The sequence below is a fragment of the Haliaeetus leucocephalus genome, unplaced genomic scaffold (genome assembly GCF_000737465.1).
Source record: "Haliaeetus leucocephalus isolate CR32 unplaced genomic scaffold, Haliaeetus_leucocephalus-4.0 Scaffold83, whole genome shotgun sequence".
NCBI classification, from domain to species: domain Eukaryota; kingdom Metazoa; phylum Chordata; class Aves; order Accipitriformes; family Accipitridae; genus Haliaeetus; species Haliaeetus leucocephalus.
This window is the reverse complement of record NW_010972519.1, coordinates 736,844-808,932: the sequence shown is the minus strand read 5'-3', so window position 1 is coordinate 808,932 and position 72,089 is coordinate 736,844.

Below are 72,089 nucleotides of genomic sequence, written 5' to 3'. Positions count from 1 at the left end.
TTTTTTTTTTTAAAGTAAGAAGGAAATTTTGTTAGAACTGAGTTACTCTTTCGTAGAGTTGCAGCTACAAAAAAAAACCCCTTATTTTTAAAACACAAAACTGAAACACAAAACACAAAGCTGAAGAAGTTTTGAGGAAATATGTAGTAGATCATGACAAAAATAACACATGCCACTGCAATGGTTTATATTACATTGACTACATAAAAACCTTCTAAATAAGACATTCAGAGTCTATTATGCCTTATTGTTTAATGCCTGCTTGAAAAAATATTATCACCTATTGTTTGGGTCCACTGAAGGCTTTTGCAAATTCAGCTGTATTACACTAACTTTTACCTACTCTTCCTCTTCCATAACATTCTTGTGAAGAGGAGGAAGAAAGCTCTTCTGACTTTATTTATATTTTCCAAGCTTTCCACTTAGAGAGGACAAATATTTGAATCCTGTCAGTACAGCAAATATTCTCTTTGCTATTTGTGGATGTACTGCCACCTACTAGTATAGCGGGTGTTTTGTGAGAGGAAGAAAGAGAAGGACAATAGAATTCATACAGTTACTTCGCTAAGTTGAAAACCATTCATAAGAGGATTCATTCATTCTGAAGGGGAACTTAAGACTAAAGAGAATATTGTAAATATAATCTATGTATACACTTTCAAATCAAGAAAAAAGGGCATTCAGAATCTAGACTAATGATGGCTATAGGGAACAGGTCAAGGATGTAGCTTGATAGCTTGAATCATGTTCTGTCTCCAACAAAAAGCAGATACACAAGAAAGACTACAAAGCACAGGGCACATGTAGATGAAACACTCCCTGAATACTCTCCCAGCTTTGAGTCTTTTAAAAGATCGTAACTTCTGTTTTCTTCTATGTTCCGTTTTTTAACTACAGACATAACCCCAAGATCTCGCTCTGATTTCTAAGGATCATCTGAGAACAAGTAATTTTATATATAAAGCTAGGATTATGTTTTCTTCATACGTTGCTTTACACCTGTATTGAATTTCATCTACCGTTTTAACCTAGTCACAGTCTCATAAGGCCCTTGGGCAATTCTTTCCAGTAAGCTTTCTTTTCTGCTGCCTTGTATGCTTTGGTATAATTAGCAAAATTAATTGTAACGTTGTTCAGCACCTTTTCTGGGTCATCTAGATGCATGCTCAATAGCACAGTTCCCTGCAGAACCTCACTGGTAACTTCTCTACCATAAGAAACAGTGATTTGCTCCTAATCTGTTTCCTATCTTTTGGCATTTCATATAAAGGGAAAAATATTCCTTGTAATTTCACAGTTCCTTAATTTCCTTTTTTTTTTTTTTGGTGATGGACCTTGTGAACTGCCTTTTGGAAATCCAAGTGGTATGTTCCAAGTGAAGTCTACCAACTGGAGCTCCCTGTCCATGTGGCTGTTGATGTGAAAGTTTGTGAGGCAGACCTTTTGTAAATTATTTGTGTTTTAAGCAAAAGCCAAGTTCATAACACCCAAGTGAACTATGGGTCTCCTAATTCTATTTATCATGACATTTCTTTTTGTTTTTGCCTGGTATAGACATCACATTTATCATCCTGTAGTTCCCATGATCTCCTCTGGAACCCATTAAAGGCCCTTAAAAACTCTTAAAAGGCTGCCATCACATTTACCACCTTTCAGGCCGCTGGTAGTTTTAGACAAGAGCCTACATACTGCAGCTTACAATTCTGCTATTTTATCCCTAACTTCCATTAGCACTTTTAGGTCACTGTCTGGTCCTGGTTCCTTGTCACTGCTAACTTTGACAATTTGTTCCACAACCTCTTCTTACAGACATTTCAATTCCAGACAACAGCCCCTGATGCATCCCTGACTAAGACAGGTTTGGCTCTGAGCTCTCTGCTGTCTTCCACACTGAAGATGAATGCATTTCACAGCTTCCTTATGCCTTTAAATGATAGTTTCCTAGGGATCTATGTAAATTGGAGAAGCTCCCACTGAAATCAGTGAAACCTTATATAAAGCTGTACACCTACACACCAAGACCCAGTTTGGCCTCCAGAACTGTGAGGTTTGCTGCTCACAAGATATATAGGATTGCTGTACTGCATGAGAGCTTGTGTTCATGTAGACCACACTGTGCCTCCCACAGCATCGATGCCATTTGCTTCAGGTGTAAATAGGACCTAAACTGAAGAATAGCTGCATGTGGAGCAGAGGGGCATGGAAAGGGAGAGGAGACAAAGAGGCATAATCACCAACATTGTGTAAATGCAGGTATTTTTAGCTGCTATACAGACATCCAAACCCCTTTTGAAACTTTCTGAGTTCTTGACCTCCCTGACTTGCAGTGCCAATGAATTCCACAGATAACTTCTTGAATGAAAATATGACTGATGGCCAGAAGCATTACTAAGCAGAATATTCCCATCTGCTCTAGTTCAATAGGAACAATCCTGATGTTTAACCATTAACAACATCTCTATTTCTATTATATAGGTATCTGGCAGCAACATTTGTCTGAAGCAAGGCTAAAATACAAAGGACAGGCTTTTGAACATGGCTTCTTAGAATATTTAGCTGGAATCCCTGGGTCCTTATAGCACCTGCAGATCTCAGCAATCCTTTTTACTTCCTTTTTTTTTTTCCTAAATCTAACTTTGCCTTCCCACAAGTGATACATTTCATCCTAGTTTTATTCATCCCGCTTTTTTACAATCCATTAGTTTGCTTTCAGTCTATTATCAACTGACTTTCTATACCCCTTAGTGTACGAGTCAGTGCAGAGGAAATTTTACCAAAATTTCTAAAAAAATGGACAGGTATGAGCTCTGAAGGAATGAACATGGTCTCTAAGGGAAAGGGCCATTTGAGGAATACTTTTGTAAAGACCAGAATTTGACCAAGCTGATAGTATAATATAGGTACAGCTGCTATCTCGTGATTTTTAATACAGAAATGAGCATATGAATTAATTTACTTGATCCTACTGGTTCAATCTGAGGATACCTGCAATAATTTACATAATTCCTATAGCCTCTCTTTCTGTAGGCAATTTAGGACAATGTGTAATGCTTTTAATCAGTCTTTTATTAGTATCCTAAAAATGAAATCTTCCAAAAACAGGTTGTGAAGCAATATAAACTCATGTACAATTAGCTCAGTTTAAAAATGTTTTCTCCTAATGGGATTATGTTCTGTAAATGATCTTGTTGCTATGGCAACTACCACAAAAACCGCACCATGTTTTCAGTTCAATAGCAACTCTTGCACCTGTGTACCAGCCTTTCTTTCTGTGGTTTATGTTTTCACTTTTCAGATATTAGTGTGGAAGCAAAAGCAAAAACTGTGACCTAGAAAAGTTCAGGCATTGTTTCAGCTATGCTTGCAGGTAGTATTGTTAACAGTACTTCTCCCATATATTTTCCTGGAATTAAGTTCAAATAATCTTTATTCATCAAGCTGAAAAAAACCTGCTGGTGGGGGGAGTATGAGCATGTATCTGCAGGGAAAGTAGAAAGGCACACTGCTTAATTTTCATGGCATCCTAGCAAAATAAATTGTACAATAATAAAAAATAATCTTACTGTTTCAAAAAAGGCAGCAGAAGGCTGTGACCAGTATCACCATTAGCCATCAATGAACAACTCAGTGTGTCCACATACCTATCTTTAAAAACAATCACATGAAAAGCCTCTCTCAAGCTTCTCCTTTCCACTCAAGCCAAGGTGGCATCAAAGAGCATGGTACCATTTCCTTATCCTGTATCCTCTTGAGACTTGGTGCTGGAAACACAAGGGAATGAGGAATTATTTTTAATAGTATCCAAAGTATGATGAGGTAAAATAGCTCCTTTTTACTTGTAAATGGGTTGCTGAGTTGCATTTGGAGTCAGATACACTGACTTAAGTGATAGAAGTGAATGTCAAGCTCAAGAAGGAAATGGGGGCGAGCAGAAAACAGAAGTTACATGGTAAAAGTGGAATTTACTACTAGAGAAGAAACACCCAGAAACATGTAAGTCCATTTCCCCACCTAACCTTTTCATTATACCCTCACTGAAAAGTAAAAAACAACAAACAACTTCCATTCCCTCCTGAAGGAAGAAAGAATGCTGCATTTATAATTTGGAGGGGCAGTCAGACACAACAGTGATGGATGCTGAGTTGGAACATAGATAAGATTGGGTTCTGTTCCTCCAGCACCCACTATCATTTATGCCTTATCAAAAGCTTATCATTCACATACTGTCTCAACAGGAAAATTACGTCCTTTGTTTTTGCAGAAAAGTAGATGTAAATCAACATGCTATTTGCAAACTAAAGACACTAAACAAGGTGTACAACAATTTCTTCAAAAGGCATCCTATGCAAAACAAGGACAAAAAGAGTGCCTGATGAAGTCTGAAGATGAAGGCTTTGCTGAGCAAAGAAGAATGACTAACCTATTCAGAGGAGAATACGGAAAAAGTCATTACCACATGTTCCCCAGTGGAATACTGCATGATCCACTGTATGAAAGAGAACTGATGCATTCAGTCCAGTTAAAAGAGACTTTTTATCAATGGGTGCTGAGAACCTGAAAGTAAAAGCCTCTTACCAATGTGATCTCTCAGCAATAGTCACACCAGAACAGAATTTCTTCATACTCCTTTCTTCATACACAACACAGAAGCACCAGGAACTTTGGGAGGAGCCCTTTCAGACAAGCAGTCAGGAAAGCAATGCAAGAAGTCTATCTTTCACTATACCTGTTCCACGCTTCTTTCCCTGAGCTGTATCACATAGACAGGTGGTTTTGTTCTCAGTTTCTTCAATGAATAGATCCAGAGGCTGGAAGGGCTCGCTATAAAATAAATCTTTTGGAATATGGGTTATCAGGGATGCCCAAACTGCACAACAAACACTTTGGTATCAGTATTTCTTGGAACAGGCTGTTATTATTTCAGTGTTACTACCTTCCTACTGTTTTTTAGTCAGTGTTTAGAAAAGATGAAAGATCTTCAGTTTATGGCAATGGATTTTGATTGAACAATGATGTTCAGTTCTCAGCTCTACCTCAGACTTCCTCTGTCATTTGGAGGACTTCACCCATCTGTGTCGCTGTGTCCTCTCCTGCCTGCACTACAAGCTTTTTTGGATACCTGTGTTTTTATTTTGCATGGCATAACAAAATCCTAGGGGGACTTCCACATACTCCTGATTAAAAAAAAATTAACCGATGTGTTTGGATTTTTAGGAAGTGTTCCCAGTCTCACAAGGATAATTTGTTCTTCTGTATGAAGAGATACAAACACCAGCAATCCTTCCTTTTCTTTTATATCATTCAGATCCCGCCACTCTGCTGCACAAAGTATATTCCCTTTGTCATGAACATAAACAAACATTTATTACCACTTTTCCTCAAGCAGCAAGCCACAGGGCCAAAGCCCCTCAACCTGAGTACAGAGAATTAAGCCCTACCACCAAAAAAGAACAGGGATAAAAAGTAGAGAATAACCACTTTTTGGTTCACTTCTGTTCTTGTAAAGCTGATGCAAAAGGTGCACCTGGAATATTACCTACTTTTTCTCACTATATGTGAGGAGTAAAACAAAGAATGATCCTAAACTAAAATCTCAGACTTGAATAGCCTGAGCTCTCCATAGTTTTTCATCTGCTGACTGAGTACCAGTGTTCAATTGTTAAAAAAATGTATAATTATTATGAAATGACAGGTATAATGTATGAAAGCAGCCACCCTCTTTGGCATACTAGTCAGATGCAGGCAAAATTATCAAATGACACTATACAGGGCTGAACAGTTTTTCCTCATAAAACATGAATCCTATTGATTATCCTGTACTTCTGTACACTAATATAGAATAATTGCATGAGACAGCAAGGTATTCAAGCACACAATCCACTGATATATGAGCAATGGTTGTTATCTCTATGGTGACATTCATTAAGATGGACAGAAAGTGATTTGTTGCCAGGGATTATTGCTCAGTCATTCCCAAGGTTCTTAGACAATGGCAAATGGGGGACATTTTCTGACTGTCAACTTTTGCCCAAGAAATGAAAGAGAAAAAAAGACAAAGAGCAGCTCAGGACAAAGTGAAATGCTACATGCTGGGGTCATTAAGTCTTCATTTTGTGCATTAAACATTAACGAACAAACTAGAATGTAAACAGTGATGAACAGAAGAAAAATCGCTTTGTTTTAACAAATTTTATTTAATTCTCAGATGGGACATTTTGTTTCCGAAATATTTAATTTAGAAGTTCTTGAAAGTCCCTTAAGTTATCAAATACCAAATGCTAATTAGATCATAAGACTTAACTAGCTGGACTGAAATGCCAAAAAAATAAAGGTTATTTAATCATCAAAGCAATAACATTTCCACTCTGAAGAGAGCTCTTGTATACTTCACTCAAGCTAAATCAAACTGTAGTGACTCTTGAATACAAAACACTGCAGGATCAATATTCACAGTCATGCAAGTATCAGAAAACCTGGGCTTTAGTGTAAGCATTTCCCAGGACATATGAGAAAACCCTCAGTTCATTGCTCCGTCCTGACCTACTCCCAATTTTCATATGTCTTAAAGAACGTAAGTTGGACTTCACATCTCTCCATGGAAGAGATAGTTGCCCGGTATCCCATGGCCAGCACTGCCACCACTAGCTCCCAGCAACCTGTCTGCAGCCCGTGTGTGACCGGGAGCTGAAGACAGTCCCCTGCTCACACAGAAAGGCTGTCCTTGGAAATAAATTACTTATGGCACAATGCAATTGAATCTTTTTCTGAGGTTAATCCATAATGACACAAATGGCTGTTTTCGCTTGTGAACTCACTGCAAGTGCTGATTTTCCTGGGAGAGGTAAGAGAATCCTGCTGCCTCACCAGTGCGAGTGGTTGGAAGGAAGATTGGGAATGACCCTGAAAACTGAAAGCCTAGGCAGAACGGCCCTCAGGGATGAAAACTCAGGGACATATCTGGAGGCAGAATTGGGTTCATAATATTTATAAATTCTTTTGGAAGTGAAGACTCATTCCATAATAGAAAATTAATTCTGACAACTTGTAAAACACGTTGGCTATATTAAGAGCAGTCTGAGAAAACTCCCGGGTAGGTGTCTATAAGCCAGTAGCATCTATCTAGACACTAATAACTTGAAATGAGCACAGAAAGTAACAATATCATTTGGGGGCTGCAGGAAACTAGAGAAGATACTGTAGAAGAGTGAGATATAGGCTTTCAGGAGAAAAGTTCAGTATTAACCTTACTAGTTCTGCACTGACCCATTTTTTACAAGCCCTTCATCCAGTTTGCTCTAAATTCAAAGTATTTGGTCTTTATTTTTAAATGAAGTTCTTTCAGAGAAAAGGCACTTTCATTTCCCCATCATGTGAACAAAACTAGTAAGATGTGCCAAGAAGACAGGGTGGACCTATGAGAAACATTTCTTTTACAGGAACTACATCATGTGGAATCTGATCAGAAAACTAAGATCCTGATGTCATGTGTGTGGGATAATTAGAACAATAGACACATAGTGAACAAGAGACACAATGGGGCTGTTCAATCTGGGCCAGAGACACCTGCAAGCAGCAGGCCCCAAGGACGCAGCGAAGGCTAACTGTTGCTACAAAGTTTGATGAAATATGCACAAGAAGCTGAACAAGATGAGCCTACATGACTTAAAGCAGGACACCAGGCAAGACAAAGACAGGAGGAACCATTCGCGTGATCAGAAGGCTTTATCCAATCGAACTATTGCCTTAGGCGTGTGAACAGCATATGCTAACCAATCAGTAGATGGCTTGCGCATGGCTATGGTATATAACCAAGTGTTACGCAGCAATTAAACGGAGAAATCACTTGATCCACAGTATCTGTGTCGGTCCGTATCTCCCCAGGGCGAGTCCCTGGCGATGTGTTGTTTCTCCTAGGTTGTCGCAACGGGAAGGTGCGACAATGTGGACTGTTGTAATTGACCCCAACTGTACGGTCTCTTAATCTCATAAAAGCAAGCAGAAAATGAGCATAATGTTTCCTCATGTATTTTCATTTCAGAAGCACTGGAATGTAAGAGAAGCGTTGTCTAGGGACAGACCTACACATTGTCACTTTTCCTATGCTATGACCTTCCTTTCTTACATCAGGACCAACTCGAAACTTCTCTTTCAAGATGAAGTGGCCATGACCTTAATTAAAATAAAAGGAAAACATCATTCATGAAAACCTGAAATTTTAAAAATTAAAAAAAATGTTCTCATAGTGCCTCAGAAAAATCCTAAAATCTTATGCAGTTTGTCATGAAAACCAGAGGCAAATGTAGGCACATGCCTAAGCTCTGCTTTTTCAGTGTCCAACTGGAAGTCTGAACTTCAGAATCCACCATCAAAACCAAACACCAGGCTGTTGACAATTCTGTGATTGCTCTCTGTCAGTCTCTCTTGACAGAGCTCCTTTGACTGACAGAAAATATTGAATATTTATACGCAGTGGAACAGATTATTCCACAGTCCAGCGCTGGTAGCTCTGGCCTGGAATGTAGGAAAGTGTTTCTAATCTCCTGTCCCAATGACAGTGTAGCTCCTTACACAAAGTAGAAAAGCAGCCTATTCTGTATATGCCTATGACCTCTCTTTTCTTTCCCATCTACCCCCTTCAGTCACAACTTTCCCATCTCCTTACTTTGATCTGAAAGAAACTCCTTACAAGCAACTGTAAGGACATTCCTATATGAAAAAAAAAACCCAAACCAAAAACCAATTTAATGATCTGGCTTTCCACTGGGAACCCATGTTGTCAGAAAAATCTTTACCATCTGTAAAAATGGTCCCCTGACACCTGGTTACAATCCTCCAGGGAGAGAATCATCAGTATGAGCAAAATCTCAGCTCTGTCCAGCCCTGACTTCTGAGAAACGTAGAATCTGGATCTTCACAAGTGATGCATAGTAAGCAGAGACAAACAATTGACAAGCACATGTTCTCCCCCCCCCCCCCAAAAAAAAAGTTTATTTGTCTTTCTGCATCCCTCAATCCTAAGAGTGGTACCTGTGTGTGCTACACACTGCCACTCCACCACCTCTGCAATGTGTCACGGAGGACTTGAATCATCTCTGATAGACGTCGGCACGCATCCCGCTGAGTGTCTGGCAAAACGATCTGCTCATGATTGATGCCGAATGCTTAGAAATCATTTGGCTCCAACAAACTGTTCTTAACAGTTTGTTTGATGCATTTGATAGGAACTGGGAGGGGAAAATAATAATTTAATAATACAACATGTCAGAGCTAACTTTTTTCGTTAGGAAAATTGTGCTTTTATCATATACATCACTGGATTAAAATAAACAACTAATGCTCAGGTCTACAGCGATGTTTCAGTAAGAGATGAAGTGGTTACAGTCGTATGGAGAGGCATAGCAGGAGACAGCACAAAGGGTTGCTTCCTTTTGCTGCCTTAGACTGTTAAGAGTGCCCCATCCTTCTTATCACGTAGGTGCAGTGACAAGCAGGACAGTACCTCATGCAAGACAGCTGCTCTCAATACTGGCTCAAGTCCCACCAGGGCAGTGAAGAAAGCCATTTGCCCTGTGGTAACTTCCCCACAGCTAAAACACCGCAGGAGCCGTGAGCCCCTGCTTGGGTAGAGGTGTTTTACATGACTGATAGAGATACAACGGTCAGTGCCAGGCTCCCGTACAGCAGAGTGTTTCCTCACTTGCTCTGACCTTCTCCATGAAGGAAAGATGCCACCCTGCCCGCCTTGGCATCTTGCTTGGCATACAAAGGAGTGAGGAGCTGGTGGAGGAGGTCACAGCCCACCACCTGAAGCAGCCCACCACCCTCACAGCTGCTCTCACCTCTATTACTCCCCACCACCACCTGAATGCTGATGGCAACACCAGCTTTGGGAGGTTTTTTGCTATGCAAGCCCAGTCAGTGAGGTGTATTGTCTATTTGCTTACATTCATCCTGCACAAAGAAAATACACAGTATAATGCTACTTTCATAACACATGTGCCATCATACATACTGGCATGAACTAAATGTAATAAAATACAGAGTTCACCTGCTTTCTACCCCCTGCCCATCCAATGCCTCTCCACGAAAGGTGCCAAAAAAAAACCAACCCCAAAACAAAACATTCCCATTTTCCCATAGCATAGGCTTTTCTATGTATAAAAACCATACACTGCTCTGAGTTAAAGATAATAAGTAGTATATCTTGTGTGTTGGGGTTTTTTTAAATCTCCAAAACTACAATTTTCCAGGAGTTATACTACATAGCGAAGGATGAAGACCTCAGATCTGAAGAGATAATTGCTTCAGTCCTCTCCTGACAGTTGCTACTGGATTGTACTGAAGAAGCAGCAACTCTTCTGACATGTAGGAAAATACTGGATTGCTGTTCTCTCAACACTTTCTACCAGGACTGTAACTAATAAAACCATTCTGTTCAGCATCCAGAGAGGGTGGGGATCCCTGAAGTTTTCCAAGGCAGAAGATTATGCAGATCTGTTATGTGGATGCATGAATATGTCATGGTTCAGAAAACCCATAACTATGTGTTTTCTCTTCCTTACCAAAATCTATATAGGTATCTACTTATCTTTGTTGATAAAGAAATTAAAAAATGGTGACATTTGTGATTAAAAAAATGTGGCACTTTACTACTGTTTTAGGGAAACAAAATGCATTCTCTATAATAGCAAGGTACTAAAGCATTTTTGCTGCAAGTCTGGGAGGTCCATTGTGACTCACTCACATTTGTCCTCTTTTTAAAAACTGTGATATATTCCTTCCCATTAGCCTCTCTGTCCATCTAGCAAAAGCAAACCAAAAACCAAACAAGATCTGAAACAGAAGGGATCATTTTTGTAGGCCTCACTGACAGAAAGGTCTGAAATATTAACCACATTATTAGCATTTTTAGAAGTTAAAAAAACCCACAAAACCTAACAAGAACAACATTGCAGAGGTGTACACGTGGCATTAAAGTATTTTTGCCATTTAAAAGTCATGAGGAGTTCTGAGCTGATGGGACATCCACATTTGGTGACACCCATTCGGCCCTGGCAGCCCAAATTCCACTAAAATGTAAAATATGACTTGACAGACTTATGAAGTCTCTCCAGCTGAACACCTCTGTCATTTTGTCTTGGGGAGGTGAAGGAACCAAAACCCAAATACTCAAGAACTCCTTCACAGTCACCACTCCACCTTCCCAATGAACAATAACAGATGTTAAACTGCCATTAAATAATGAGAACCAAGAAGCCCTGGCCAAAGCACAATTTCTCAGAGAAATTGTATTGTTAAGATGCTGCTTCTCCTTAAGTTGACACAACAAAGTCAGCTTTACGCATGCTGCAACATCATTGAACCCACCATGGGCTATAGAAACCACTCAATAGGCTGGGCAAATACATAAATGGTTATGTCTGTAACCTGCTCTGCACTGCTGCAGCTACACTGCCATCATGTTTAAAGCTAGCTGAACCAAGAATCACAGTACCATCTTCACCTGCAGCTTATATGGACTCTCCACCTTAAAATTAATCTCAAGGTCTCCGTTTTACCATCTTTTCGTATCTGCTTCAGCATTTAATCTTTCCAAACTCCTTACTCCTGTTTTGAGGGGACTTTTTGTTCAGAGGGATTTTTGTTTTAATTTTCTTTTTTTTTTTTTTTTGGAAATCCATTATTTCATGCACTTCAAATGAGATTTTTCTTCTCTGGATTGGTGTCGTGGTTTAACCCCAGCCAGCAACTAAGTACCACGCAGCCGCTCCCTCACTCCACCCCCATCCAGTGGGATGGGGGAGAAAATTGGGAAAAAAGAAGTAAAACTCCTGGGTTGAGATAAGAACGGTTTAACAGAACAGAAAAGAAGAAACTAATAATGATAATGATAACACTAATAAAATGACAAGAGTAGTAATAAAAGGATTAGAATGTACAAATGATGCGCAGTGCAATTGCTCACCACCCGCCGACCAACACCCAGCCAGTCCCCGAGCTGCGCCTCCCTGCCCCCACTTCCCAGTTCCTAAACTAGATGGGACGTCCCATGGTATGGAATACACCGTTGGCCAGTTTGGGTCAGGTGCCCTGGTTGTGTCCTGTGCCAACTTCTTGTGCCCTGGCTGGGCATAAGAAGCTGAAAAATCCTTGACTATAGTCTAAACACTACTGAGCAACAACTGAAAACATCAGTGTTATCAACATTCTTCACATACTGAACTCAAAACATAGCACTGTACCAGCTACTAGGAAGACAGTTAAGTCTATCCCAGCTGAAACCAGGACAACTGGTAACTGTAGTGTAAGCAACACCCAAGAAAAGAAAGGTCTTCAGTTCAAGGTCCCCAGGCTGAGAGTGCCTTGGCTCCACCAGCCAAAGAAAGCTTCTTTTGTAGATGAAGCATTTAATGGACCATTACCTGAAATAATTAAGCAGCAACAGCAATACCACCTCATCTCCCCCCAGAACCAGTTTTAAAGTTATAAGCTAGTATCTTCAAGAACTGTAAGCTGTATAACTTCGCTGACAATTTATACAGCAAAGGAAATAATACATTACAGGCAATTGTGAATTCTAACTCTATAATTGCACTTAGGAGGCCTCAGTGATATCATATGAAAATGAATCTCAAGTAGCTATTATTTAAAGCATCTTTTATTTTCTAAATGCCACTGAAGCAGGGCTTTTCATAATAGCAATAGTTCCAGGGTAAATTTTTCTATGGGGTACGACAGGCTGACCTACATTAAACTCCAGTAAAAACAGGGAAATATGCAGTTGCTTTGAAAGACATCACATTCAGGAACTCAATGGCATGACATAAGATCAGTAAATGCCAAGATACCTGGAGTGTGGCTGTATCCGCTACAATGCCTAGCTCAACTATATGTGTTCAGTCAGTCAGTAAATCTAGAACAGTTTTCCTGGCAAAATTTAAGGAAGTTTCTAAAGGAAACCTTAGCTGTGGGAGACCATATGCTAACCTAGAACAGCTAGTGGTTTTGCAGACATTTTCAAAGTGACCATTTGTAGCTGCAGGTGATGTTTGTCCTTTTGCTTCATCTAAGTGTCTAACTGCCTCTTGCACCTGTGCAGGCTTTTGCTCATGACTAGACAACTGAGTTCTGCACACTCAACAGATGCCACATCTCTTTTTAGCACTTTCACACTGAAATAGCTTTTAATTTACTTTACTGCACCTTTCTTTCTGGACTATCAGAAAAAAAAGAGAAAAAAAAAAAAAAGAAAAGGCACATTCCACTGATAATCACGTTACAATTCATCTCCCATGACCATCTCAAAGTTAGGGAGCTACTTAAAGTTAGTCAGGCAGGGTCCTCCTATTGTCATAAGGAAGAAACAGGTACACTTATAACACCATTCCTTCCTCCTTAAGATAACATAAAACATAACTGGGCTGAAGACAACCTTTCCTATCACAAGTGCTTTGGACTGTATTTTTCGGTCCAGAGAAAACAAGTAAAGCTCAGTCTTTAGTATGCAAGAGGACTAACTTCAAGGTTCTCCTCACTTTGTAGAATAAGTTGTTCTGATTTATCTAGCTGCCGTAAGATCCTGCTGTTGTAATGCAAGTTGCCCTCCAGCTTTTTAATACATCACAGACCACACAGTGCTAAAAGCCAAGAAAAGCACTGCTTCCAACTATTTCCCTACTAAATTATGCATCTATTGTAAATGCCGATAACTTTGGGGGAACTTGCAAAAATATTGTGGGTTTTTCTACGTCATTGAGGCAAGGTTATATCTATCGACTATTATATTAAAAAATTAAAGTTTTCGTGTTCCTGTGTGTCTATCAGACTCAAAACAAATGCTATCTCTTGACTAATGCAGCTTCTGGTACTTAATATATGCAGGCATACTCAGAGAAGCACCTGAAAGAAATCCATTCAGTGGCAATCTCCTTTTTGAGTGTGGAAGAGCCATCCCTCGAGAAAGTACTACTTATTTCACAGGAGATAAAAAATGAGAAGTCCTAATCCCTTCCACTCAAAGGCACATTCATAATACAAGCATCATGCTCATGGCAAACAGCTTCTAACAAGAATAGTTGCAACTTATCCCTAAAGAAGGATGAAATAGGACAAGATACTGAAGAACAACATGGGGCTCAAGAACTGGCACTAGAAGAAAGATTTCAGATGTCCAAACTCTAGAAAGTATTCATAGGCACAGAACCCTTCTGCCCAAATGGATAATTCCCCGAGTATATGGCGTATCTGACCTTTAGGAATCTAGCCTGGCATGACTGATGAGTGTTAGGCTTAGAGGAGAGGTGACAAGAACAGAAGAGACTTGACTTGTAATCTTCATGGCTGGTTTAAGTGCACAGAAAAGGAATGAGATAAACAAGGCTACAGCAATACAAGACTATCAGAAGGCAGGAAGAGGAATATTAAGGGAAATGAAAACTCTATAGGAGTAGAAATTGCCACAAACAATATATTAGAAAATGCAGTTAAAATTGGACAGACCAGATAACTGCCCTCCTAGAAATTAAGAACCTATATTATAGATCCAGCAGCAAATATTTTATACCTCTCTTTGTTTGTGATAGTAGATGGAAAACAGCAAATTTAGGCTTTTTTTAGTTAATGAGGAAAAAGTTATTTGGGTTGTATAGTCTGACTGGAAAGACAGAAGAGACTTTGAAACCAATTCTAAGGGTAAAAACAATGAAAAGATGTGCTGTACATGGGTGCAGATTGCATCAAACTATTATTTTTTGCTGATGAACCTGATTTTCTACACAAAGGGAAAAGTATAAGTCTCATGTATTCGGACTTAATTAAAGCATCTTGCAGGGACACATGGGAAATTATTAAACTAGAGAAGAACAGTAGTAGTAAAAATGTTGTAAGGCCTATAAAAGATTGTTTATAGAGAAGACAAGAATACCAGTAAGGAAGGATGAGTCTTTGGCCAACCCTATTTCACATTTTCATTAACAACTTAGCCATAAGAGGTAAGAGCATGCTGATGAAATCCAGTAACAATGTAATTCTGAGAAGCATCTCAAAATGGTAAGGACTCTAGCATTGTCTTGGAAGAGCTGGATGACTGAGAAATAGATGTAAGTATGGTTTGAAAATGAATACTTTTAAGTGCAAAGTCACAGATTTAAGGACTCATATCAATAATTTCAGCTAAGGTTTGGGAGTTCATCCTATGAAGATGAAAAGAAGTAGAAAGAAAGAAACATAGCAGTTTATTTGAGGATGATATAAAAGCCATCAATGTACTTTTGTAGTGAGAAATGCAATCTTGAGATGCCTGACACAAGGCACTTCTTTGGGAGTTAAGGAAATAGTAACAGTTCTGCTGAACATCGTCTGAAATACAGCTCTGGCCAAGCATGTTTAAGAAATCAATTCAAACTGGAATGCGCATGAGGAAGGGTGACTAGGAAGGTCATCATAAGAACGAAAAATTTCTCTTGTGAAAAGAAAGTGAAACATTTTGACTCATTCAGTGCAACATACCTCACACCACGGTGGGGCAAGTACAGGAAAAGGGAAGAGAACAACAATGGAAGTTACATAAAGTTGTCACAAGCACAGATGGGTAGCCCACGTGGCTGGCCCAATTAATACAAACTCTCTTACCAGACAGCACAGGGTCTGTCATATATTTGAATACCTTTGGGTTCCCAGCACAGATTACCAGGGGTTCCTAAGAAAGTAGCAGCCTCTCTGAAAGTGAGAAAGAAGATCATGCTATTGGAGTGACAGACAATTTTTCACTCTCCTACTAGGGTCCACCTAAGTGCAAAACTGCCTCAGCAGCAGTTTCATGATGAGGGTTCCATTTAGAAATCTACTCTCTCTCCCACCATTTCCCTTCTTGTCCTTTGTGTCCAGCTGCTACTTGTAAATTCAGTAAGGAGTTTTAAAAAAGTATCAAGACCAGAAATACATTTTTTTTAATCCTTAAAAAAGATTTAAAAACAAACAGGTAAAGCAAAAAACTTCTGGGTTTCCCTACATCAATAAAGTTTGTTGGACTTTGTCCACAAATAGGTGAATATGCTCAATATATTGTGAGAAGGCATCACGTTGATAGGTTAACCCAAAGAATGGCCTGAGAGGAATCAGCCCCATTATTATACCTCATTCATGTTGTATCTGCTTTACTATTTATAATCTTGCATTTCCTTAAATGACAGCTGTCAAAAAGAAACCAAAACAATCATATGCCTGTTCACAATAGGCAACTAAAAGCAAATACTCTGCTCTGTGTGGGATTACTGCTGGTTAGACTCCACTAGAACATGTCACACAACTGCAAAACCTCATAATTACTAATTAGACAATCAAGAAGATGACTGAGCGTGTCATTCACCAGATTACCAAGAGATAGACACTGAAACAGAAGTAAAACAACACTTATCTCTAGAAACTGTGCACGTAGCCTAACAGCACAAATAAAGGAAAACACAAACCCTCAGGGAGCATCCTAGCACACCCCTAAGGCTCTAGGCTAAACCCCAAAACTGCCGTTCAGGAATGCCAGCGGCAGCAATTGGAGGGACTTTAGCATATTTGGCCCCACTTGATCCTTTGCTGCTGCTGCTTTTGTAGCGCAATGCCATTCAGCGCATTTGGGGGAAAAAATAAAATAAAAGCGGCCCATATTCTAGCAGACTACAGGGAAATTAAGAAACTAATTTTGAATCACCGTGTTTACAAACAGTGGCCCAGTTTACAGAACTCTTCAGGGAGCTGAACTTTTAATGACAGTTTTAAATACAGTGAAATAGGTTTCAGAAGGAAAAGCAATAGTTGTCCAGAGACTGTACGGTGTGGGTGGGAGCAAATGGCAGTCCTATAAAGAATGGAGCAGCTGCTGCCAGTTTGGCATAGTTATGCAGTATTTAGCATACATCACCCCTGAGGATGATTATCTTCCTGTCATGAGCATAAAAGACAGATAACTCATGAGCCAGTTGAATCTCTTTCTCATAAGCGGTAGGGAGGTAATGCACTGATAACTCTTTGGAGGTTAAATATATTTATTCTATGGGAACAAGTTTTATTATTATGATATCTGAAAGGGACAGATATCATCTGAAATCCTGATTTTTCATTTCTTGATCTGTTTGGGTTAAGCAAGCTTTTTATTGTGTCTGCATTATGCTTGCCACAATAGAACAGAAGAGTAATCCAGAAGAGGCAGTGGAAGGAAACATTGGATAAGCATATACATTTCTTTATTAGGCTTTATGGTGCAAGTACATGCACCTGTCTTCTTTAGCTATGTGGATGAAAGCCTGCCGAAAGAGGAGATCAGCAGTACAGAAAATTTTTAAGAGCTCTGTGTTTTGTTCTTGTGGTAAAATAGCAACAAGCAAGAAATTTTGAGGTAGAAGGCATGAAGTGCTACCATCTCTCCAAATCCCTCACATATCCCCCCCCCATTTCATAGCAATGTAGATTTCTGAAAGGGGTGACAGAGACAGTTTACACTGTCATGAGACCCCAACCATCCCCATCTAGGGGAAATAATTAATTCAGGACTTGATAATCCTAAAGACAGTTCCTATATAACATTCATTATGAGATATTTGATTATTTTAGGGAATTCTCAGAAGCCCAGGCCCTAAGTGATTTGTTTTGTGAAATATGAGCAACTCCAAGTCAACCCTTCATTTATTAAGCTAAAGCAACTTCTTTCAATATAGGATAGGCAAGGTGCATCATCAGAGAATTAGCCTGTATCAGGGATGCTGGAGCCTGAGTTTCAGACTCTTCAGCATAATCACGCTGTTAACTTTAAAACAAATTCCAAGAGAAGCACCTATACACAGTAACACCGCAGCTGAGACAGACAGCTACAAGCAGCAGTGGGACACTTTTCTTTTTACAGGTGATTCACTTGAAGTTTGGCTCCTAGTCTGAAGGGACCCATCCTTTTTCCTTTAAGGAAGGCCCAGGGATTTTTACCTCCTAAATTGGGCACCTGAGTTGGATGGTAAAAATTAAAAAGGAATATGTGGAATTTAGCTGTAACCTTCCTGTTCAGAAAGGTATGTGCTTTGTGTCATCATAAGAAGGATCTATCCATTAATTATTCACTGTTCTTTGTTATCATCTCAATCTAAAACTGCATTTTAAAAGAATAAAATAGCAATACACAGGTTTTTTACTCATTGCATCTTACACACTCTTCATAAGCCAGGTTAATTTGACCCTTAATATAAGCAACATGTTGGAAAAAAGAAAAAATAATAATCAGCAACTATTTTTCACAGAAATTGCCTGACAGCTGCTTTTTAGTAGAGGGCAAAGAGAGCATGGAAGGAGAACTTCCCCTTCACTTTCTTCCTTGTGCATTATATACTGCATTATATACTGCAACACACTAAAAACTAAAAAAAGTAAATTGCTTGTCTGTCAAGCTGAAAAAAAAAAACCTGCTTAAAATTCTGATAGAGACTGATTATTCTAACTGCTGAACAGCTTTTTCAACTGCAAGGCTCAGAAAGATTCATCCATACAATGCACTACTTGTATCAATCAAAGAAGTTTTATAATCCACTTTTGAAAGCAATAATTTCCTAAGTTCTGTGAAAAGATCAATCTTTTTCCTCTCAAGAGTTTATAAATTATCCCTATTACAGCATTTTTTTTTAATATTAAAAGACAGTTAATTATATTACTGGGAAAGCAGATCGAATGGTACCATAAAAGGAAAGTAAAACAAGCAGTCTGAGAGATGTTCCGAATACCTCATTGCAGAAGGGGAGTCGGGGAAAAGCATCTTCTCACCAGCTACAGGCAGGTACACTCTGGGAGGATATACTCCAGAAAACCAGGATAACTTGTTATTTAGGACTCAGATAGCCTTCATGAGTAAGTATATCTGCCTCAAGAGCTCACATTTCTATTCACTTTTTGACAATTTGCATTAATAAGCACATAAATAACAACTTTTCAGGAAATTAAACAGAGAGAGAAATCATTTATTTCTTCAGTGCCTTTCTGCCTGAATTGTTCCAACCTTTGCAGCTTCTCTAATAGTTTTTTAAGTAGTCCACTCCAGCTTTTCACTGTTTTGTGATGCTCAGTCTAGTAAAGTTATGGCTGATAATAGACCAGTTCTGTATCTGTGAAATAGGGGTAGTAATCTTTCCTTTTTCTGATTTTAGCCATGGTGGTTGATTGTAAATCACTCAAAGAAAAGGGTGTTTCTCACTATTTACATACATAGTAATTGGGCATTTGTCTCACTTCTCTTAAGGTCTGTGGATTCCTGTCTCTCATTTCACAGAGAGCTCTGACAGCCAAAGCTGTGTGCTTTTTTTTTTCTTTCTTTTTTGAGAATTTGTCAAGGCTCTTAGTGAGATGACATGAATATTTATTTTTCCATAAAGCTGCCAAAATTAGAAAGAGCAAAACCAACCCTTTAACCCCCTCACCAAACTCCACTTTCAAAATCAGTTTAAAAAAAAAAATCTACAGGAATTTACTTTGAATTATTTTAGGCAGTGTTACCTCCTCTTGTCAATCATGGGACCCCACCAGTGTAACATCAGGAGCTGAGTAGGGCTACTTTATAACACTGATCTAGAACAGGCACATGATGCTTGCAAGCCTCATCAAGGCATCAGTCAAAAGAAAAAGAGGGTGGATAAGAGGGATAGGGCAAGAAGCAGCACTGAAAAGGGGAAATGTACAACAGCTTAAAGTTTCCACCTGTCTTGGGTGACAAGAAAATTGTGTAACTTCTAATGCAGCAGAGACATTTAAAGATATCTATCATGTTCTTGGTGCCACTCTTGAGAATCATGAGGGTTTTGCACACAGTTGACAACGTGATGCAGAAAGGCATTTCTGTTCAAGCAGAAGCTTAACTGGTCAGCAATTTCTTATGGGGGGGGAAAAACCAGTTTCTGCAGTATTTTTTCTCCATTTTCTCCAGGAAATATTTTCTTTGGCTGAAATATTTTTATTTTAAGGATCAAATATTCAAATATTAAAGCAAACTGACATAAGCTGTCACAGAGCCTCAGGTCTCTTTCCTTATCTGCAGTCCAGATGCCCTGGTTAGACCACTTTGCTCTAGCCAACATAATGAGATGTTTCACAAAAGGTCTTTAACCGCAAGCGCAGATAAAGGAGATGTAGTCTAGCAATTTTGCTTTGCTGGGAGATGAGAAATGGTGTTCCCAGGAGGCAGGATGGTAACTCGCCACACAAGGTTCAACACTGAATTCATTGTTAAATGTTAACATGTTAAATGAAATATTTCTAAACATTTTGTGCAACATTTATTTTGGTACTGTTTCAGTGTTTTTAAAACTTATTTCACAGGTAAACAAAATGTAAACATGTCATTTCACATGTAAGCAAAAACTAAAAAGAAAAAGTTTCCCATAGAACTGAAATTCTAATAAATACTGACCTTTTCACTTAATAAAATTTCATTCCTCTGACTACTGATGACTCAAACACATACTTTCATGCTGTCTTAAGTCTGAAAGCCATCCTCTTAATTGTATACAAATTGTGTATTAGTCCAGTCTCTGAGATATGAACAGCATTATCAAATCCTATCCTATTTATTTACTTAGAGCAGTATAGTTTTCCCACATTTTACTGTGCTGGCTGAATCAGGGTAACTGACACCACAGAAAATTTTGTACTTGAGCTCTGAATTTTTGCACTTCTGGATAGTTATTTTGCTCTTACTCAAACTATTTTGAACATTCTTGTCACATAAAACTGATCAAGAATTTAGGATAGGCTTTCACGATTCCTAAAGTTTCTTCTGATATTTATTCTGTTACAAAAATCGTAAGTGAACCACTATTTCTGCTTAATCCAATTCCTCCTGTCACCATTGCAAAGGTAGAGGTGGACAAATAAATGGAGCTGTTTGGAAGATATGAAAGATTCTTTCTTACTTTATCTGAAGAAGTTAATTCTAATAAAACGATGCTGATGAATCATAGAAAAATGGGATTATGCCAAGATAGGGTTAACAATACTTATGCCATTCCCCAAAAACATTTTCTAGTATTTTCAGAAAGTTCCAGTGATGAAGATTTCACAAATTCTTAAGCATCAAAGCACCATCCTGCACATATTTACAGAGTGCTCTTGACATTTAGGGTTATTTACCCATCAAATTACATTTCCAGCAAACTACCTGTTTCATTCTTGCTTGTATTATCTGCTGCCACCTTCTGCATTCAGCCCTAGTTGGGATGGCAGAGTTTTGATTCATGATATTATGCACTGGAAAGCATTGTGAGAACGTGAGGACTCGACCATGTTTGGTGGGTGCAGACTAAAGGAGCACACTCAGCAACTGTCAAGCAAACAAAGTTTTTGGCTTTGACTCAGGGTTAAATGCTTGAACTATAGTCTTTCAACTTCCAAAGCTGGTAGCAACAAGAAAGCTTCAGCGATAAGGATATAAAACAGTAGTTAAATGGTGTAGTAGTTCAACTGCAAAAATCCAATAGACTGGTCCCCATCTAATTCTAGACAAACTGATGTTCCTCAGCAGTAACACTCCATATTCTGAAAAGCAAAAGCCAGGGAATTCTCACACTCACACGAGAAATAAAGACTACAGGCTGTCTACACAGGTAATATACTGAATTACTGGTGCAAAACAGCCCCTCACATTAATATAAAATTGTTTTAGATCAGGATAGTTTCTCTGATTTGGAAGTGAATCAAACAAAACTGAATTAAGACAGCTTTTTTTTCAAAATGAGAAAGGCCTTGCATGACTTTAATCTGGTTTAATTGATCTAATTTCCATCAATTAGCCTGGATTAATTTCCCAGAGAAGACAAACTCATAATTCAGATTTCACTGAATCAGCAATTGTACTAGCACAATAAAAGTAGTTGATTTTAAATATATTGACTATGATGGTAATCCCACTAACATTCATTATTATTGCTCACATACCTGAACTTAGGCAGAAGTTTAAGTGCTTACATAAAGAAAAAGCGGGGGGGGGGGGGATTTTGTAAAATGGGTACTGTAAAGGAGCATAAAATTGAATTGCCATCAGACAAATGAAATATCAATATTGCTTTGTAAAGCAAGCGTTTCCTTAGAGTGAGATGGAGCAGGTCCATTAACACATGAATAGGTCTTCATAACATTACACCGCTTAAATGGAAACAGTCACACCAGTAAAACTTACTGTATGCACTCTCCTCTTTTAAAATTGATCCACGTTGCTTCAGTTTGCATTGTCAGTTAGTTCACATGCGGATGTCCCCTTTCATATCCAAGCTGGCTGGGCAGAGTAGTATTTGCTCCAGTTAGAGGCTACTTTCTCCCAGAGAGCATGGGAGTCCCCGACATCTGACATAACTTGGTGTGTGCCTGCTTTAAAGATGCTTAGCCTGCTTCAGGCAATTTCAGCCTGAAGTGGGTTACCCCAAACACTTAAATCACCCAATTTAGTTAGGAGGAATTAGAGAAAGTGGATGATAAAGGGCAAAAAGTGGTGAGACAAGAAAGATGCTGATATTTTTGCTGTGTCCTGTCCTAGCTCTGCTCAGATGAAGGGAGCACAGCTCCCTTCTACCACCAGACTACCTTGAGTTATCACTGACCTGTGTTAGAGAAGCGCAAATTTTGTCAGACCTACCAGTCCATGGCATAATAGCCTTTTCCAGTCCAGGTCATCCTGACTGAATCAAACTACACCAGAAGAACTCAGCAGTAACTGGAGGTTAATCACTAGTGGCTAGAGGGAATAATGTCTTCACATGGCCAGCGACAGCTGAAACAGGATACCAGAATACAGCCTAGCCAAGTAAGGATAAGCTAAAAATGGACATAAAATCACACACAGAGTTGCACGAGTGTCCCTGGTTGATCCAAGAAACATCCACAGAAACTACCTTATTATGAGCAAAGTATGCGGCATAAACCTATTTACAAAGGCACAGTGCAGAACAACATACGCTTTGGTGAACCTAGCCAGACCTCCTTCTTCCAACTACTTCTCTCCTTCTGTCTTTTCCTCTCCCACAATGAGGGCAAGAGCTTCTGCCAGCTATGGCTCTTTACTGTTTCTCTGGTAGCCAAAAACATCTGCCTTTTTGTCCCCACATCATCTCACTTGGCCTGACTCCAAGGCAGATAGCACTACTCCTAGGCAAACACTCTAAAGCCAGAAATACTTTCTTATGGGGTTTTGCTCCTGGTCTTCCTCTCTGATGTGATATTCAACTACACTCTATTTTTACATTTTGCAACCTCATTTCTCTTCTCAGGAGTAGTCATGAGCCTTAATTTGCAGCAAAGGAAGGTGGCTGTAGAATGACAGCGAGAACCAAGCTTTAAAAGCTTCTTCAACAGTTATTAATGCAGTAGTTTTCACCACACGGAGAAACAGCACCGTGTCTTTGGGCAGGGTCCAGCTGTCTAAATGTAGGTATCTAGAAAACCAGTTTGTCAGCATCTTTTTTAGTACTGGGGAAGCCCAAAACTGGACACGGTGCTCCAGATACAGTCTCACAAGCACCAAATAGAGGTGAATGATCACTTCAGCCTGCTGGCTACAGACATGCTGAGCCAGTGTGGTAGGCAGTCAGCCCTCCTCGCTGCCAGGAAGCACTGCTGGCTCACACTGCTTCTGGTCCACCAGGACCTCCAGGTCATTTGCAACAGAGTTGCTCTTCAGCCAGCTGATCGGCCCCTGGCCTGGGCTTCTGCAGGGGGCTATTCCATCCCTGCTGCAGGACTCTGCATTTGCCTTTGTTGAACCCATTTCTGCAGCCTGTCAAGGTCCCTTTGAATGTCAGCGTGGCCCACCGGCACATGAGCAGCTCCCCTGGTTGGATGTGACTTTGTTATGACTCTAACCTGTGTTAAGTACAGACATCTTGGTGTGCTCCCTATTACTGCATGCCCCAAACCAGAACAGTAACTAACTCTAGAAGAAGAAGAGCAGTAGGAAAGGTAGCACTTTAACCAAAAGGAACCACTCTTCTAGCCCACAGTAGCTGATAAGTCCTTTCTGCCAGTACAGAGAATTTGTGTCTTCCATATCAGTCCCCTTTAACCACAGGGCAAATATCAACCAGTGACAAAATGACAAAAAGAGCAAGTTGGAGGTGCTAGTGTCTGTGGAGGGAGGAAAGCCAAACTTCCTGAGAGCTGAGGACAGCAGTTCCAGCATGATTAATACATGCACAGTCTTGAATGTAAGCACTAATGGCATGCAATGAAATTGAGCTGTCTAGGGAAATCAAGCAGGACACACTTTGCACCACCACAACCTTCCTCTAGAGTTTAATTTTCCTATTTACTGCTAACAAAATCCTTTCCCTGGGTCTCAGCACTTTCCCTTGTTTTTTTCACAGTTATTCCTGCAGCTCAGGTGAGACAGACCATTTTGAAATTCATCCCAGGGACCTCATCTGTGCATGTGGGTGTAGCTCTACAGAAACTCCACAGCTACTTCAGCTTTCACAAACAGTACATGACAGAGGATGAATTAGAAGCATCTTTTACTGGATTGGTAAACCATGCAAATCCTGGCTGGATTCTGCCTGGTCTCTGCAGTTCAGCTCTTGGAAAGAAGAGCCACTTCAGAAAAGCATCGTGGTTTATGTAGCATTCCTTTACTACTCAAACTTTAGTATACCAACAAAATTACACTTTTGAACTGTGCTGATTAAAAATTGGTAGCAGTCTGTTACCTTAGTGATTGGTTGTTTGCATGTAGAAGCTTTAAGTTTTTCCACATTTTATGAGGGGAATGCTGTCATTCCAAAGACACAAGGCCCCCTCCCCCAAATAAATGAAAAATTGTATTCTCTCTCTTTTTTTTGGTAATAAGTGGCAAAACCACTAGCAGAACACTCAGTTAAAACCTCTTAAGGTATCACCATTTACACACGGTTCCAAATTATTTCCTCCATGAGCTAGTTTGTGCTTAATAGAATCTGACACTCCTAAATGCTCTGCTGAAACACTATCAAGGTACAGAACTAATAAAGATAATTACCCTTGCAAAGTGGAAAGTACTTCTGAATGGACTCATTGAACTACCGGAGTATATCTGTTGCAGAAGACTTTTTCAAAACACAGATAAAATTGTTACAGAATACAGGCTATTAGAAGAAAATACAATATAATCTCTTGTAATTTACATCTTCCAAATCATAATTTAGTCTAGGAGTTGAAAATGCGCTATTGAGTATCATTCAAATATGTACAAAAGATTAAATATAACAGCCCATGTATCTCTTCAGAGGAAAAGAAGGGGGGGGGGCGGGGGGGGGCGGAGAGCATATCAAGTTGCTTTCTAAACAGCTCCAAAGAAGAGAAAAGTGTGTATCAGTATCTTGCATGTTGTCCTAGCATATCAGAGAAAACTGCCATGGGCTGATTTGCAAGCTATTAATAATGACTTCTATTAGTCACATAATGCAAAGAGATGCCATCACCTGCCCACCAATTCCTCCCAGGGTTGAACCCATTCCCTCCTCCTATCTCCCTGGCAGGTTGTGTTTTTCTTCTAGTAGAAACCACTAAACGTGAGGGATGTCCCCACCCTCCTTGCTTTGTCACTTATTCTCTGCTTGAACTGAAGTTGCTGCATGGAAGCAGCGAGCGCAGCCTGATTTAATATATGTGGTGGTCAAAAGACCTTCAGCTGGCATGAGCTGCCTTAACCTCATTAAGCTAATGGAACTAAAACATTTTTAATGCCAGCTGACAACTGGCCTATCTTCTCTGTAATTATTCAAAGCAGCCAGGTTTGTAAAGAGAGGTAAACTATTCTACCAGACCAGCTGACTGAGGTGGATAAATTAGACCAGTTTTTAAACTTCTTTGGGTTTTCTTCTGACTTTACACTGTTGCCCCTCCTTGCTACTGTGGTGACTACAATTTGGCTCTTTTGTTTGTCCTTGGTGAATTCCAGCCCACCCAGCTGTAAATATAACTTGCACCTCTCAATTAAGGATAGCTTCTAGGTAAACAGACCAGATCATTTTCTGAACCTGAAAGCACATCTGTTTTTTTCAGCTATATCTACTAATCTAAATAAAAAAACTGTTCTTACAAAGGTTGTCTCTCTTCCTTCCTTTAGCAATCGTGACTATTGCACGATCACCAGGAGAGAAGGTTTCTGTTGATGCTCTTATAACGTTAACTAATTTATGTTGCAGGCTACAGATCCAGCTTTGGCAAGGAAAGGAGAAGAATGACCCTGCAATTAACAATCTGGTGTTTCTCTGAAATGAGAGACATTATCAAAGTAAAATTAATCTCTTAAAAAAAACATAGAACACCCCCAAAAAAATTGTTTATATCTAACAGCTTGTGATTTTGAACTGCACTGATCTACATCAACATCAAAATCAGCTAGTCCTCCTGGATGAGATTTAGACCACTTATGCTAAGGTACCTAACTTGCACCTGCACTAAACAGAATCACTTCGTCCAGATCTGCTGGCTGCACTCTTACAAACACAGCCCAGTACCTGTCTGGCCACTGCAAGGGTGCACTGCTGACTCTTGTTCAACTCACCCACCAGATACCCTTTTTTCTTCAAAGCTACTTCCTATGCAGCTGGCTCTTGGCCTCTGCCATGGCATGGGATTATTTTGTCCCAGGTGCAGGATTTTGGATTTTCCTCCCTTTAACTTCCTGGGGTTTCTGCCACCTCATTTCTCCAACCTGTCCAGTTCCCTCTGAATAGCAGCTCTCCCTGCCAAAATATTGACTGCTCCCACCAATTTGGTACTGTCTGCAAACTTGATGAGAGTCCACTCTCCCATCACCCAGGTTATTAATAAAAACACTAAATCATATTGGCCCCAGTACTGATCCTTGAGGGACTCCAGTGGCAACCAGCTGCCAGCTTGGACTTTGTGCTGATAATCACCACACTTTGAGCCTGATAGTCCAGCCAATTTTCCACCCACTTTATTATCTGCTTATCTATTCTATACGTCATGAGTTTGGCTACTTAGAGATTAGCAGACCACATTAAAAGACCTTCTAAAAATCAAGGTATACAGCATCCATGGATCTCATCTTATCTACAAAGCCATTCACCTCATCACAGAAGGCTGTCAGGCAGGTCAGGCGTAATTTGGACTTGTAAATACATTCCAGCCATCCCCAGTCACCTCCTTCCCTTTCATATGGCTGGAAACAGCTTCCCATAAGGGTTTGCTCCATTACAATCCCAGGACTAAGATAAGGCTGACTGGCCTTTAGTTTCCTGCATCATGCCCTTCTTGAAGATGGGTATGATGCCTGCCTTTTTTTTTTTTTTTAACCATCCCCAGTTGCCATCACCTTTCAAAGGTGTTAGAGAACAGCCTCAATATGACATTGGCCAGCTCCCTGAGATGCATCTTACTTGGTCCCATGGACTTGTTTCTGCTTAATTTACCTTCCTGTAATGTGGATGATGTTTCACTCTCAGGCCCTGCTAACAGACCCAGGAAACTTAAAGACCAGAGGGCAGACCTTACCAGTGAAAAAAAATCAAGCCAAGGACTGAGTACCTTGACCTTTTCCCTGCCATTTGTCATTATGTGCCCTGGCCCATTGAGTAGCAAGCTCACACTTTCCTTTAGCCTTTCTTTCGGTGCTGAGGTACTGGAGAATTTCTTGTCACCCTTCACAATCCTTGCTTGTTTCATCTCCAGTGAATCTTACTCCATCAGAGCACGTTGGGTTTTTTTCTTATTTTGAGATTAAAGGATACATGAGTGTGCATGTGTGTTTAAATCATTGTATCAGTTCTGTTAGTTCAAGAAAGGAAGGATTTTCTTTGTTTTGCATACATAGTTGAAGGAAAGCTCTCCCCCCACCACATCCACTCAGATTAGAGCTTCTTGGTTCTTTCCATGGTTCTTCAACTTCCTCTTTGGCCAGCCTAATAGTAAGGTAAAAATGAAAAGGCATAAACTCCCTCAAGAGATGTAAAATGGGTAACTGCCTCCAAACTATATGTATCAGCATTGTGTACAATAGGGAATCAAATAACTACCACTTATTACTTCATTTGAATGGTCTGTTCACTCATCTTAATATTGATTTTTTTCTTTTGCAGTAGGAAAAATGTGATGAAAGAAGACGATAATGCAATCTGCCCCTGCTATACACACTTACACTCCACATTGATGCTTGGAGCCCTGCATTATCCAGAGCAATTAAGTAGAAGTCTGAAACTGTAGTCAGTCTTGCATAAAGAGTTAGAAATGCTGTACTCTCTTTAAAATCAATTTACCACTGTGCTCACCATGGTCTCTGGAGAGAGACATTAGGCCAGACTCAGAAAAGGTTATTGAATCATTGTTTCTCCAACAATGGTTTTCAATTATAAACAAAGCAAGGGCTCCATTCTGCAAATCCTTACTTGTAGCCTGTACACATATGCACTACTACGCACAGAGGGTGAACAGAAAGGATTACCAAATAACATATGAGGTCCTGTTGACTTCACAGGGCTCAGGGCCTTGACTTAACTTTCAGGTTTCCAGGCTATGACCTTCAGCAAGCAGAGCTGTAATGCCCTTTCTTCGCAGAAGGAAAAGAGCTAAAACTGGATCGATGTGATTAAAATAAACCAACAAATGAGTCAAAGTGGATTGTAGTCTTAAGCGTGTTTGGGGAAAAACATTTCACGCTTTACACTGGATTTGCTTAGAAGAATTGCTTAGCTGACTTTTTTGAAAATGAAGAGTAACCATGTAGTTTGTATAGCTGGGCGTAAAAAGGCCTGTTTGACAGCCAAAGCATAGCCTCATATTCATTATTATTGTATCATATTCTTCTAGTGCCTAGGTGTTGACGGCCCTTTATAGAGAAGTGAAAACAATGCTGAGTGACACAGAGGGTATAAATTAAACTCTCCACAGCAATGGATGAGAGCAAGAGAGTGTGCTTTTGGCATCTAAGATAAGAAGGATAACATAAAAAAATCTTTCATAAATGTTGTTATTTGGGCAGGTTTGTGTGTCTCAAAAAGTGGTAATGGGGAATAAGCACTCTTCTCATGTGTTTGCCAGGCGTATAAGAATTAGGCAAGGAACTGTCTGTGGAAAAGGGTTTGGGGGACAAGGGGCGATGCATGACAGATCATACGTAGGAACAGGTAAAAAGCCACCTAGGCGCTTTGATGAAGTAGTCATACATAAGGAGAAAAGTCAAAGCAGAAACTACCAGCAAGGCAGTAGGACTACTGAAGTGTCAGGGCTGGAGAGCAAGGGGAGACACTAAGGGCCAGGTAACAGCAGTAAGGGATCATGGCACAACATGTAAAACCTTCATGACCTTATCTCTACCAGAGTTGATGATATTAGTAAAGGTTTGTTGGGCAAAAATCTTCCTCTTATAGACAAAAAAGGGCTGCACAGCACAGGGACACTGATCCCATGACAGCAGCAGAGGCAACGACCAGGGAGGCAGGTCTGGGGGACTCCTGCAGTCTTTAACCCAAACGATGGGATGTATCAACTAAAAGACGTTAGGTATGCAGCACTATTCCCTTTCTGAGTGCTTGGCAGGTATTGAAAACAAGACCAGGAGGGGAGTGTGACACTGAAGGCAATCAGAGAGAGGTGAAGTTTTGTTACTTCAAAAGGCAGAGGGAACTATAGCACAGATGAAATACTGAGTCCGTCACAAATTCCCCTCAAACAAAAAATTCCACACAAATGGTGTTCTCAATCTCATGTACTGCAAGGGTAGACATGTAAAACAGAGAAAGAGAAAGAACAATGACTAGGGAATAAGGTAGCTCTTCATGGCATTTGACCTAAGCAGGGAAGTGCAAAAAAATATGGGACTTCACGACCCATATGGCCACAAATATGTTATAAGAAGGGGGACAACTTCATTAGAAGAAATCAAATCAAGAGCTTTCCTCAGAGACTGGTTAGATGGGAAAAAAAACCAAACCATAAAACAGTTTAATGAACAAACTCATAGTGAAATAATATTGTTCCATCCCTCCATGGAGCATATTAATGTCAAGCCCATTCCAGATACAACTGGAAGGTTCACTTCAACGTCTCACCAGTCTTGTAGAATAACAGAATCAGTCCAAAAAATTCCCCTGGTAATTCAAAGAAAGGTGAAAAAAACCAAACCAGTTGCAGGGTAGAGAGTCTTGAAACTGTAAGATGTTAAATGAATAGATGCATATTACACACCGTTAGGATTCCACTGATGTTGTCTGTATAGTTTAATTAACAATAACTATCCACCCCCTGTTTTGCTGGTAATGTAATCTCAAAAGCACTACACTAATTCCACTTGCAGATTTTATGGTAACATTTTTAATTAAAATACTCTGAATACACTTAACTACACATTCAATGTGGATTTAATAAGGTGATTATAGGTTCATTAAGTAGCAATTGATTATTAACTCTTTGCTGGCCTACAGATGTGAATATTTGGTAAATAATGGTGTATTCTAGAAAAGACAATCTGCCCCATAAGCTAACTTCTTCGCTGACTCCTTAACACATCAGGCTAAACCATTTTGTACATTCGGTAGTGAACACAGGATCAATTCTGTGGCAAATGCCCATCGTCTTCACTATGAGCAAAACATTTTAGACTATGACAGTTTTGTAGTGAATAATGGCAAGTGGATTTTGTCTTCACTGGGAAAAAGCTCACTATATTAAAATATATTAATAGTAATAACTTTACATTTCCTTCCATTTTATTGATCTTGTGAACATAGCTGGAAGGGCCCTCTCTAACCCTCATGCTTCAAGAAGTGATTCAGGAAGCAAAAGCCTGATGGAAAGCCAATAGGACATATCTAATAGTACATGTCTAATAGTGCCCAGCAGACAGGAGCAGTGCTCTGCTCAGCTCACAGTAGGTTCCACATTTAGTGACAAATGACAGGGTAAACACTTGTTTAAGGTCGGGATGTTACTGTGGTGCACTCAGAAGTGGGACCCATTACCCAAAGTGCATTTCTGCCCATCACCTTCTCATGTTTTCTGTGGTTCAAAAACGAAAAAATGGTTCACTTTCTGCTTGACTCTTAATAATCCTACTCTACTGTCTTTGGACTCCTTTACTATAGCTGTTGAAGAGGGAAGCACCATTTTAAATGTCTGTTTGCAAAATTTTTCATGAAAAGCGTTTGGAGACTTCCAGTTCCATCATTCAGACTCAGCACTTCAGGCAACTTCTTCACTGTTGTGTGAAACTAATGCTTACCAGGCTCCAAGACTGATTCATCTCCGTCACTGATTAAATCAATTTTAACCCAAACTGGCAACATTTTAAGAGCATTCTCCAGATAAAAAAGACGTGCACTGGTAACCTGACTATTTAGCAAGGGTTATCAAACAAGATATTTACATAGCAAACAGCTGGTACTCTTTAGGCATTTCACCTTGCAGATACCATTGTATGCTTAAAAGCAGCTTATTACCAGTGTCCACTGTATTCTGCAGCTATCTAGATAAAACTAATTTTTGCATCTTGCTTCAAGAACTGAGTAACTAAGAAGAAAACAAACAAAAGCCAGTTGCACCGAAAAGAACACGCAGTAACTCCCAAACCCTGCTGTGTATTCCCAAGGCCTGATGTGTTCAGAGAGAGTTGAGGAGCTTGTAGAGTTTCTACCAATTGAAAGCTCTCCTCTAAATTTCCTAAGACCAAACACTATTGATTAATGGTTTAGCCTGTGCAGCACCGATCTATTTCGTCCTGTCTCAAAAAAACAGAAACAAAGGCCTTCTTCTTCACCCAGGTACACGACAGGAGCGTCACAGCTTCATTCTCACAACCTGCTTGTTCTAATCCACAGATCTGAACTCAGGCTGTATATCACATTACTAATGGAATAATCAGGCCCCTCACACCTAATAAAGTATAACTTTATTAACTTAATTCAAGTAATTCCCTGGTGCATGTGCGATTCTTGAGCTCGGTTATAATGACTTTAATGAGGAAAGCAAATCTTTTGCTAGTTAAGTGCCAAACATGCTCTTTCTTTAAAGTTTTTCTTCTACTTTCATTAACAAGCTCCCTTTTCAAAATAGCTGCGTGCACGTAAACGGTGAACTCAGATCAGCATACCCAATTAAACAACCTCATACAATCACAGCATGCCATGGGATCAGCAGTTCAGACATGTATTTTGAGATTACTGGGATAACCCCTAGTTTCTTCCTCTGAAATGGTATAAAAGATCATTTTACATTCCAGATAAGTTAACTCATTGCCAGAATTGTCAATTGACAATTCTTAATTGTCCCAATGATAACAAGCAGGACAGTCATCCTAACGTGCTAAAAGACTGTGCAAAAATATGGCTCATTCTTTGCATTTTACTGACTGGGCTTGATAAACTATAGAACACTTGTTAGTTTATAAACATTAATTAGAGGAAAAGCACTGGTAGTGAACGTGAAACCTGGGATCTCAATCCAGACCTAAATTTCATCGCTAGCTCCAGCTAAAGGTGTGGATCAAACTACAAGTCTATAGTCTCCCGCTTCCAGACTCAGGAGGTTTTCTGCATCCCAATGAAAGCAAATATAAAACCAAGTACACTTTGTTTTCTAAAAGAAAAAAAAAAAAAAAACAAACAAAACAACAAAGAAAATAAATAACAAGCCACCATTTTAAATATATTTCATCCAAATGGATGTCCTGAATTTAAACACGCTTGATAAAAGAAGCCATTAGCACTTTTAGTATCCTTTCTTCTTGGAAAAGAGTCTGTTTTCCAGCTGATCTGACAAACAAAGGAGACTGAAAACAGCCTTACTTTGTTTCTGACTTTATTTCATGCACTGTGGATATACTGTAACACCCCAAAAACCTTCTCTGTGTCACACTTCAATAAAGTTCAGGTTATACTTTACTTCTATTAAAATATTTTTCTGCTCTCAAGATCACATCAGCCAAAGTCATAGACTGGTATTGCCAATATGTCTGCTCTGATATATACAGTAAGTGGAATCGATAAACACTCACCTGTCATCTTTTCACATTTCTGTTAAAGTCAAGACAAAGACACACACTGCTTACTGAGCCTCTCAAGGAAAAAGACTTAGACACATAAAGAAACCTTTCCTTAATTAGCTAGAGTCTTGCTTTAGGCATTAGCTTAACTAAAAATCCTACAGAAAATACTTTTGGGCCTGATATTCTGCAATAGCTCCTCTGAACTCAAGAAGCCACGTCCTCAGCTCATATAGATCACCACTGTTTCACTGACACCAGCTGAGCTTAAACAACATGCAGAAGTTGAGGAGCTACCCCAGGGGGCTACTGTGCTATCAGTTAGGGTGCATAATAGCAATGGAAAATGAGAATGGGAGGGCTTGACTTAACTTTTCTTCATATTTGTCTCAAAGTTTAAAAGGTGTTTGAAAGACATCTTCTAGATTTAGTTAATGAGCAGATTAGACTTCTTTTACCACTTGATGCCTTTGAACAGTATGAAACAGCTTCCCCTTAAAATGAGCATAATAAATAAGCAAAGACAAATCTGCAAAAAACCACAACCTTCCTTCATCAGAGTGAACATTTTTTCCCTTCCACGCAAGGTGTCTTCCCTTCTCTACCATCATCAAGTTTAGAGTCTAGTCTTCCACAATCCTGCCACTGTAAAACTGAGATCTCAGTACCAAAGTGTTTCAGTGGGACAGACAAAATGAGCAACATACATCAGAGAGGGATATTTAAAAGGTATGATGGTGAGTGTTAAAGGCCTCATTGACATTCATTTGGATGAACTGCATAATTTTGTAAATAAGCTCATCGCTCACGAGTAAAGCAAATGTTCCAACTGCATGCCAACATTTACAGGGCACTACTTCAGCCTACAGTAGTACTTCACGTGATAATTAAAGGAATATGTTGTGTCTGCAAAACGCAGCATGCAAAAATGCAGGATTTAATTTAGCTCCCTGGTGCATATGTGCTGTGACATTGTTCTTATTTACATGATTTCCCCCCACCTGAAACTCTTCACTCAGAGTGCATAGTAGGGAAATCATTAAGGAAACAAATTGTGTGAGTGATAGGGTCCCTAACCTGTTTTATTCAGAAGCTGGACATGCCTAGAGCAACTGTTCTGCACTACAAGTTCATAAGCAGTAGGAACAGTTCCAGTGATCATTTCTAATACAAAAGTAATACAAATACTATTTGCATTGTTTTAAAGAAATGGATGAAATGTGAGAGCTTTCCAACAGAAATGGTGAACATCATTGCACAAGGAACTAATGAAACTTTGCCCGAAATACTGCATACTTCCTTGATCACTCATGCTCAGAAAGACGAATCTATTACCAGAACAGGTGCAGTGACAGGCTTCTAGCATGATCAGAGGAATAAGGAACCCTTTTTTTACAAGAGGAAACTAAAAAACTTGGCTAACCTAGCCTAGTCAGAGGAAGGCTAAGGGGGATATGATTGCTGTCTACAAATATGAGTGAAAGAAAGGACAGTAGGGAATGGAAAGAAGTAATCAAAAGAACTACATTGGTACAAGAGCTAACAGATATAAACTTGCCAAAATAGGTTTAGACTGGAGGTTAGAAGAATGTGTCCAACCCCCGGAGTGATGAGATTTTTAAATAGTAATGAAGGTAACATAACTAACCACTTTTTAAAATGGAGTTTGAGGGGTTTCTGTGTAACATTAGACCACGGGGCAGCTTATGAGGCTCTGAAAACCATGACTTAGGCACCTAAATGGCATAGAGGATATGGTTCCAAGCAATATATATATCAAGTCACAGAGGGTATCTGTGGGGTAGCTGAAAAGTCAACTTCTTTTCCCAGCTCACCTTAGAGATCTCTTCCTGTTTTACTCTCAGATTGCTTTATGTTCTTAATTTGCAAGAAATAGGTGAAGTTACATATTAGTGACACACCTATATTTGTTTGCCCTCGAACTGAGAACAACACAAGAACAGGCGAAGATGCAAATGCAAAAGAGAACCAGAAATCGTGGACAAAGAAAGCTTGCTGACATTGCAACATTCAGAATTCAAGAAAGGATCAAGGCCATCAGCCCCTGGAAGGAAATCATACAGCTAACATTCCCATTCAATCAGAAAATAGAAGTGTTGCTAGCTCAATTTGTAAAGTTTGTCTAATAAGAAAAATAACAAGGGCTCACATTCCTGAACAAGGCAAATTGTGGCTAAGGAAATATAGCCTTCTCTGCAGAGGCACGCTGTGGGGAAAAAAACACAAGCCTTGCTCTGAATGCTGCATTCCAGTCATCCTTACAAAGCCTTTACATTTCTCCTGACCTTAAAAGCAACATTTTCTGCAGGTGAGATGAGCAGATGGAGTCAGGCTTTCCATAGAAATGGGTTCTACTAAGGAAACAGTGGGCAGTACGCTACAGGGAAGCCCTCTGCAAGCATGAAGCAACACCTCCCCTCTTGGGACATGGCACTCTAGGACTCTTCTTTAGCAAGGCTTAGTTGGTGCATTGCTCCATAAATACAACAGCCACTTGATTTAAGCTGGAGCTTCTCTTAAGTTATTTGACTCGAGAGTACTTTGCATAAGAATGAGGGCAACACAAGCAGTGTTGATAACAGGGCAGAGGGAAGCCCTGTGCCACACTGTTAATCTGGATGCAGAGCCATTTGCTTTTGGCAAATTTAGAGGAAGACAGATATAGAAAGGTCAAAACAGAGCAGTGGGAGACACTCCTTGATGGCTCTTTCTCTTCCTTTGCAAAAGCCCATCTCATACTCCCAGACACAATTCTGCACATGTTGTCGTGGTACACACATCCCTCTCCCCTTGCACTGCGTATTACCAACTAAGACTAAGGATTCAAGTGAACCTAAAACCTGAAAATTAAGTGCTCCCACTCCTAATAAATATTAGAGCTAAAAAGTAATCTTATGTGCCTCCTAACCTACAGCCTGCTGAGCAGGTGCTGCTGATGTTAAAATGTTTATTAATGTGCTCTGCCAAGATATCCAGGAGGTATCTTCTCTATTCCTGAGGTCACATTCTTTGTGACTGTGCTGCCAGACAGCCAGATTAGCTGAAAGCCTGTAAGTGTCATGTCTGAATTCATAGGCTCAGATATCTTGCAGATGAGGATTTCAAGAGCAGGTGGTCAGCTCATTAAATCCTGATTCACGTCAGCAGGCCTTCTCTTTCCTTGAGATGTTTCTGCCTCTTCCCTCCTCCCCAGCTCTCTGGGTTGGGGATGAGTGCGCCTAGACCTTTGAAAGCATACCAAATGTACTCTTCAATGCTTTTGGTCCAGCCTCTCAGCAACAAAAATTTGCAGCTGTTCCAGAGATGATGAGGTAGGCTTAGGGCAGGGACTGGCCAGATCTGAAACCGTTGTCTTAATTTACAGGACCTTCGTCATCTACATGCAAACCAGGATGACTGCAGGTGGAAAGTGAAAAAGAAAAAGGTAGGGGAGAAGGGGCATGAAAAAACCTAGTATTTTCTCCCTCCTTTTTTCTTTTTTTTTAATGCCCCAAAGTGTTCAGGATTGGCCAAGGTGACTGATAATGACCTATGAATAACACTGTACTGAAATTACTATGATTGGCAATTTTAGATAGCAATTAACAGCAAATTGTCATTATGCAGCCCTCTGTGACAGAATTTTGTGTCAATGGCCAAAACCACAAGATATGTTTCATAAAGCTCCACAGCCATTGGATAAAAGTGGGGTGTTTTTTTCCCCCCAGTGGGGGTGGCTTTTTATTTATGGGGCTGGATTTCCAAATTTTTTTAACATGGTCTGCTTTAAATTCAAGTCTTAAAGTAACACACAACTCTTTTTCTTTTCTAAGTCTGCAAACTCTCCATCTTTCATCTCTTCTTCCATTCCTGAGGGAGACAAAAGTAGCACAGAGCAGGTTTGCTTCCTTCCTGATCACCCAATAAGGTCACATAGCACTTGCCCACAGGTTTATTGTTAACAAGTCTTTGCTCCCTCTGCTGGCTATTCTGTCCCTTTGTAGCGTCAAAATTAAAAGCATCCACGACTTTGATGACAAAGTTTCAAAGAACCTAAACATAGCTAAATAAAAAATCCACACCCATTATCTATACAAACATCAAATAAATCCATTTTGCACTTAACTTAACTGGCAGAATCACTTGTAACTTTATCCTCGTTAATTTTGCTGGATACGCCTTTATGTCTGAAAAGATGCAGTGACAATACTACTTTATATATTTAAAATTTACTCCATTCATTTGCTTTGCTTCTGGTATTTATGCCTGGAAACCAGTCCCATGTGTGTACAGTTGCAACACCTGGGTATGCTTGTTCAGAAGATGCATTGAGCACAGATGGATGTGGCCTGTGGTAAGTGACAAGGACCCACTACAGGGCCCAGCTTCTCTTTCAACTGTTTCACAAAAAAAACCCTGGAGGATTTTTCTCTGCTTATGGCAAGAATTATAGTTGCTCTATGAACTAAAGTTTAAAGTGAGAATTTGGCTGGCTGTAATAAAAAGGATTTGCAGCAAAGACAATACTCTTTCGGCTTTCATGGAGCATAAGGAAAAAGGGCTACTGAATTTAAATTTAAAAGAGAAAAAAGTAATTGCAGTGGCATCTCATGGAAAAAATCGTAACAGCAAAATAGTTCATAAAGGGTCAGCTACAAGACACAGCTGTGTTGATTTTTTTTTTCTTCCAGAACTGGATCAAACTCCTCTTTATTTCATGATGTGTGCTGCTTTTGTTTTTATCCTGGTTTCAGGCAGTTTCACTTGGCATCTCAAATTTCTGAACCCACTGGTTATTTCTCTTATTCATGAAGATAACAGGAACCTGCATCCAGCATCAACATTTCTGGTCTGAAGACAGTGTGACTTTGGAACCTGTTTGCATGTTCCCAAATAAATCCACAGCCCTCCAACCACAGAAGTTGCACCAGGGGAACTGTCAGAAGTCATACAGGTTTCTGGAGGACACCAGTAGGGGGGTTAAGGCAGAAAGAAGAGAAGAGAGGCCACACAGCAAATCATTTCAGTGCTTTCCATAAGCAAATTCATTTGCTTAGGATTCAATACAGCATAGATTAAGACTCGCCAACCTTTTTTTTGGGGGGGGGGGGGGGGAGCAGATGGGGACACACGACCCTTCATCTACCAGGACACAAAGTATTAATAGAGTTCCTCTTGGTCTGACAACCATTTCTAGAAGGAAGTGTCAGCACCAGTCTGACAGCATAGATTTATGGCTCTGAGTCTAGAATAATCATTGTTCAAGCACCACTACTTTTCCTTCCTCCTTTGCTTTTTAGTAAATGGACGGGTTGAAAATACACTTGGCTCTTGTTCACAGACCCGTCGATTGTACTTGTAAGAGGTTCAAGTAGACACAAAAACCAATAAGGCTTTAAATAGATTTAGAAAAACCCAACCATCAACAAAGCACCAAAAAATGTGTGTTCATTTTGAAAAAGCAAAAGAGGCTCTAGCAGGATTTGCTCCCAGCCGCTGACAGGAGTTAAGTTCCTCCTGCCTGCCCATACATCACAGCAGAGTCACAGGCTATTTCAGCAGAAGATGAAAAAACCATCAGTCACATTTCCCAGTCTTCCTACAGACATCTCCCTTCGCAGTGGGGAGCGAAAGTGGATCCCACAGCACGCTGCAGAACTTCTGCTGGAGCCACAGCGTGGGCATGCTTGAGCCCTACACTAGTGCAGGGGAAGAAAGGCAAAGAAAGAAGAAAAATAATTCAGGCTGGTATCTCCTGAACATCTCGTTCATTTGAGTGTGTAGTGGTGTGACACTGCTGACAAATGGTGAGGTCATTCTAATCACAGGCCAGTAAACCTCATGTGCTATGCCACCTTGCAAACTGTTAGCAGCACACACCTAACAGCACAGCTGTATTTCAGGAGCTTTTAAACAAAGGATATATGTATATGTGTAAGTCCTAGAAGGTAAATTCTAATTATGCATATTACAAGACTGGCTGCTCCTGAAAGTTGAACAGGAAATTTTGAAATAAATCCCAGGAAAGGTCAAGTCAATAGCAAAAGATAAATGACGCCGTCACAGGATTGCAATAAATCTATTTCTTTTCAAGTCCACATTTTCTCTCTTATCTTATGCACATAGTAAACAATTTATACACGTCACACATCACTGCTATACAATTTTATCCATGGCACAAGAAAACACAGCAGCATAATGCGACAGACCAAAAACGAGCCTGAAAAATCCCATATGCAACCGAAACAGGATTTTCCCTGTGAAACAGTGGGGAGAACTCAGACGGGCTTGAGAAATGCAGTGACCCAGTTGAGATTTCTCCAGAACCGATGGTCTAACACATCCAATTTCTACAGCGCATGGACTGAAATCTTTACTGACTACATGTCACCAGAGCCCTGCTTTTAAAACAATCTGAAGTTTAGATCATGCTGTGTTTCAGCAAGATCTGTGTTCCCTTCCAACCGTACCGATTCCTGCAGACTCCAGACCAGTGATGTTAACAAATCTTTAAGGTATTCCTCATGCCTGGATGTCATACCATATGAAAAGAAATGCTTTCTAACCCACTTACCATGCATACACGTAATCCCAACAATAACAACTTTTCATCCCCTACACCCTCTTACTTAACATTTCTCATGACAAAAGCCGTTAGTTCAGTCTGTTAATGATGATAAACAATTCTAACTTGTGGCTTTGCCACTGAGCTGTTTCTGAAGTGGGTTTTTTGACACATCAGACACCAGGCACTGCTCTCTAGCATGTGTCTGCACATAAACCCTGAACAATTTCGTTAGCAGATAAGTGTGTGAGGCTGCGGTATGTCAGCAACCATTAACAGATGCACTGGAAGAGTCATACAAGGCCATGAAATGCCCTCTCAGAGCAAGGAATAAGCATGCACAGATAACAGTCTCCTTAGGAACAACAGAGAAAATCCATGTTTTGAAACACATCTCCCTCAAAACAGTAATAAAACGTAAGTTAATAAAACCACAAGCCATGCTCAGAAGTGAATGTGGGGGCTCAGACAGCTATCGCCTCCCAGGGATGTAAATGTATGATTACTTTCATTACTAACACAATTCAAGCACATGTTCAAGAAGTTTTTCTGTATCAGGGTATTATCTATCTAGCCACTTGCCAAGCGTGCCGCAGGGCTGTTCCCTGAAAGCATCCACATCCATATTTTCACTGCAGGTTTTAACCGAGCCAAGCCTATGGGGTCAACAGGTATAAACTGACACAATGCCAACATTTTTTTGGTGAAATCATACTGATTCAGAGCAGCTGGAGCTGTGGTCCCTTGACTTTAATTGGAGCTTATATTCACTCTTTGGGTGTTTTGGTCATGTCTTTGGCTGAATATGGGCCACACTGACTTGTGTAGCCCAGTGGAGGTAATGTTACTACTGCAATACTAGCTTTTGCATCCCTTGACTAGTTTTGGTGTTAAAAGTGCAACTAGCTTGCTGCATTTCTGACTTAAAAGGATACGTTAATGGGTTAAAAATCAACACATCCTAAACTGACCATGCACAAAATCCACCAAAATTAATTAAAATGCTAAAACTGATGTATTTTTAAAAACATCTTTTAAATAATTAAACAGAAGTCCTCCTGGTTTCCAGCAATCACGTATGCCCCCCTCCTTTACCCCAAAGACATCTCTTTGCAATGAAATACCTGAGGTTGGCAGTGAGAAGTCACTATCAGCAGGCAGCCCTCCCCTAACTGAGCCAGATGCTTGCTAATACTACATTGATCCATTGACAAAAGCTTGCTCAGTGAAGCAGACATCTTGGTAGAAGTCAATAACTGCTTATTATTTCAGTGTTTGAGCCATGCCAGGACATGCATATGTATACACACAGGAAATCACTAGCAAATTTAAGGGTAATTTTCCAAAAGACTGAAGAAATGGCTTCTGAACTCCCTTACCCCATCAGCAAGATAGACTCCGAGTCCTCATTACAGCTGTACAGGGAAGGGCTGAGGTTAAGAATCGGTGAGGTCAGTATCTCCTACTGCTACAGAAGACCTCCAGTTCCCTTCAAAAATCAGGATCTAACCATGCTGGAGAGAGCTGGATCAAATTTTGGAGCCAAAACCACTCCCCAAAAAATGTTGTTATAGGAGAACTAAAATGCTAATGTTTCAGTTAGACGCTCATGCCAGAAGAAAAACTTGAAAATCTCTCTGTGGTCAGAAAATTTTCTTCTAATTTTAATTGAAACTTAACTTTCAGGCTTAAAATAGTGTTTATATTTATATTTCCTTACAATTTATTTGAACATACATTTTTAATCTGAAAAAAATGCTTTATAATTAATTCAACCCAAATTTATTTTTTTACCTTTTTAATGCAACAAAATATCTTGCAGGAGAAAGTCGTTCAGTTCACGCACACATACAAATTTTTTTAGTTCTTAGAATGACCGCAAACTGAAAAATTAGTTATTTCCACAAAGTTTGGGCTAAGTGTCATACAAAAGCATGGAAAAACCCCCAGTTCCTGCCACAAGGAGTTTATAATCAATTACACAACAGATGGAAGAAAAGAAACACTATTCTCTTGGCATTACAGCTAACTGGAACTAAGCTCAGAATTATTTACTGCATTGACCAAAGACACACTGGAAATCAGCTCTACAGACAAGAACCGAAACCAGATTTGCTTCGTTCCAGGCAGAAATATTTACCACAAAATCTTTATTACTATCAAGACACTTAGGTTCTGAATTTGTAAATGTAGGAATATTCTGCATTTTGCACTTCAACAGCAAAGAAACAAATAAAAAAAAAAAAAAGGTTGCAGCTGGACATGGCTACATCTCAGTTTTTTCAAGAGAGGCTTTCTGATTAAGTATAATGTCCTAAAATATTCAGCAACTACAGCAAGGTAAGCGCTGCTCCTGCAGAAAGCAGCCTTAGCTCTGGCTGAAGTTGATTAAAAGTTGATGGAGAGGAGTTTTATATTCATTTTATATTCAGTGGTTCCACAGTTTCTGACAAATGTTTGGGTTTCCATGGAAAATTACCAACCAGGAAATTTCTAAGAAAGAATGAAACTTATTTCTACTTAGCAAAGAATGAGTTACAAAATGAAACATATGGCACAAGGGGTGAGATTTCTATGAATCTTCTGTACAGCTATCACCACAAGAAATAGGAGCAGTTTAATATCAACTGAAGCTGTACAAATACCATTGTTTTCCACTTGCTGGCTGAGTTCGGTTTCAGGTTACCCAAAAGGAAAAAATGTGTGGTTTTCTTGTGAAAATGAGAGCATTGTTAAAAACATTTGAGTTTGCGTCAAAATTTTCAAATCACCCCATTTTGTTTCTGAGTAAGGGAAGCATCGCTCTTTTCAAAACAAAAGAACTATATTTAAAAACAAAATAGAAATTTAAGGGTTTTTTTAAACAAAGCATTCCAGTTCTTTAAATTATTTTTTAGGGTGTATGTTGGATATAGAAGGCAAAGTATAAACAGTTTAAGTTAACTCAGATTAGTACTTTCAATAAATAAAATATTTAACAATAAAACGTGCCCCATTCCTGTACCTTTTTCATTCCAATATTTAGCTTCCATGTCCTGCATCCAGACCTGTGGAAGTGGTCCCTTCTGTGAAACATCACTAGAAAGGGAGCAAGATCACAAACCCTTTCCCTTCCAGCACACAACACAACCAAAAGAGTGAAGGGGTATGACTGAACAGCCCAAAGTACAAATTTACCCATTCACGGATGAATAAATTTAAGTGTACTTTGAATGCAAATGCCTCAAGATATAAATCTGGGACTGGACTCATCAGCTGGAGGCTTTAAGGAAATGAAGATCTGGTGGTTCTGGTAGCTGGTGAATGCCCACCATTTGCTACAGCAATACAGCTGTAAAAAAATTGATGTGGTTTTAGGATATTTTTTTAAGGAAAGATATTTTTAAGAACAGAAGCATTTTGTACAGTAACACTGTATGAAATTGTATACCGACTTCTTTGGGGACATTAGCTATGGTTACAAAAGCAGATTTACACTGAAGCGGGTAAAGAAAATGCCTCATGCCTGGTGTGATGGGTTGACCCTGGCTGGACGCCAGGCGCCCACCAAAGCCGTTCTATCACTCCCCCATCCTCAGCTGGACAGGGGAGAGAAAAAATATAACAAAAAGCTTGCTGGTCGAGATAAGGACAGGAGAGACCATTCACTAATTACCATCACGGGCAAAACAGACTCAGCTTAGGGAAAATTAGCTCACTTTTTATTACAAATCAGCCAGAGTAAGGTAAATGAGAAATAAAACGAAATCTCAGAACACCTTCCCTCCACCCCTCCCTTCTTCCCGGGCACAACTTCACTCCCGGATTTCTCCACCAAGCCCCCCCAGCGGCACAAGGGGGACAGGGATGGGGTTTACGGTCATCACATGTTATTTTCTGCCGCTTCACCTCCTCAGGGCGAGGGCTCATCACACTTCCCCTGCTCCAACGTGGGGTCCCACCCACGGGACACAGTCCTCCACGAACTTTCTCCAACGTGGGCCATTCCCACGGGCTGCAGTTCTTCACGAACTGCTCCAGCATGGGTCCTTTCCACGGTGTGCAGTCCTTCAGGCACAGACTGCTCCAGCGTGGGTCCCCCACGGGGTCACAAGTCCTGCCAGAAAACCTGCTCCGTGGGTTACTCTCTCCAAAGATCCGCAGGTCCTGCCAGGAGCCTGCTCCAGCGCGGGGTTCCCATGGGGTCACAGCCTCCTTCGGGAACCCCGCCTGCTCCTGTGCGGGATCCTCCACGGGCTGCAGGTGGAGATCTGCCCCACCGTGGACCTCCCTGGACTGCAGGGGGACAGCCTGCCTCACCAGGGTCTTCACCACGGGCTGCAGGGGAATCTTCGCTCCGGCGCCTGGAGCATCTCCTCCCCCTCCTTCTGCACTGACCTTGGTGTCCGCAGGCTTGTTTCTCTTACATGTTCTTACTCCTCTCTCCGGTGGCTGTTTTTTTCGCGTCCCAACTTTTTTTTTCCTTCTTAAAAATGTTATCACAGAGGCGTTACCACTATCACTGATTGGCTCCGCCTTGGCCGGCGGCAGGTCCGTCTTAGAGCCAGCTGGTATAGGCTCGCTCTCTCTCGAACACAGGGGAAGCTTCCAGCAGCTTCTTACAGGAGCCACCCCTGTAACCCCCCCCGCTACCAAAACCTTGCCACATAAAACCAATACACCTGGCTGTGGGAACAGCCATCAAACAAAACATCTGATATGAAATTACATGAGCCTATTATCAAATTTAGCCAAAGGTTAAAATGTTATGTGATGATTCCTTATTAATATACTGTGGGGTTAAATATGAAGATGGCAGCACAGTGTAAACTGAAGGATAATAACTAGACTATGCTAGAGAAAACAAACACAGGAAACTTTTAATCATCTGGGAAGTGATGAAATGACTAAGAGTCACCAGAAGGGATCTATGCCATTTGAAGATGTGAGATTGCTAAACTTATGGAAGGGACTGTTTGACAAATCCTAGCAAAGAGAAATTAAACTTCCAATTTGAGTCCTTGGTACCTGATATACTGATAACTCGAGTGCCTCTGAGGAGACTCAATCGTCTTTTGTTTGTATCATTTTTACAGGCAATTATACAGGCAATTATGTTTGAACCTTCTACCAATTGCCTGGAAAATCCCCCTTCCACAACTGGTTTCTGCTGTTTTTATTTCACTTCCCATAGCAGCACTGGAGTGTGCCACAGCTAGACAGAAAACATTGGGCTGCACAAACTGGTGTACCAGTCATACTAAATTCCTTTAGGCAAACAGTGGCATTCATAAACTCAGGAATTAGGTAGAAATCAGTTTATGTAGGAATTTTCCCCACAGTCAGATTACCTGGATCAATAAGGATTGTTTTCACATCCATTGGGGTACCTTCAGTTTCCTAAAATCATGTGAGAATTTTACCCAGTAGGTTTCCTGTGCAGATTCAGGCCCTTGATCACAGCCTTAATCTCTCCTGCAGCATATTACACTTGTGGCCTTAGTTTGAGAGCCGGGAAGCATTTGCTGCCCACACTGAGTACAGGATATGGAATGAATCTTCCTGGGTCCCTCTGCAAGCTTTGCTTTGCCTGGCCCATGTTCCCTCCACTCTACATCTCATCCTTTATTATCTTGAGCTGGATGCAAAGCAATATATAAGTGAGAGCATTTCTACCTAACTTCCTCAATCCAACTTTATATACATACACTACATCTAATCATTTAGGTGGGGACATTTTTCATTACTATGGTAATATGTATTCTAGTAGTCCTAATACTGTAAAAAATTGCAAAATTACTTTCTGAGGGTTTGGGGATTTTTTCCCCTTGGTGAGAAACTTTCTGGCAACAAAAACCTAACATGAGGGCCGTTTCACTCCTCTGATCACTTGCAGAAATGTTGCTGAGTTCACAGTTCTATAACTCAGGATCTATTTTTCACTCCTATGACAGGTAGCTCCACATACGCAGGTGTGCTGGGGATTTTGGAGTAGTCTCTCAGCCTGTCAGCTGGTGTAGTTGTCCCACTGATGGACTGCCAGGTCTCCTTTGTTATTCCTTTGTTATCCTGGAAACCTATCTTTTTTTTCCCCCCTCTCTTCCCCCCCCAATCTTTTGATTTTGAGGAATTTTGCTCCTACTGTGAGCAAAGCTGTCGAAGGTAAGTTTCATTATTAATTCTTTATCAAGTCTGTATGGATGCTACAGTGTGCTTTAAAATATGTGCGTCTCCTCATAAAATCCACCCGAACTCCTGCCTGAACACAGATGATGCACTACATATGTTCAAAACCCCATTGACCTCTTGGCTGGCTTAGTGAGGTGAATTTTCTCACTGCAGTTCTGATTGATAAAGTTTCTTCATTTCTCTGGAATTTTAAAGCCATTACACAGAGACAACACCCTGCTTCTCCAAAGGAAATCACAGGAACAAAAGAAAACACTAAAGATGGAGCAACAAGCATACATGGTTTTGTTTTGTGCTACTCTCTGGAGATACACTTTGGCTGCAGGGATTGCATACAGGGCATAGGCAAGTTCAGTGTATCACCTTAGCTTGGCTTATTTTGACTTGCTGCAACCAGCTTAGTGACTTGATAAAAATACACATTGTATCCCACGGCAGCATAAAAAATTAGGCCCAAACTGATGATTAGCAGCATAGCAGGAAGGCAGAGATATGCCCCCAGCTGAGTCCCTGGGCCAGAATTCCTAAAATCATTTACTGTTTAAACATTGAAACAGGCAAACTATGATTATTCTAGAAATTATTCTAACCACTAACTGAGCTTGTTTATCTTTTGCTCCTCTGACGCAGTGATTTAAGTTACTCCCACAGTAAAGCTTATAAGACAACTTCATGACATTAGTTTGTCAGTCAATAGTTCTGTTAGAGTTAACCCAGTGCTCCAATATCACTGCAAGCAAAAAAAAAAAAAAAACAAAACCAAAAAAAAACCCCCAGCAAGCGCTCAGAGCAAAAAAAACCAAAGCCGATTAGCTCCATGGAGACTTGTTTCTGCATCTGACTGCATGGCTTATTGCTTCTGAAAAAGACTGAAGTGTCAGGCACGCCAGGCTGGTGACACTGAAATTACACACATGCACACACAAAAATCAATTCGTGAGCAAAACCAGTTGAAGACTGTGCGCGAAATCTGCCCGATGGAGGGGGAGAAGGAAAAGCATTTACATTGCTGTGTAATCCACTTTGCTCTCAGGTCTTCGCAATGCAGACAGGGTTGGACACTTTTTTGGTACCTGTATCTCTGCTAGCTATATTTGATCAGCTCCCTCTTAAGGTCCTGACTTAGTAATCTCTCCCTATTCAGCAGACACTTAAGCATCTCTTTCAGCCTGTTTAAGTGGCACGTAAGCAGGTGCTTAAGTGATTTGCTGAATAGGTGGATCAAAGCATGTGCTTAAATGTTTTGCTAAACAATTAAAAATTGGCTTGAGAGCTTGCATAAAGGCACTCACTGAAAATTACCAAGCTTTATGAAAATAAAATGAAGCAATTAAGTTTAGCTTTCCTATCTCCACTTCCAGAAGCCCTTATTAAGTTCAGCACACAAGCCCTGGTTGCTGGAAGTGACAGTATCAGTAAGTCTAGGGCTATTTAAAACAACATTGCCTTTTTACAGAAAGGCCTTAATGCAGACAAGGTGCTTTGTACATCTCTTACCTCAAGGCAAACCCTGAAGGAAGGATTTTGAGAAACAGCCTAACAACAAAAAATAAAAATTATTTATACCTTCATCTTCCTTAGGGTTGCATCTTGCGATAGGTGACTATAGCTACATAAATCATAGCCTCTTTTCTCGTGGAGGCAAAGCTGATATCTCTGCTTTCATTGCACCCCTTCCCGTCTGCACTAGTTCTTCAAAGTCTCTGAGAATTTCATTTTGCCTGAGCCTTCCTGTACTTGGGTTAAGCCCCAAACTGTAATCTTTCCAAACCTGAACAAAACTGATTTATCTGCATAGGAGTTGTTATTCAGACAGCAAAGCTAAAAACAAAAACAGATGTATAGGCAAAGTCTACAGGGACAGGAGACGAGTCTGTTCTCCATGCAAGGGCTTGCAAAGCGTTACATTGCTCAAAAAGATCTGCAGAAACATCTGAATTCGAGAAAAAAAATTGCCAACTGAACCGAGAGTTTACTTTAACGTGCAAAAAGCTGAGTTCATCTTGTGAGTCCTACTTACTTCAATCTGTTTTGCTCAGTTGTCCTCAACTATCAGCACTAAGCCCCAGATAAGTTCATGCTTTCCTTGTGTAAAACCACATCAGTATCCTATGGTAAGAGTCCTTCATACTGAAAAAGGCATACCATACATGAAAGAGAGACAAACATTAGAAAGGCGTTAGCAAATTTTTATGGTACCCCTTGAGGTGAATTAAAAACAAGTTTGTGCTTAAATATAAAAGAAGAATGTAATGAATGATGCATTGGATGGAGTCCTACCACAATACACGGTTCTAGATGGAGCCTGTGAAGATGCATCACAAACAGATTCCTTATATACTCTTGCACCAGCAGCAATCCTGCCAGCGGCTGCATGGGGCACCTCAGCCGGGGTCCAGCTCTGCTGCCCAAAGGTGGCCCCTGAGTGCTCCCACTCCAGGATGGCAAGACGGCAATGCTGAGGCTGTTTCTTCTCTCACCACCAATGATAACTTCACTCCTTTGCAAGAAGTCTGTTCTGTCTCCTGCCTTCCTGCCTGAATGCATTCCTTCCAACTGAACTGTTCTATTCTATTCTCCTGCACTTACCTTGAGTTGAATAACGAGACCATTATTTGCCTGAAAAGCCAGGGGTTTTTAAGCTCCAAAATATAACACAAAGGATACAAGTGGAAACAGGACTTTATGTTATTTTATGTTATTGCTCAGAATGTTTCAGAGCCGATACTCGCAAGCATTGACACAATGTGCATGTGTAGCCAGGAGCTGGCTGATGCATTCTTAAGTTTAGCTTGAAAAAAACATCCCTTGCAGTCTGGCAAAGGCAAGTCGCAGAGCTGCAGAAAGTAGGGACAGGAATACAGGCCAAGCAGTCACTGTTTCCTGAAGAGCGAGAATGTGAAAAATAAGGATCAGGACCAACCACACACAAAAGAAGAGATGTGTGGTAGTATGAGGGATTTTCAAAAGTATGACACATAGATATGAAAAGCATACTTTTTGCCTTCCAAAACTTGCTCCACTGTGCTTCTTGGCCGGTGAAGCATGAAAAGCGGTCTCGTACCTGCCCAGCTCTTGTATTGCACGCAGGGAGAGCTGAAAAGGTGCAGCAAGCCTGGAGCCCTTCCAAGCACGGGCTGTTTTGCACAGGCAAGAATCCCTGGGGAAGTGGAGCCAAGGCAAGAGCAGAGCTCGCTCCCGCTACAGACTTGCACCACGCAAGAGAGCCCGAGAGAGCCAGGGCACCTTGGAGGTGCAAGGGCAGCAGGCAAGGACCTAGCTGAAAGGGCCCAGAAGAGCCCTGACAAGGGGCTGTGCTCAGTGCTACAGAGGACAAGCAGCAACCCCTGGGCACTTCCCGTGGGGCCAGAAAACTTCCTCCCCCCGGATGCGGGGCACGAGGGCCACCTTCGTGGAGCACGAGCAGCAGGCAGCAACCTAGCTAAAATGGCCCAAAGCAGCCCTGGCAAGGGGCCGTGCTCAGTGCTGCAGAGGAAGGCAAAAAACCCCCAGGGACCAGTGCCAATCTTCCCTGGGGGAAAATTCCTTCCTGACCCCAGATCTGGCGATCGGCTATTCCCTGAGCATGTGAGCAAGACCTGCCGCCGCCTCGTCCTCCAGGCTGGTCACGCCTCCCAGGAGATGCCCAAGCCCTATTCTCCCTCAACCTGGAGCCATCTCAGGGGCTTCTGAGTGGCCAAATGCCCTTGGCCTGATGGACCTTGGGGGCAAGAATCCTTCCTGCAACTGGCGGGACGCCAGTGAGTGCTCCAAAGCACCGGGACCCCTGGCAACATCTCTGCATCCCAATTCTTACGGCTGCTGCCCCTGGCTCTGCAGGGCTACTCAAGAAGGCATTCCCTTGGTCTTGCCGCTGCTGTCCAGCTGAGAAGGATTTCCATCTGTCAGATGAGCTTTGAACGCGGTCCCTCCAGCAAGCCTGGTCCAGCCTCCAGTCTTCCTCCGTCAGCCCCCTCCAAGTAATTCCACGGGCTCCTCAAAGACTTTCTCTTGGATGTGTTGGGGCTGGCCCCGGGGCCAGCTCTGGCAGTGGGACACGGGAGGCTGCCCCTTTTATACTGGCCCGGGGCATTGTGACTGCTGCACTGCTGGGTGGTGGCATGGTGACACGGGGGTGACGGGGCCCCCCACGCACAGCCCCTCCGCCCAGCGTCCTTCGGAGGAAGGCCTTTGGGGTGCTGGCCCCGGGGGCTGTCCCTGCCCTTGGTGGCCATGCACTGGGCCCAGCTGCTGGGTGTCCCCGAGGCATCCTCTGCCACTCGGCTCCCAAGGACAAACCTGGTGCTGTTACTCTTCTCTCAGGCCATGGCAGAAACCAACCCTGCAGCCCAGAAACCACCCCTATTAGCCGCTCCCTCTCTGTGCCAGAGCTAACGGCTGTGAAGCCACGCAGAGAGGAAGAGTGCTTCCATTCCAGGATGGCTAGAAGACAACGCTGACGCTGTTTCTTATCTCATCACCAAGGGAAACTTTCCTCCCTTGCAATGAGTCTGTTCTGTCTCTGGCATTCTGCTTCCAGCCAGTTTAACCCCTTCTTGTAGTTGGGCCTTCTTGCCCTCTATGCCAGATCATTCCCTGGTTACAAATGACCACTGCCAAGCAGTTACAATTAGAATTTCCCCTTCATTGGAAAAGAGATGCCAGCAGAAAAGATTTGTGCAAAATTTTACACCCAGTCAGAAGCAAAATTAGGAGTAATACCAAGATCTCCTTGCTCCTAGAATCTCATCTGTCATCTGCTAGACTGAGCGCTAATGACCGCAGGACAGCTCTCACTTGGAAAGTACATACACCTTGTTAAGACGGTTATTCACTGCATTACTATTTAAAGGAGAGGGAGAAAAAAAATATGTAGCATTACAGAGGAATGGAAGTTGTGAACAGAGCAGCATAGAGAAGTCAGGAAAACTCTTCATCATCATATACAAAGAGACATGAAAGCAGAGGTTAAAATAAAGGCTAGAATATGCTGGCCTAAGCTCTGGCAGAGACATTCAGAGTGAATGTAATGCTCTGAAGTCTATGGAGTTAGTATGTAATGTCCTATGCAGTTGAGCTTTAAAAAATTACAGTCTCTTCAAAGTGAGAGAGTATAGATGAGCATTCAGGTGACTACTGCTCGGCTCCACCTGAAACCCCCTTGACCTGCCTGGAGTCAGATCTCCGATTGCTGCTGCCAATAGGGAGTCTGGCCTCTTGAAGCAATGCACATCTGTATCTGTCACCAGCAGCCATGAGGCAATGAACTAAATTCCCACAAACCTTTTCCTTCTCTCTCTGTTTTTTATTTTTAACAAAACGGTCCTGTGAACAATAAATATTTAATTTTTAGAATTAAAAAAGGGCATTGGGTTTAGTAGATGGCCTTAGTCTAGTTAGTATCAGCAGTTTTTCCCCTCTAGGGAGTAATTAAGGGAAAGCTCCCACCACAATGCTAAACTGTAATAATGACAGAATTTAAAATCATATTCATGCCACATGCTGCATTGCAGTTCATTTCCATATACTCTGCCTCCAATGAAGGTGTCAAGCTTATAAAGTCTCCTGGGCAAAAGGATGTCCGAAGTCCCAATGCCTGGAAGGAGGCTCGGGGAAAGACACACATTGTCACGCTGTATGTGATAAGGTCTCCACTTTACAAAGTTGGCAGGAGGGAAGTAAGAAGGCCCTGGAGATTTTTACTGTATTTGTCTCTGCAGCACAGTTAGCGCTTGAGATTTTGGATGTTTTGTTGGTGATTCATCTGTGCTATAAATTATTTGTTAATACTGGACATTCAGTGTGTATCTACTGCACTCACCCTAAAGCTAGATAATGGTGAAGCACCCATAAGAAATTTTCATGATCCACACTTTGCAACACCCAGTAGCAGTGCACAGGGCAAGGATCCTGTACTACCCGCACTATCCATTTGCTGCAATGCCATATGGAGAAAAAATAGCAGTATAGCCACATTACCTAATAGGTCACTGTTAACTTGGGTGCAGCATTGTCCTGACAGTTATGTTGAATCTAATTCCAGCTCTAGCTTCTTCAGCAGAAATGAAAAGACCCTCGGGGAAGGTCATTTGCCGGACATCCCATCTGGGCTGGGAAATAAAACTATTGACAAGACAAGTGGTGGCACTGAGAGCAGCCTCCACATAAAATTTAGATCTAAGAATGATACAGCTGGAGAAAAACTCTGAAAAAAACCCAAACAGTAAAAATCACAATCAGCTTGTTAGTAGCAGCAAACAGACAGGTTTGGATAATAAATTCATTCAAGTTTTGTCTTTCACTTTGATGACCTCCAAATTCACTAAAATTGGACCCAACTGTCTAAGGTAGCAAATGAATAAATATTTATCACACACAGAACTGGCAATCATACCTGAGAGGTCTCCCTAAAGGAGATAATTGAATGAGAGAAGGGAAGGAGGCTGACAAGAGAAATGGGAATCAGAAACAGGATTAGTGTGGTAAGTGGAAGTAGCAAGAAAGAGACACATTTTACAAGAGGAAAGAGTGGAGGGAACTGGGAGCAGGAACTTGGTGAAGTCAATAGGGAGCAACACATGGGTGATCAGAAGAGAAACCTCCAGACTTGTAGGAGCAAGGCAAGACAGGTATTAAGCACTGAAGAGCTGAAAATAGATCCCCTGCATATATCTAGGCATAGCAATAAAAAGGACTCGGACAACCTGGAAGCACAGGAGACAGCAGAGATACAATCTGGAGAAAATGAGGAAAAGGGCAAATGGCATGTTTCTCCTGGGTTTGGATCAGAAACAAAGAGCCCTTAAGCTCACCACCCTCAGCCATCAGCAGATCTCCACTTCACTGAGACTGTTTCACCTGCCTTTTGGGTACTCGTTCACACAGGGAATGATGATCTGACACTGCACCCCTTTGTTCTGGTACCAGGCTTTGGAGCAGTCAGCCTGAAAAGCCCATCTCTGTTGACAGTTTATATGGCTGCCAGTATGATGTTATATGATGAAAAGAAAATGAGAGAAGATGATCGATTTGCTGTTTCAAGAAGCTCAAAAACACATCTTAAGTCGGAAGGACACTACTAAAATAGCATCACTGAAGTTAAAAAGTCAGTCCTTGTAAGTTGGGAAATCCTTAATTTTGGTAATTTGCAATTCTCAAAGTTGTTTCAACATACCAACCTTAGTGTACCCTTATGGTAGAGTTATCTGTGTATGGTGCCTGCGTGTGTTGTTCCTGTGAAATCATATCCCATGCTACTTTACACCTGCTAGGGCTGGAAGAAATGTGAAAAAAGCTCAGAGTAAAATTTTGAAGAATGGTGCTGATATATGTTGTTGCTCTCAGAATGTTTTGAACATACCCATTTTAAACTGGAAATTTTGTCATTCAGTTACACACAGTCAGAATGTTTGCTTCCAGGACAAACCTAGAAAGATATCTGAACTTTTTCACCTTGGCACAAACTTATGATATCTAATGAATTCTTTGAGGTTCCTCCATTTCATCTCAAATCATTCATTCATCTCTGAACACAGTAAAACCTGTCACAAAAGCTTGAAAACTTATTTCCTTTGGGTTTTCGTTTGCTTACCATGGTCTGTCAAGGAATCAATACCCATTCTCATACGCACACAAAGACAAGTAATCTTAAGCATGCATATGAATAAAAGGCAAGCAATAGATTTTATGCAACTGGGACACTGCATAATCTAAGTTTGTAAACCCCTTTAAAGACCTTTATAGAACTAATTAAAAAGATAGAAAAAGATCTATCTCAATTACGACCATACTTGCTTATGTAAAGTTTTTGTGCAAATATGATGACAAGGTAAATTTTAAACTCTGTGTGCAACCAAGGAGACAAAATGTTCAGGTGCAATGCTTCAGGAAAGGCCTGGCCAGTCAGGACTGACAAATTGGGTGACAATTTTTTCAAAACCTCTATTCTTTCTGTTATCCAGGAGGATAGATTAAAATTCCCAGTAGCATTCCTAAGGCATCTCACTGATTACAAGGTTTCTGCTGATATATATAGTCAGGAAGTAGAAACAACAGTATGTGATTTGTTGCTACCCCTAACCAGAGATCAAATTTCAATAACTACCTTTCAAATACTGAAAATCAGCAATACAGCAAAAGACTTTACTAAAAAAAAAAAAAAAAAGTAAAGAAGTTGCAATCTTCCTCCAAAAACGAGTACTTCCATGAGGGTAAAGGTTACACTTATTGAGTGTATTTTTCCATGCTATTATTCACCAAGACCTACCCTATTTAGTAGAAATGATCCATTTGTATCTTCTTTATAAATTTTGCATTGAAGTCCAAGTTCATGCACATTATGATAACTAATATCTTCCTTCTACTCCTGGAAGAGAGACCCCATAATTATATCATTAGCACACTGAGCACAGTTCCATTTTTCACCACGAGCAACACTGCATATGTAAGAGCAAAGTCTGACTTTCCTTCAAGAACCTCAGAGTGTCTCTGGACAAAAATTACTTCTCACTACACAAATGTGAGATAGGTAAAGATTATACACAGATAGCGTGAGCTACATTAGTGTTAGGTTAAATGATTTCCTGCCAACAGGGTAGACAAAAAGTCCAGAATGAATGGTGAGAATTTTCATCATAGACTGCATCGGCTTAACAGGATTTAGATGTTCTATACATATAAATTACACCCACATATTCATGGTGTGCGTTATCAGTCAACAATTGCATGAATATTCCCAAACTTGCAGAAGCTGGGGGCTTCTGCATGTCTTGCAACATCAAATCTGAAGCTCATTAAATGGTTTGACAACAAGTGAAGCAAACGAAGAATTATTTTTCTCTGAGGAACCAGGAGAAAATCAACTGTTTCATTTTGATCTTAATACACAGGGATGACCTATGTGGTCTGAAACAAGGAAAAAGTTTGCATGAACTGGAGAACCAAGAAGTGCTGAGTTTTGCACAAGTTTTATAAATTATCCTCTTTTCTGTGCTCTGTTCCTTGATAACAAACTGTGATCTGGGGACTCAGCTTCTGCAGTGGTTTTGACTGTGAATTGCTCTGGTGACCCACAGGTCAGTAAAAAGCCTTTTTTCTCTGCTAGGAATGTTTTACTGAGCCATTCAGCATATTTCTAGCAATAAGTAAATAAATCCTATAATTCAACTCACTTCACTTTTAGACCACAAAGAGCCATTGACCAGACTAAAAGGTATCAGACTAGCATTTTATGTTGTGTTGTGCCCAGATGCAGCCAGCCTCTGAAGCAACACACACCTGAACCAGATGCCATGTAGGCAGCACACAGTGGTATACCACAGTTATTAATTGAGGAGGGGACAGAGGGCTTGAGACAGGAATGAAAAAGAGAGAAGCACAGTTATACATCACTGGCAGAATGCCAAGTGAGTACAACAGCCCGTTCTTTCTAAATTCCGAGTTTTGATGCAGCCTATTCTGTTGTTCAAAAGAGTGGGAAGGTTATGCTAAGTTATCCATGGGAAAAGGCCTCAGCAACTGCCTGCAATCAATGGCTTGAATATAGCTAAATGTATTTGCCTCATCAAGGGTGAGTCCCAGAGCCTGGGTGAATATTTATGTTTGGCAAATACTTCATTTAGCAATGACAACATTAAAGCGTGTCCTTTTTATTATTCCCCTGCCTCTCTGGTCTCTCCTTGCCAGTAATTCATTTAAAAAAAAAAGAAAAAAAAAAGAAAATCCAAAGTCACCAACACATTTCCACACAAAATTTTCCAAGAATCCAGACTCTGAATGAAGGTCACCTTTCATGTTTGCAAATTTCAAAGAGAACATGTCATCTATACAGTTCTTTTATACAAAAACATCTTACACTCAGTGAAATGTAGGTCACATAACATCTTTCTGGTGATATTGCACGTGCCTTTCAGGTACAAACACAGCAGTCAAACCAGAAGCTTATAGCTTGAACCTTGCTGCTGCTTGTGCCAGGTGAAATTCCTGCTGAAACTCAGTCTCCTAGCCTCTTAAATCCTCAAAACAATCATCAAGAACTTGAAATTTAGCTTGAAAGGCCTATTTTAATTGAACTAATCATCTGAAATGAAGCTGCAAAGCTCTTCATTAAGAAAAAGGCAAACAGCTCTAAAGGGTCTACAAGATCACAGATACGTAAGTACCGTTTCAACAGACTTTACAATCTAATGATATTTAGAGAAACTGCTTTCAAACCATAGTTTGCAACTTTGCTGTTTGAAACCCATGGTTATTCCTTCTAACTTTTAGTACTTAGGAAATATAAACAAAAACCAGTGCAAGCCAATGCACAAGCCAATGCACAAGCCTACCAAATTTCTTAATCATTATGCATAGCTTTGTATGATAAGGCCACCCACTCACCAGCTGCAGCTGAACAAGCCATGTGCTAGCAGAGTACAAATAGATACACAATAAGAACAAATACATAATCAAATGATAAGTAAATACACCAAAAATCTTAAACCAAAAAGTTTTATAAGTTTTAAAACAAAGTTAGGATAGGGAATTATTTTACCCATCTTCTTATTGGGATAGTAGTGTCACACTGAGCCATGGTCTTATCCATGCAGAGATATTGCCCTTTAAACAGAAAGCTGTTTGTCAGCAGCTGAAGCTTCGTAGTATTAGTAACTAGTGTTTGGCACATCAGCGGCATACTGACAACTGAGGCATCAGAGGCACTGGGAAGTGGCAGGAATACTGATTCTGGCACAACTGCATATGGAAAGAGAATAAGAAATGTAGCCCACAGAGAATTTTCATGGAAGCTGTATTCTGCTGGACCAACCTTTTATTAATGATGTAGCCACAGTGGTTCATTAGACATCTGCAAACTACCAGGATTTTATGTACAGCCCAAACAACAGGTAACTGTAAATTATAATATTTTCCTTTTTATCAGGGAGCTGGAGTTAATTCCGCCAGTCATTGAAAACTCTAGCTGCCAACCTGTTCTCTGTCCTCTGTTCTTTTGACCACAGCCATGAATAAGCCTTGCCTCTTTCTCTGGCAACTTTCCATTCAGCGTAAGTGCCATCCATTACACGAACCTAAAATTCAGCATCACAACCAAGAACTGAGGCTTTTAGATTTTGATCATGGTTTGCAACATGTAACAAAATCCATCTATTTTCTTGCGGTAGCTGGGTGTAACTATCATTGCTAAATTTAAGCTCATCTATAAATCAGCTGAATAAGGTAATAATTAACAAAACAGTAATAATAATATGGTGGCATGTTACTGACAATGGAACACAGACCATTTCATAGTGGCACATAACGGAAAAATTATTCCGTATGGGAATTCTTCCCAGTTTAGGAGGCATGTCCCATTAAGAGATACGTGATTTCTTTCAAATTTTGATCTTCTATCCTATGACTTCTGTCTGATAACAGGGAGGAACCAGAAGGGTTAACGGAACAGCCAGGTGATAAGAACTAATAAATCTGTGGATCTCCATTTGGTGAGTATATTTTAATAGGTAAGGGGAAGTAAGGAAAAGCCAGGCAGGGTGACTCATCAGTTCTAGCAATGTAAGAAAATTAGATTTTAAGTGGAAAAAGATGTTTCCTAGGAAACTGCATGATCTGCTTGTGGAACATCAAACAAGAGCAATTTCCTAACAACAGCCATGGCTAAATTGATCTACTGCACCTCAGACAGCTTTATCAGTAAGAGAGAGATTGAGTCCCTTTTATATTTTCTTAGTTATCATCATCAATTTGTCTATTATTTGACTCCTTCAGCTGTTACCTTTCTGACCTTCCACAAGTAAAAGTATGATATTTGCCATTATCTAATTGGAAGGCATGTTTACCTTTCCCTCACCTTTTTTTTCTCTCTCTTTTTGCAGCAAGCTCCAGATTCCACTATTGCTTCTGCCACTGAGCCAGAAAGATGAGAGCATGTACCATGGCATGCAGCAGGCATAAGCCCAAGCGAGTGTCCTGTTTGAAACCCTCCCCCTTCACAGCAATAAAAAGCGAGCTACAACATAAGCAACCTCCTGGGCTCCCTGCTCCAAGATCTTCAATCTACAGTATATTCAGCCCACCTATACAATTTATACTGGATCAAAATCAACGTCTTTCCCTTTACAGTATGCTGTCTACATTTTCATTCTAATAAATTAAAACCCTTAAATTTCTGCTGTTGCATGTGACACTTTACATTATGCATGAAAGGTATCAAGTATTTTAGATGCTAGGGGGAACATTTGTTTTCCTCGATCATTTCCAGTGCAGATTGTTCAATATATATAAGTCATAGCTGATGTAATACAGAGACTGTCTTCAGAACATGACCATGGATTTCTGAGCATAAATCCGTGCACGTGCTGACTATGTGCAGTCAGCCAGGGAATTCTAGTACTAGGCAGCTCCTCAGTGCTCGTGCTGCACGCACGGCTTGCACATGTTCTATGACGCTGAGTAGCAAATGCACATCTGTTCAGCAAAGATGGTCTGAAAGTGTTTGGCTTCCTGGACATGCCTCTGTACATTTAATCTGCATGTACGCACCGAATCCCATGTATCATAAAGCAAGTGGATTTACTTTGGATGCACAGAGATGCATCCCATCCTAATGCCAAGGCATTCAAATTCCTCCTAGACAAAATCTCCTGGCAGAAAAGATATGCCTGAGGAAACCCAAATGCCTGGTAGCTCTAATCCTGGCTACTTTTGAGGCATCACAATAGATAAAGATGACTGCCAAAATTAAGAGCCAAAATTTAAGTAGGCTGCGAAAAGCATTACTGAAACATTTTCAAGCATACTGATTGCACAGAGTAGCAAATGGGGAAAAATACATAAGACCAAATCTATTCATGCTTGCAAACTTGTCTACTCTGCAACTTGTGAAGAAAGCAGAAACAAAGACATTACAGGTCTGTTCCACAACAGTGTCGCTCTCACCAAAATGAACTGAACAGAGTATTATTCTACCTAGTATAAGACCACATAACTGATTTATTATTACTACAGTTACTAATTTGAAGATTCAGATGCAGACAGAAATTATGACATCCCAAATTCAGAAAGTCTGTTCAAGCACTTAAATTTGCTGCCTGAAATATACCAATACATTCAAGAAAACTTGGGTTCTGCTTTGTCTGAATTCAGTGGCCAATGGAATCTATCCCTCAACATGAATTTCTCTTTCAACTTTCCAGAAATATCCACTACTGACTATGCATCAGCAAGTCACACATGGAACAGAATCCCATGTGAAAGCCAGAGAAAATGAGAGAAGAGACTGTGTTCTGGATTTGTGGCTCCAGAGTGCAATAAAGAGATGGCATGGGGAGAGTTTATCCCACTGTAACTGGTCCTTTGGATTTGCAGCAATGATTTTATTGCCACCAAAACAAAGTTGGAAAGTCTATCTCTTTTCCAGCCTACTAAACAGAGCAAAATTCCCCAGACCTTGGTGAAGCCAATGGTAAACTGTTTAATATCAAGAACATCACCCCCTACCACCATCACCACTCCCAGAAAGCTCACATAAAATCTTCTCAACAGAACTTTCATTCCTGCAGTGTTTTCCCTAACCCGTATCTTTGCAATGGGAAAAACCCCTTCTTTTCCTTCCTCTTGCAGTTTACAGCTTTGTTCTTAGCTTAAGACATATTTAGGATTAATGCTTTTATTTTAAAGGAGTAAGATTAAGGATTTTTAGCCCTTGTGAAACAAGATGATGTATGCTGCAATCGTCAAGTCCCTCTTAAATTGCATGTAGCACATTCTGTAGCTCATAAATATTTAAGATGACTAAATAATTATCCCAGGCTCCTCAACTTGCCTTTCTTTATTAGTTCCATGGGGAGCCAGGAAAGCATTTGTTCCTCTTCAGCCATACAGACAATTATTATATTGCAAAATATCCTCTTTCTGCTGTTGGTGTTGTTGCTACATGATTCCGTCCTATTGTGGTGTGATGGAATTAGCCTCTTGCAGAGGACAGAAGAGCCCCATTTCCTCACCAGATTAATCCAGCAAGCTTGGCAACTTTTCCAAAACATCTCCATCAAAGCAAATCCCATCTCCCTTATTTCCCCCCCTTGCCCCCCTTTCCCAAAAGGGGGGGGGGGGGGGGAGGGGTACAACTGGGCCTTTATCCAAGCACCTTGAATTATACAGGATTCAGAGCACCAAGCAGAGAAGTGTGTCTCTGCTTTGAGCAGCTCAGTGGGGAAATGATAGGGGCTGAATGGATGCAGGTGTATCTATTTAAACCCATAACTGTACTTGGGGGAAGAGGAGGGTGAGCCAGCAGCCCTCTCACTATGGAATAGCATTGAACAGAATTTTTACAGTTGCTTTACAGCTTATTCTCCTCTCTGTCTCTTTTTAATGCAGCCATATGGTAGCAAGCAGATACTCGCAACCTAATAGCAGATGAAGAGCCTGCACGCTCTTGCAGGCAGCAGACCATGCCCTAGCAGTCAGAGTGGCAACACCCACCAGCAAAGCCAAGGAAAAGGAGCTGCCTCCCAGATGGCTGGGATGCAGAGCTTTGTCTCAGAGCTTAAGCTTCTTGCTTCTGTAGCTGTCAAATCTGTCACCATGGTTCACTACCCACTGCCACCACCTCCACCTCATTCCACTTGGATACAGTGCAGAGAAGCAGAGTAGAAGCACAATACACACCTCCGGTGAGCGCCCCCTTTTGAGTGCTGTTCTCATGTTATCCTAAGATTAATTTGCCTTGGAATGCTATTGTAAAAGAGGGTGCATGGCATCAAGTCAAAATAACCTATGTAGATACTGTAATGCACGTCTGTGCTGAGCAGAAATCTACATTTGTCTAGAGAAAGTGTGATGGCAGCGATCTGTTGTTGCTGTGTTAAGAGTTCAGCTTAGACATGGCACTTAGACGCTGAGGAAGATGAGATGCGGTAAGTGCTGCAAACTCTTCAAGCACTTCGCTAGCTGCATTTGCGTTTTGCAGATTCCCCTTTATTTTTAAATTCAAAATAATGAAAACAATAACATAGCTGGAACAGATCTACATGGGGGACCACTGAGAAGTTACGAGTTTAAAGGCGTGAAATTAGCGTGCAGAAGCAAAAGCACGTTACATACCTGTGGGAATGCTCTCATTCAGAAGTAAATGGGCTTAAAGTTCACTGTGGCTTAATGCTCCCTGGAAGATCATTATTTCCAGTGACTAGGAAAACCAACATGTAAATCAGCATATTTTAGGGTGCAGTTTGACAAGATTGCAAAGCCTGTTTAGTTTTATTGCTATCACAAGCAGGTATGGGAACAGGCAGCTCCCTCCCTTTCTCTCCTGTCACACTTTGCTTTGCTTCCTTTCCTTCTGCTCTGGCTCTACCACTTCTCTGACCCCTCAGTGGGCCTGTTCAATTAGCTAATCCAGCAGAAAACTAACAAGCAAAAAAATGTGATTAGATGCAATAACCTGAAAGTAATTTTGTAGTCAACATGGGGAGTTTTATACCAGGTCCTTATTATAAACTTCTGCTAGGATAGGTTTATGAGCTACAAGCCTGCAGGGAAAAAAACAGACAAGGGAAGAAACAAAAACCAAAAACCAACCCCCGCATTCCCACCAGCAAAGCAATACCTGCAAAATGTTAGGATTTAGTTTAGGCTACATCATAGCTGTGCTAGAAGACAGTCTGCTTGCCTTTGCCTGGGTGGTAGCTCTGCAAGGAAGATTCTGCCAGTGTGGTTGTAATTGTGGGACCATCTAGAGACAAGCCCGTGCCACCCTGTCTCACTGCTAATTCCCCAGGGGAAAAAAAAAGGAAAGGAAAACAAACAAACAACAAAAAAAGAGTTCTTCATAGATAGTCCAATCTTGCATGCTAAGTTCAGTATAAAATACATGATACATTCTTTTCAAAAAGGTCTAGAAGTGAGGAAAAACAAGTGCAAATGGGTGTCTAAAATTAATCCAATAAAAAACATTCCTTTTACAGCTATTGCTAAAAAGTGGTAGGAAAGCAGCAACAGTAACAAGGAAATCATTTGACAATGAATCAGGATTTACAGTGACAGTATTCAGATATAATGATAATGATGAAAGGGAGTGTAATTACTGGTGCAGCTGCCATATATGGGGGAAATATTTCATATTCTCCTCATCAATATTTGCTGTCCCTGTGCTCAGATTAAACAAGCCAGACCAGATCAATAGGCAAAGTCTGAGACTGCAGTATATAGTGCATAGAGCAAAGATTTGCAGGGCAGAAAGATTTTTGATGCTGCCTACTTCGGAAGTGTCAAACTTCTGCATCCTACCTTTTGTTCTGATCAGTCTAACAAAGACTGAAGCAAAATGAGCAAAGATTAATCCAGACAAATGTGAGACTGTGCTTTTGAATCAAGCAAATCAGCTGCACAAAAGATATTACCTCTGCTTAAGAAAGCTCTTGAGACCATAAAGCATTGGAAGGTGAGAGATTACCTGGGAAAAAGAGGTGAGGAGGAACAACCATCACTCTATGCTTGCTTTGTTCTTGTGCTTTTACCAAGGCACTGCTACTGACTACTCTTGGAGTCAGGACAGTGGGCTTGAGGGGCACATAGCCTGACCTGGCACAGCTGTTTGTATGTTCTTCATCTTGTAACTGCCTCCATCATCAAGCTAGGAAAACAGAAGTGGTGGAAATCTCTTTAGAACATGGGATAGGAGAAGCATTTGAATAAGCCAAATCTCCACTTTACACAGACACATGGCAAACATATAATCCCTTGAGGAACATCTAGGCTGGCTTATTGTCTTCAGATTGCCAGTGACACTTTTTCAAAACAAACCAACCATTGATGATGGAGATTTTGATCAAGTCATTCTGTTTGACAATAAAATGTACCTTCATACAGAACACTGTCTTGAAAGATCGCACCAGGTGTCACAGATGACAAACTGAAGATTTGCTGCTGCCAGCTTGAAATTGTTTATGCTGCAGAGCACTTACTGTTGGTAATAAAGGGCCAAAATTAAAACACAGATTATTTGTCAGCAGTTTTGTGTCAAGCTGGGAGAGCGTTTCAGCTCAGACCCTGCAGAAGCCCAGTTCTATTAATTATTTTCATCAAGAAGTTAGGTCATGGAGTAGAGAGTACACACAAAACAGAGATGACACCAAGCTGGAATGGTTTGCTATTACTTTGAAAGAAAGAAAAAAATAATCCAATGTCAGCAAGGAAAAAAAAAAAAAATCTGCAAAGACAAATACAAAGTACTGCATTTATTAAGGCTAAATCAAGTGCAAAACTGAGAAACCAGGGTAGTCAACTGTTCTGAAGAAAAGGATTTGAAGTGTTAGAGGATCACAGACCACTGACTCATTTCTAGGATGATACATAAAGGCAGATATCACTTTGAGATGTATTAACAGAAACACCCTATGCAAGATAAGGATAGTAATTATTTATTCTGTTCAGTACTGTTGAGATTTCAGATGCAATGCTGCATTCAGATTTGAGAAGGATGAAGCCAAATGAGAGAGCAGAGGGGAGCTACATGAAACATAAGATCTGTGAGGAAAGAAAAGAAAACTAAAGAGGATCACAGCAGAAGAGATACAATGACAGAATGCTAAGGGTTGCTTTGAAGAGAAGGGTAACCAGTCATCCCCACGTCTAGTGGGGAAGCAGGACAATAAAAGATTAACTAATTTTCAAGCAGATAAGGTTTAGGTTAGCTACTGGGAAAAGCTTTTTAACGGCAAGGATTACAAAGGATTAAAAAAGATACTTGGGGCTCTATGAATTTTTACTCATAGGGATTTGGGGAATAGGTTTAACAAACCTTTGCCGAGGTGGTGTCAATTCTAAACACACTTGGTACTTCCAGAACTTAAGTGTTGGGCTATATAATCTCATGAAATATCACATAGCTAGAAATCTCTAAATACCATCTTTTTCCCTGCTGAGGATGATGGAAAAGTCTTTATTTAGACATTCAGGATTTTTAAATAAAAAATGAACTAATAAAGCAAGCTTCAAATATACGTAGAAAAAATGTCACTTGTTCACAAGAACAATTTCAAGTAAGATGCTGAGAAATAAACATAAATGTAAAGCACATTATTTATGACAATCTAATTCGGTCTCCCGTGGATGATATGATGTCTGAGTCATCTGAGTGGGCTTGGGGAGTAATTTTAGGTAAACTCACAGTAACTTATTCTGGAAATCAACGTTCATCAATTTTTACAGCTAGGTGAAAAGATAGACAATATCTTGCTCTTTCATTTCTGATACAGATAACTATATAAGCAGAAATACACTTTAAATACCAAGCATACAGAGATATTTGGTATTAACACCATATAAGAAAAGTCACAGCTTGCTAGTGGCTGAAGAAACAGGCCATAGTGAGAGTTTCCTTTCTTTAGTCAGTAGTTGAGGCAATTCTGTCCAACCAAATACTAAATTCCCTTTCCAAAATTCAAAAATTCAAGCTTAGCCAGACAATCGGAAGTGAAGGGCTCCACTCAAAATTTGTCATAAAACTGGATAACATTCTTAGCTCACCTTCCCCACATTTCAGGAGAGTCTGCTTGCGCATAGGATTGGTTTTTAATACAAGAATGTTAGAAAGAATCATGGCACCCACAGTGAACTCGGCTCCAGTTCCACATCTCATTTTTCTAGGAGCCCTAGAACATAGTTGTAATGCAAACTGAAGACTGTATTTCTATAGTACAGAAGTCAAACCAAGTTGTTAAATAAACCCATATATTGTTTTCCTCTAATTCAGATCTTTTTTTCACACAGTACTAATTACTAGGAAAGAAGATAGACAGACATAGGGAGGGGGGAATGCTCGTTACCCCAGCCTGTAGATGAATTACCAGATAGTTTCAGCTATGTCTGAAACAAATGGAGAAATGTCAATCTATTCTCAAAAAGGCCAAAGCAATGTTTTTTAAAAAAAAATAAAAATCATCATCATAATGATCTCTTCAGCACATGTATATACATGAGTAATCTGAAGCCAATGATGACACTCAGGTGAGCAAAGTATTTTCCACCAGGACTTAGATCTCCATCTGTAAACAAAAAAGAAAGCCCCCCAAAAGAAAAAAAAAACAAAACACAAAAAAACTACAGTGCATTTTTCTATCTTCCTGTCAAAGAGTTTCCTCAGTGACAGGCTGCACCGTTTTGAGGTTGTCCCAAGACATTCCAAGAGAATCATTTAAATTAAGAAGGGTTAGAAATGTGCATATTCAAAAATAACTATGAGCTGTGTATTTGTTTAGAGCTATGTCCCCCTTGTGGGTGAGTCTGGGGAATACAGACATGGATCAAAGGCAAAAAAAGCTTTCTTTTAAACATCATGTAGAGGCTAGTTCCTACCAAATATAAATCCCTCTGCAATTTCATAGCAAATTGTGTAGTGGGGAATTCTAGCTCAATTCTACTTTGAAAGAAGTGTTGAGGTCTCAAAATTGGGTTTTGCTCTAGCATAGAAGAAATTATACTTCTTAAAATAAAAATAATGATAATCAATAATAATAAAGACAAGGTACACTCACACCAGGGATTCTGCCAGTCAGAAATAACACAATTTGAGATTGGGTCCCCAACAGCCACAAGCCAACAGAATCACCTTCTTCTCTCAATATTAGGGTTTAATCACCAGGGTTTAACCCCACACTAACTGCTTCAGCTCTACTGCCAGTTTCAGAAACATGGTCCTATCCTACAACTTCAGTTCTTCCTGAATGATGTCAGACAGCTCAAAATGCCACGCTGAATTTCCCTACAGATTTTTACACATCAAATCTAAAACAAGTAGACTCCACATGACTAGAATATACGTGAGACTTGCTTACATGACTAGGAAAAGGGAAAAAGCCAACATACCCTGCCCATAGATAACCTCCTCTTCAGACAGAGAGAGTCAATGGAGCAGATTTGTCCAATGTCATCTCAATGCACCCTCAGGAAAATGCTCCCCTCACACCATTACCCATCACCTGGTACAGCCAAGTTACTTCCACCAAATTATGTTCCTTTCCATAGCAGAGAAGGAAATTTGGCTCTGTGTAAAAAATACCTTATAAACAACCTGATTTACCCAGCTGCATATTACAGGAAGCCAAATAATAGCCCAGCATTTACATTACCTACATAGTACTACTCCTAGCAGGGAACTTAGCTCATGTTACTACCTTTGCTACAGTACTTCAGAACAGTAGCAAAATTATATGCTGCATCTAGAAAGGCTTAGGTTTTATAATTCTTGTATTCAATTTTTAAAATTGGATAGCACCACATAACCAAGAGCACTCTTATCTTGATCACAGTTGTTATAAAAGTCATTTTGTGCTTTTGGAATGATTTCTTCCAAATAAATATTGATCATTGGACCAATTCCCTGTTATGATGTTCAATTTGAAACAGCATGGCAGTATTTGTGCCTCCAAAAGTACTAGCTAGATTAGAAAAACTCATAAATATTTGGTACCTGATTAAGTACTTTTTGAATGAAAATGGTTAAGAATAATGGATTTCATAACTACAGTTATCTATTGCAAATAATAAAATAATCTTGCTGTATATTTCACAAAAAATTTATAGAGATTTTATGGACTTTTCCCTCTTTTTTAATACAATCTACTCTACATTTTATGTTGATTGAACAGAAATCCGTACAAACTACAGCACGTCTAGAACAGAAATTCTAGTGTCGGACAGATTGCTGTGAAGATGTTACCTGTACTTAGATCCCTATGAAAAGGCTTGGAGAAGGCATACTTCTACAGTTACAGCTCCACCTTTCCAACGTTTATTAAGACACTCTGTGGAGCACAAACTTACAAGCCTGATTTTTCCTTGCAAAATAGCTCAAGAAGCCTCCCCTGCCCAGCTATAGTGATATATCATTAGAAATAGAGGGGAGCAGTAGAGGCTCCTACACCAAGATCAGACTTCAGGACGCAGACAAATGGCAAATACATGCACTTGTAGCAAGTTTACAAGCATCTGGGGGTGGCAGGAGGGAGTTAGGGTTGTGCATGTTCCCTTGGAGCACTCCCGGAGAAGCCAAGAAGCAACCCCTGAGTGGGTCAGCAGCCATGACCAGACAGCAAACATGGCCAAATGTCCCCTCCCTGGGGCCACTTCTGAGCAGCTGCATGTATGTGACGATGTCTGTCCAGCGCTGCTTGAAGCCTGTAACACCACAGGGTCACTATGTGCAGGGTGCGAGGTGTACCATTTCTAAAGGTACAAAGGTGAAAAGTCCCTAACCTGTCATATTGCATCTCTCAGATGCTTTCTTTCTGCACAACCAGCTATTATACTTCATAATTTGTTCTTATTCTATACCATTTAAGTCATGCCCAGGTCCCACACTTTCCAAATACATCCCAGTTCATCACCACCACCTTTCCTGTCTTTTGATATATACACACAGATATCATTCCCTTAGACCATCCCTATAAAACATCTGTTGAGTTCATTTAGTTCATGACTTTGGGCTCTATCTGTCACAACAGTCTTTCAGGGTAGGAAAGATGGGTGTGTGGTGTTGGATTGTTGCATGCTTAAGCCAGTTCTGGTTCCATCACTGCTGCACTTCTCTGGTTCTATCATCGCTGCACTATGCCCAGTTTCATCAAAATTCATTCTTCATTAGTCTGGGTGATTTTTACTATAATGCTGTTGTATGGCACATGGCAACCATAGTAGTGATGACATATAGTATTATAAACCAGTTAACATCATACAATTCAAATCATTGGCTATTCTCACCCAGAATCAAATCCCTTTGAGGCACACATCGGACTTCCCCATCTTTTCGCATCACCCAAGCGCACCCAGATTCTTGAGCAAAAGCAAGCCCACGAATGGGTTTGCCTTTGCCTGAGGCAGGAATAACCCAGACTGTCTTCCCCAGCATACTTTTTATGTGCAGTACAGGGACTTTATCCCCTTCTACAGTATATGAATGTTTTGATTGGGCAGAGCCAACCCAATTGGCAGATCCTCCAGCATTGACTAACCAGGTGGCTTTTGCTAAATGTGTATCCCAATGTTTGAACATCTTGCCCTCCATTGCTCTCAGTGTAGTCTTTAACAGTCCATTGTATCATTTGATTTTCCCAGAGGCTGATGCATGATAGGGGATGTGATACACCCACTCAGTGCCATGCTCTTTGGCCCAGGTGTCTATGAGGTTGTTTCAGAAATGAGTCCCATTGTCTGACTCAATTCTCTCTGGGGTGCCGTGTCACCATAAGACTTGCTTTTCAAGGCCCAGGATAGTATTCCAGGCAGTGGCACGGGATGCGTTTCCAACCATATGGTGGTTGCTTCCACCATTGTAAGCACATGGCGCTTGCCTTGGCGAGTTGTGGAAGTGTGATATAGCCAATCTGCCAGGCCTCCCCATATTTATATTTCAGCCATCGCTCTCCGTACCAGAGAGGCTTTAACTGCTTGGATTGCTTGATTGCAGCATGTTTCACATTCATGGATAACCTGTGCAATAGTGTCCATGGTCCAGTCCAGCCCTTGATCACGAGCCCATCTATACATTGCATCTCTTCCTTGATGCCCTGAGGTGTCATGGGCCCATCGGGCTATAAATAATTCACCCTTATGTTACCAGTCCAGATCCACCTGAGCCACTTCAATCTTGGCAGCCAGATCCAGCTGCCAGTTGTTTTGATGTTCTTCAGTGGCCTGGCTAGCTCAGTCGGTAGAGCATGGGACTCTTAATCCCAGGCTCGTGGGTTCCAGCCCTGCATCGGAAGCCAAAAAGGACTTTTGTCGTTTAACGTGGCAGGCAGCTAAGCACCATGCAGCCGTTCACTCACTCCCCCCCACAGAGGGATGGGGGAGAGAATAGGGAAAAAAAGTAAAATTCATGGGTTGAGATAGAGACCGTTTAATAGGAAAGAAAAGGAAGGGAAAATAATAATAAAAGTATTAGAATATACAAAACAAGTGATGCACAATGCAATTGCTCACCACCCACCAAATGATGCCCAGCCAGTTCCCGAGCAATGGCCCCCAGTTCCCGAGCAACGGCCCCCAGCCAGCTTTCCCCCCCCAGTTTATATACTGGGCATGACATCATATAGTCTGGAATATTCCCTTGGCCAGCTGGGGTCAGCTGTCCCAGCTGTGTCTCCTCCCAGCTTCTTGTGCCCCCCAGCCTGCTCGCTGGTGGGGTGGGGTGAGAAGCTGAAAAGTCCTTGACTTCATATAAACCCTGCTTAGCAACAACTAAAACATCAGTGTGTTATTGACATTATTCTCTTCCTAAATCCAAAACACAGCACTGTACCAGCTACTAGAAAGAATATAAACTCTATCCCAGCCAAAACCAGGACACTATTACAAGCTTAAAAAAAACAGAGCTTTTTAAATTTTCTATCGATTATGCATCTTTAGCTACACTTATTAGAAATGATATTGTTTCTAGATCTAACCCATAACTTTTCACTCTTTTGTTCGATCAGGAGTTCCAAATACACACAGAAAACCAAACAGAGAGATCCCTTTCATGAAAATGACACCGCTGTTATTTATCAAATTGCTGCCCCCCTTCACTCACCAGTATGATAAGAACTTCAACTATCTCACCTTACTTCTTGGAAAAATAGCATTTCTAATACGCTATCAGATCTGCTTTCCCCACCAAAAAAGAAATTCCAGAAGTCCCCTTTGAGCAGAAAGCTCTACTTGAAATACCACCTTTCCTGTTTTATGTTATTTCCATATAAATGTATACTATCATCTTATTGTAGATACACACATACAGATAGATACACACATACAGATAGATACACACATACAGATAGAAACATCTGAATATAGGGCAAGATAGGGAGAACCAGCAAACATCATTTGGCCATTAGGAGGATTTTTGACACTTTCTCACACAACATTTTCATATTATGTAGTTAGAATAAGATGGATTAAATGAAACCGTTAAAACCAGATGTATATATGACAGAAAAACATGCTCTGAATACTTATTAGTGGCTCAGCATTAAACCAGAAAGTATGGCAAGATAAAATTCCACAAGAAACTAGTCTTGGTCCCACACTACTGAAGATTATAATCAAATTTGTACGATGCAATAAGAAGTATGCTCATTAAACATGCAAATAACATCAGTGTAGAGGAGATGTAAGCATGTTTGAAGCACGGTTGCTGTTCAAAACTATGGGCAAGCTAGAGAAGTTATTTAAAAATACAAGATACTAGTCAATAAAGACAACTTTATAAAAATAATCAAACTGTGCAAATATAGGAAAAGTGGTTTAGTAACTGCTTTGCAGAAGGGATAGAGAAGATGTCAAAGATTACAGATCACAAACTAGCATAAGGCAAGAATGTTGTGCTTCTAAGAAAAAGCCAAACACTATCTTGAGATACATAAGCAAGACTATTGTTGGCAACTCATACACAGTAATCATGCTTATTGTGAAGCTGGTAAGATCTCAGCTGAGTATTACACGTTCCAGTTGGACAAAGTCCAGCAGAAATCAGTGACAAAGTGAGAGGTCGGCAAAATATGATCTATATGGAAGAAAGGAAGGAATAGTAGTTACTTAATATAGACAAGAGAAGGCTGAAGAGAGGCATAATATAATAAGCACAGCTAAAAGGAATGAGAATAAATTGGTCTCCTTGTCCTAACTGCAGACAGGGTAAGTGAAGAATTTAAATTACAGTGAAAGGGGAAAAAAAAAAAACAAAAACTAAAAAAAGAAAAAACTTTGTAGCAGTAAGGATGGCTACATATCGTAGAGAATGCCTAAGACTTTATGGAATCTCTAGCTAGAGAGGTTTTGGTCTTAAAAAGAGATTAGATAAACATCATTCGGGAATGATTTTAAGTTGTCTTGATCCTCTTTGGGGACAAAGGGGGCGATTAGATGACACTTCAGGGTTCTTTCAGTCCTTTAATTCCTTACGTTATTGTTGTGTTGCTTTTTGAAATTTAAGGTGATTCACAGCTGGCAATTTCATGTATCACAGTTACAAGTATGGCTAAAAATTCCAGTGGATAAGCAGTCAATTTTTTAGCATTTGTTACATACACAGACAGGAAAACGGTGCCTGTTGAACTTCAGGCTGCCTTCAAGGCCATCTCTTTACACCTGCATTAGCTCATTCTATCTTCCCAGAAAGAGCCATTTTGATTTATGGTGCTCTATACCATCATGATCTGTTTACTCTTTATAATTTCCAGTTAATTGACATCAGTTGCACATCACTTAAAGTTGTATTTCAGTTTGCCCTTCAAGTGTTCTGTTTTCCTCAAATGCATGCTTTGTTCTTCAGTTTATCACACCAAAGCTTCTTTATCATTCAGGTATTTTCCATTCAGCATACATGACTGGCCCACACAAATTAATAACTACAAAGTTTTGCATCCTAGCTGAGTAGAAAGGCACCATCTTCCTATCAATCATGACTAAACATAGAAATAAAAGTAGTAAGTTTTCTGCCCCTAGGAAATTCCCAACTTGAAATAAAATGTTGGAATATCAACATTTATTCACAGAAATTAAAATTATTTTCTTCAAATTGTGTGTGAACATACTGCTTATTTCATAACAAAGTCAGTCTAGGAAAGTATACGTTTCTTTCCTATACAATAGAGAAGTAAAAGATAGTAAGTCACAGTATAAATACAGTTACAAAGATATTTTCTCAGGCAAGATTCCCATTCAAATGACTAACACCAGATCTTTTTGATGGGACATGATGTGATTTACTGCACTGGAGACAGTTATCTATTGCTAATATAAACATCTGGATTACCAGATGTATTGTGTTTGGAGGGAGGTACAGAAAGGGGGGCACTGGAGTTTTCTTATAAACTCATTCCAGAGAAGAGAGGGGGTTCTCAGGTATGTGATGCTGACCCTCTGTCCTGGTTACAAGTAGTAACACAGTCAATGCACTAAGTTACTAGTAGCTGGAGCAATTTATATGAAATGTGTTATTAGCAGCACATGTTTAAAAATGGATATTAAATTTGAGAAGCTAAAGCTGCATATCTGTATTTTCTTCTCAATAGGAGACCAACAATTCATCCTATACTTACGATTGTTTCCAGTTCATTGGGTTTGTTTGCAGATTCTGACTCCCCTCTAGTGATTTGTAAATGGCTGTGGGTAAAATTGGGAGCACTTGTGAAGCATGCAAGACAACGTGACATTGATACTGAAGAATGGATGATTCCTCTAGTAGACATTTAAGACATTAAGGAGGGGCTTGAACAAATACAGCATAAAGTTGCCTTCAAGAGTATGTAAAATAAACTAGTTCCACATTCATTCTCATACCCAGCCACTTAGCAATGGTGCAAAATCTGGTGTAACTGCATTTTTTAGAATGAC